General features: G+C 39.6%; 3 protein-coding genes and 1 non-coding gene across 4 annotated transcripts in view; 3 read left to right on the top strand and 1 right to left on the bottom strand.

The window, feature by feature from the left end:
* Positions 1 to 7,858: 7,858 nt before the first annotated feature.
* On the bottom strand, positions 7,859 to 7,932 carry Trnan-guu (transfer RNA asparagine (anticodon GUU)). The gene has a single exon. It is a non-coding gene; the product is annotated as a tRNA-Asn (tRNA).
* A 4,769-nt stretch (positions 7,933 to 12,701) lies between these two features.
* On the top strand, positions 12,702 to 34,933 carry LOC106087287 (uncharacterized). The gene is made up of 4 exons (XM_059361701.1): positions 12,702 to 12,888; positions 23,028 to 23,494; positions 23,560 to 23,917; positions 34,737 to 34,933. Exons 1-4 carry the CDS (start codon positions 12,702 to 12,704, stop codon positions 34,931 to 34,933), a joined length of 1,209 nt encoding a protein of 402 aa, XP_059217684.1.
* A 402-nt stretch (positions 34,934 to 35,335) lies between these two features.
* LOC106087288 (uncharacterized) lies at positions 35,336 to 44,914 on the top strand. The gene is made up of 4 exons (XM_013252279.2): positions 35,336 to 35,510; positions 40,656 to 41,149; positions 41,231 to 41,597; positions 44,718 to 44,914. The coding sequence occupies exons 1-4, from the start codon at positions 35,336 to 35,338 to the stop codon at positions 44,912 to 44,914; spliced, it is 1,233 nt and encodes a 410-aa protein (XP_013107733.2).
* Positions 44,915 to 59,666: 14,752 nt separating this feature from the next.
* Positions 59,667 to 64,465, top strand: part of LOC106087281 (uncharacterized) — a 6,012-nt gene continuing 1,213 nt past the window's right edge. The window contains exon 1 of the mRNA XM_013252271.2: positions 59,667 to 60,490. Within this exon, the coding sequence (XP_013107725.2) occupies positions 59,771 to 60,490 (720 nt within the window). The 5' untranslated portion in view covers positions 59,667 to 59,770. The remainder of the gene's footprint in view (positions 60,491 to 64,465) is intronic.

Below are 64,465 nucleotides of genomic sequence, written 5' to 3'. Positions count from 1 at the left end.
GCCGCAATTAGCAATTCCGAGCGTCTCAATGGGGGTTTGAGTGATACCGACTCTTAATTAACACGAGTGCCTATAATACTCGAAATGACAATGTTCCTCAGACTGGAAGCGCCCGTCGGATTTTGGCCTCACCCTCTCTCCTCCCTCCAAAAAAAATAATCCTGGCTACGTATCTTCACAGAGCCAATCCCTAGAGATGGGTTACCCAACGCTTGGGTAGTTAGTAGTTAAAGGTGAAATTGGGTATCAAACGCACTGTTTCAAATTTCATCCCAATCGGATGAAAAATGCTCCTTTTATGGGTTCAATACTCTATAGCGGGAGATCGGTCTATATGGCAGCTGTATCCAAATATGGTCCGATCTGGACGATATTCAACAAAAAGGTGTAAAGGCTTACCAAAGCTCATTGTTTCAAATTTCATCCAAATCGGATGAAAAATGCTCCTTTAATGGGCTCAATACTCTATATGAGGAGATCGGTTAATATGGCAGCTATATCCAAATATGGTCGGATCTGGACCAAATTTTACAGGATTCGAGGAGGGATCCACCAGAACACACTGTGCTAAATCGGATTCGGATAATAAATGGATATTTTATAGCCTAAATAACCTATATCGGGAGATCAGGCGGTCGGTCAATAGGGCAGCTATATCTAAATATAGTCCGATCTGAACCACACTTCATAGAAATGGGTAGGGGTCTATCAGAACTCACTGTGTCAAATTTCATCGAAATCGGATGAAAAATTACCAATTTTTTGCCTCCAGACTTTAAGTCTGGAGATCGCTCTATATTGCGGCTATATATAACTAAAATCCCATTTTATTAGATCAGAATATCAGATTTATATAGAAAGAATAGGAAATCATCAAAAATTTTTTTTGTTTTTATACCCAAGATATTTGCAAAATTATAAATACCCAGCTTTTGGGTATAAATGGGTAAATACCGGGGTTTTACACAATTTACCGGGTTAATACCTTTTGGGTATTTACCCTCGCCCATCTCTACCAATCCCTAGTTATGGTACAGAATATTAAGCGCCTAGTCAGTATAAAGTCTTAGTAGCAGTAACCAGGATGGAGAAAAACAAGGCAGGAGGAGCCGTGAGGTGGCCAGCTTGACTATTTACGACGGGTTATCGTCTATACGAAATAGCTAGATGATCCCATGTCCAACGATTGAATCTCAGCGAACTATATTCCGTACAAGAAAGAAGACTAGATAGTACAGTAATACCTCGACTTACGTCGTTTTTGGTTCCAAGAACTCGCGAAGTAAGTCGAAATTCAAATAAAGTACCAATTTCAATTTCATTGGTTGAGTTTATCGCATCATATCGAAACGTATACCTATTATTATTTATTTTTGATCCTAACAAGCAAAATACGAAATATTATGTATATCGGTTAACGATAATCTGTTCCGACGCGGCAGGTTACCATTAGCCGATGTAGTAGTTTATAAATGAGTCCGATGAGGATTTTAGGTGTAATCATGGAATTCGCACACATTTATATGGCATTTATGGTTAAAGTATGACCGTTAACTTATGCCACTACTGTCGCTGTGAAAAAATTTACTGTTTGACTCAGAAATAATTCCTGGTTAGGCCTGGTCAAGCCGGTAATTATTATATGTTGCTTAACTTGCCAAACTCATTTCTCTGGCACAAATTCGCAAAGCAAAACAAATAAACAACAAGAACAACCAAAATAAGCAAATCGAACGGGCGTTACTTTGAAACTACTGAAATGGCGAAAAAGTAAGTTCACATTGGCCACTAAATCGGGATTTATGACCTTTTCGAAATTGAATTGATAAATCTTGTGTTTTTTTGCAGTTATACCATACAAAAATAAATCCCATTTTTGAAGGATTTATTTTTAAAATCCCAAATAAAAACCGATTTCTTGACTGAATAATCGATAAAAGTACCAAAAAATGCAACTGTTTTCTAGAATTGTGTATGGTTATGTGTGATATGCACATTCATGTATACGCATGTTCTCTTGTGTATGTCACTTAAATCCCCAAAAGCGCATGTAAACAAACCGGTTTTGTTTTTGGTTTTAGTTAAATCCAGATCATAAAGTGTACGTGTTCGTCCTTTTTTCGTCATGGGAGAGGAACATCCCGGAGTACCTTCTCCGCAAGGTATTAGTCCGTGCCGGGACTGAAAAAACCCCGGACCCTGACTCTGTTCGGTTTGCCAGAACCACCCCCATCATCGATCGGTGTCGGTGAGGTGTAACCGGTGCATGGTGTGGGTACATTTCCGATCTTGCCCTGGCCTCACATCACTACGGGAGTATAGTCATGCTGAATATGTTGCATGATGCTGTGCAAACATAGACGGAAATGAGTCACAAGCGCCGTCGTCGTCGAACTATATGACCCACCCGACCTCTCCCGTGCGGCCATATACGCAACAGCAGCATTCCAGCCCCAATATTGCCAGGCCAGTGCCTGGAAGTGTATCATTTTTGCAAATGAACTGTAACGGTCTCCGTGGCAAGATCGACGAGATTGTGAATTTGATGAGTCGGAAGAACTTATTAGTCACAGCGATTCAGGAGACAAATCTGACCAACACCTGTGGCCTGCACAGTTGTCACGGGTACAATGTGACCGCTACATGGAGTGTATGTGGATAGCAGTCAGGTCCGGTACTGCCGAGATAGAGCTATACAACGTGTACATACCGCCGGTTGGTACCTGTATCCCAATATCGACATAAGTGGGTTCATATCTGGCTGTAATCGTCTGGCTCTAGGGGACTTTAATGCGCATCATATTTCATGGCATTCTCCCCTAGGTAACGATCAGCTCCCAAAGCTTTGGCACAGCAGATAGAAGGCTCCCCGTTTTGCACGGTGAATGAGGATGCCCACACTAGGATTACGAGAAGGTGTAGTAGCTCGCCAAATATTTCCATTGCATCCTCTGATCTCCTGAGTGACGTATCCTGGGAAGCCATCATTTCTATAGGGTCAGACCACCTCCCCATAATTCTCACCATCGACCGACCACCCGACTTCATAACCTCTGAGTCTGAGTAACAAAGCTTTGGCACAGCAGATAGAAGGCTCCCCGTTTTGCACGGTGAATGAGGATGCCCACACTAGGATTACGAGAAGGTGTAGTAGCTCGCCAAATATTTCCATTGCATTCTCTGATCTCCTGAGTGACGTATCCTGGCAAGCCATCATTTCTATAGGGTCAGACCACCTCCCCATAATTCTCACCATCGACCGACCACCCGACTTCATAACCTCTGAGCGCAGAACGTTTACAAACAGATGTAGGCCGATTGGGCCGGCTTCAGAGATTACACCAATCGCCGCTTCAGTGAACTGCCACCTCCCTCGGATGTGCCAGTTGACGAAACGATATCCCAAGACATCATTAACGCAGCAGCCGGACGCTTTATACCCCAAGTGCGGCCCAATTTCCCGGCGCAGGCAGTGGTTCTCGCAGACGAGCGTGATGGAATTCGTTTTACGAACCCCAGAATCAGCGAGAAATAAACAGGGTAGTCAACGAACATAGGCGGAATTTTTGGCTGGAACACTTGGAGCAATGTAACCGGTTTAGGCAAGCTGTGGTCTACTGTTAAGTCACTCTAGAACCCCGGTAGACGGGATGACAGGAACTCAGTCACTTTTGGCAACGTAACCGTGACTGATCCGAAGAGATGCGCCAGGTTATTCAACCGTCAATTTATTTTGCATCCCGATATTGACAGCCATTCGCCGTATCCGTGGTCTCCATCGGAATTTACTGTGGGCGAAGTTACGAATGTCATCCGTGGCGCCAAATCATCCTAGGCGTTGGGCCCCGACGGTATCTCAACACTGATACTGAAGATTCTGGATTTACCTGGAGTTGAATACCTTACTACTGTCCTCAACCTGTCTTTGATCCTGCTACTGTCGTCTGTCGTACAGACCGATCTCCCTTCTCTCACCAGTAGCAAAGACGCTTGAGACATTACTCCTGCCGATCCTCGTAGGGGTATTTCCATTCGCCTAGCATCAAAATGGATTACAGCCATGCCAAACTATTTGAGGACATCACCAGCACGTCCCTACAGCCAGCCCTGAAACGCTGGGTCGCGAATTATCTCTGTGGTCGCCAGTCACTTGTGGAATTTAGGGATAAGAAGTCAAAGCACCGTAGAGTGAAACAGGGAGTTCCCCAAGGCAGGGTGTTATCTCCGGCTCTGTTTAATCTGTACCTATCCTCCATTCCACTCCCTCTAGACGGCATAGATATCGTATCATATGCGGACGATTGTACGATCACAGCATCAGGCCTTCCACCTATTGTTGACAGCTGCCATAGGTTGAACGTCTACCTCAACGAACTTGCCTCATATTTCGCTACAAAAAATATGAAGATATCTGCCACCTAATCTTTAGTCACATTGTTCACTACAAATGCGCGTGAGGTGAATGCCGAGCTGACTGTTATGGTCGATGGAGAAATGATTCCGACCATCAAGTGTCCCAAAATACTTGGCGTCACATTTGACAGCTCTTGCACATTCTCCCCACATGCCACAGTAATTTGCGATAAAGTCAAAAGTAGAAACTAGGTCCTCAAGACACTATCCTGTAGCACTTGGCCGGTCTGTAGTAAATTATGCAGCGCCAGTGTGGTCTCGTCAGCTTTGTGACAAGCAGTGGAATAATATTCAGATCTATCAGAATCTGAATATCATTTCTCATGTGGACCACCACCAGCAGGAGACAAAGATCCTAGCAGTGCGAAGACATAACTACATGCTGTCTAAGCAATACCTTTTGGGCTGCTACCTGCTGAATGTGGTCCTTGGAGAACGACCAGAGTAGTTCTGGCTCATTTTGCACACCTCAGATGTCTTTATCCGTTCACAAATGGCAAACATTCTACCACTTATTATACCCACCACCGAAGGATGGGGGTATATTCATTTTGTCATTCCGTTTGCAACACATCGAAATATCCATTTCCGACCCTATAAAGTATATATATTCTTGATCAGCGTAAAAATCTAAGACGATCTAGACATGTCCGTCCGTCTGTCCGTCTGTCTGTTGAAATCATGCTACAGCCTTTAAAAATTGAGATATTGAGCTGAAACTTTGTACAGATTCTTTGTTTTGTCCATAAGCAGGTTAAGTTCGAAGATGGGCTATATCGGACTATATCTTGATATAGCCCCCATATAGACCGATCGGCCGATTTAGGGTCTTAGGCCCATAAAAGCCACATTTATTATCCGATTTTGCTGAAATTTAGGACAGTGAGTTGTGTTAGGCCCTTCGACATCCTCCGTCAATTTGGCTTATATCGGTCTAGATTTGGATATAGCTGCCATATAGACCGATCCTCCGATTTAGGGTCTTAGGCCCATAAAAGGCACATTTATTATCCGATTTTGCTGAAATTTGGGACAGTGAGTTGCCTTAGGCCCTTTGACATGTTTCTTTAATTTGGTCTAGATCGGTTCAGATTTGGATATAGCTGCCATATAGACCGATCCTCCGGTTTAGGGTCTAAGGCCCACAAAAGCCACATTTATTATCCGATTTTGATGAAATTCGGGGCAGTGAATTGTGTAAGGCCCATCGACATCCTTCGTTAATTTGGCTCAGATCGGTCCAGATTTGGATATAGCTGCCATATAGATCGATCCTCCGCTTTATGGTGTAAGGCCCATAATAGCCACATTCATTATCCGATTTTGCTGAAATTTGGGACAGTGAGATGTGTTAGGCCCTTTGACATATTTCTTCAATTTGGTCCAGATCGGTTCAAATTTGGATATAGCTGCCATATAGACCGATTTCTTGATTTATGGTTTTGGGCCCATAAAATGCTCATTTATTGCCCGATGTCCCCGAAATTTGGAACAGTGAGTTAAGTTAAGCCCCTTGACATACTTCTGCAATATCGCACAGATCGGTCCAGATTTGGATATAGCTGCCATATAGACCGATATCTAAGTTTTAGGTTTTGGGACCATAAAAGACGCATTTATTGTCCGATGTCGCTAAAATTTGAGACAGTGAGTTTGGTTAGGCTCTTCGACGTCCTTCTTCAATTTTGACCAGATCGGTCCAGATTTGAATATAGCTGCCATATAGACCGATCTCTGGATTTAAGGTTTAGGGCCCATAAAAGAGGCATTTATTGTCCGATTTCGCCGAAATTTGGGACAGTGCTTAGTGTTAGGCTCTTCGACATGTTTATGCAACTTGGCCCAAATCGGTCCATATTTGGATATAGCTGCCATGTAGACCGATATCTCGATTTAAAGTCTTGGCCCCATAAAAGGCGCATTTATAATCCGATTTCACTGAAATTTGACACAGTGACTTATGTTCGGCTTTTCGATATCCGTGTCGTATATAGTTCAGATCGGTATGAGGTATATGAGTATAAGGTATGAAATTTTCACCGAATTTTGATGAAAGGTGGTTTACATATATACCCGAGGTGGTGGGTATCCAAAGTTCGCCCCGGCCGAACTTAATGCCTTTTTACTTGTTTTTTCTTCCCATCCCACTGTGCTTCGATTGCTTTTCACCCCTCTAACATGACACATTAGTTACATATAAACTCATTACAGACGTCCTTGCCTATCATAAATTGCTAACAAATTATGAAAGGGGCTACAACAAAAAACACAGGATATACAATAACAACACAAAATGTTTGTCGTCTACTTTCAATAATAACAAAAGTTAATCCCAAATATATTGCACAAACACTTATGGTGGCGCAGCAAAGGGTCCTTTTGAACGACTAGGAAAAAAGACAAGAAGTCAAATTTTGTATAATAGGATTTTCAAATGAACTCTAACAACCCTTGTTACACTTTCACTAAGATGCAGCTTGCCAATGGGGTCTTTATTGCCTTCCTTCCTTCCTTACTTGCTGTCTGTCTGCTGAGCGCAACACTTGGTGTCTGCAGTATGTTGCTATCCTTACAGGATATTTGGTATTTGTCATCTATGCGGAAAGATTATTAGCAACACTTCATGCCGAATTAGAGTAAAATCAAAACACTGACTGATCCTTAGGGAGTGGAGAGTGAATATGAAGGTGGGGGTGGTTCACTGGATTATAAGTTATGTGATTAGCGGCCAACAGAGTTAAGAGGTTTCACGTGCCTTCTATTAGCTTATGGTAGTAAAAAAAAATAGCGTAGCTGTTGTTTTGTTATTAAGCCGAAGTTCTTACGAGAATCGTTTTAAAAAGTGACATGAAGGTGTCAAAACCTCTAGTTAAACTCAATTTCCAACTGTGTGGCATGTGTAATGCTTGGTTTGAATCATGTTGAGGAATTTTGTTTAGATAAAATGTTCACAATCTATTCCTATTAGGCCCTCCCATTGCGCGAGAAAACTGACTAAAGGTTTTTATCCACGGAGCTTAAGTGGTTGTGGGAATTTTTAAAATAAACTTTTCTCAAAGCATTAAACGTTTCATGCGAGTACGATGTCATCTTGTAGCATCTATACTTTTTTGAGAACAAATAAATCGGTCCACAAACTGATATGGCCCCCAAATAAACGTTTATTGGGAATTGACTTTTTAAGTAACATCAGGGCGCGATTTTATCCGAAGTTAAATTATTTCTAAGTACCATCGTTGAATATTATGCCTTAAAATACCAAAGAACGTAGTAAAAGCAATCCACAATTAGGCCTGACCAAACTTAAAACGATTGTACCATAATAATATAATAATAAGCCCTTCTTATTCGACTATTTATTATTTGGATAAGTTAATTCCAATTTTTTAATATCTAATTTAACTATTTTGCTGAAGAATAAATATTTATTTAAAAAAGAAACCACCGCCCCCGGGTGGGCTCGAACCACCAACCTTTCGGTTAACAGCCGAACGCGCTAGCCAATTGCGCCACGGAGGCAGTTGTTAACATTTCAACGCTATGCTTATTTCAACACTACCTCACCACACACCTCTCATTGAACTTAGAGAACAACGTTTACCAACTCACCTAATTGGTGGTGAGTTTGTGAATAAGCACACCTCTGACTCAATTCACAATACACCACCAGACGAAGCATAACACACAAACGTACAAAAACAACGAACATTGAAGACCATATAGACAACAAGAAAACACAGCACATGTGTTAACATTATTGCCACATATTAACCCAGAAATGTGATTGATTTGTGTAAGAAATATATTTTTTTTTGGAGATTTTGCCCAAAATTGTATTCAATTAATTTGTCATATTAAAATGCGACATGATTAGTTGAAATGAAACAGTTCAATTTAACAACGATATGACGTATATTGTGGGTTTATTTGCAATAAGGGGTTGTTTGGTTGTAAAAAGAATACAATGTTCTAGGGGTTTTTTGATGTGCTGACTGAGTCCAATGGTAAGGAGGAAGGGAGTATTGTTGTTGAGTTTTTGGCCTTTGTTTTTCTGAGCAAATTAGGGCGTTAAACTATTTCATAATAAGAAAAATCATCTTAACTGTATTGGATATGCGAGTATTATTAATAGGGAACAAATGTTGGAATAAATTTTGTATGTTGTAGATAAGTATGTATGTATGTACATTTATATATAAGCTATAAGGCATGTATTTAAATTTTAGGACCTCCAATAAAATTAAATAAGACGAAAGTTATATTTTCTTTGTAGGTACTAATAATTGTCTTTTTCCAACAAAAGAAAGTTCTATGAATAACCAATAATTGGAGGAGGCTGACAAGAGCATCAGTCAGTGATGTCAACAAAAAAGAGTCAAATTTGGTCTAACAAGAAGAAAAATTATAATTTTGATACTTTTTAATCATTGAAACGTTATTTTTTTCGATAATAAAAATTATAATTAACTAAAAATCCGATTCCAAATAAATAAGTCAATTCTAATACATTTTGGATAAATTTTACACAAAACAAGGAAAAGTTGATATTGTTCAAAAATGTTTTGTATCTGTTTGTCTTATGTAATGTCAAATTAAGCATACACATAGCCCATAAAGTTTGCGTTCACCTGACAAACTTTTATGATTGGTTTAAGAACACAAAATAAAATTATAAATCAAATCAACTCTTTTACATATATTTTTTCTTCATATTCCTAACATTAAAAATAAAATTCTAAGTTTAGTTAAGCACTTTCACTCTAGAGTGATTTAAATATGATAACAATTAAATATTAGGTTGCCCAAAAAGTAATTGCGGATTTTTTAAAAGAAAGTAAATGCATTTTTAATAAAACTTAGAAAGAACTTTAATCAAATATACTTTTTTTCCACTTTTTTTCTAAAGCAAGCTAAAAGTAACAGCTGATAACTGACAGAAGAAAGAATGCAATTACCGAGTCACAAGCTGTGAAAAAATTTGTCGACGCCGACTATATGAAAAATCCGCAATTACTTTTTGGGCAACCCAATATAAGTATCACAAAGTCTGCGTTCAGTAATTAAAAATAAACAAAAGAGTTATTTAAACACAAAATAAAAACATATTAACACATTCCTAATATTTGGTAGGATAGTCACGTTGTTTTAAGTCTGCACTTAGTCTATTTGGCATGGAGTTTACCAAATTTTCTGTTTCCTCAGATGTTATTTTCGACCATTCTGCCTGCTTAACCCTTCGTAACATCTCCTTGCTGGTTATAACGTGCTGACGAATTTTTTTCTCCAATAGATCCCAAAGATGCTCAATGGGGTTGAGATCTAGTGATTGGGGTGGTGTTTTAAGCTGCTTTGGAGTGTTATATGGAAGCCAAAGCCTAACAACCTCCGATGTATGCTTTGGATCGTTATCTTGTTGGAACCAAAATGTCGTTGCTAACCCTAGTTTAGCAGCACTTGGTTTCAAATTTTTTTTCAAAATATTGAGATAACCCCTTTTATCCATTTTGGACTCAATAAATTCTAATTGACCCACCCCAATAGCAGCCATACACCCCCACACCATAACTCCACCACCACCGTGCTTCACCATTCCAACTAAATTTTGTTTTTCCAGCTCCGTCCCGGACTTGCGCCACACTATTTGCCGACCTTTAATGCCAAAAATACAGAATTGGCTCTCGTCGGAGAAAATAATACGTTTGCAGAATTCAGGAGGCTTATTGATGAAAGTATTAGCGAATGCAATCCGATTTTGTCTGTTTATGACTGAAATATACGGCTTTCTTCGAGCAACTATTCCATGAAATCAAGCTCTATGTAATATTTTTCTGGCAGTTTTGGCACAGATGCTTTTTTATACCCTCCACCATAAGATGGGGGGTATACTAATTTCGCCATTCTGTTTGTAACTACTCGAAATATTCGTCTGAGACCCCATAAAATATATATATTCTTGATCGTCGCGACATTTTATGTCGATCCAGCCATGTCCGTCCGTCCGTATGTCTGTCGAAAGCACGCTAACTTCCGAAGGAGTAAAGCTGAAATTTTGCACAAATACTTCTTATTAGTGTAGGTCGTTTGGTATTGTAAATGGGTCATATCGGTCCATGTTTTGATATAGCTGCCATATAAACCGATCGTTGGTCTTGACTTCTTGAGCCTCTAGAGTGCGCAATTCTTATCCGATTGGAATGAAATTCTGCACGACGTGTTTTGTTATGATACCCAACAACTGTACCAAGTATGGTTGAAATCGGTCCATAACTTGATATAGCTGTCATATAAACAGATCTGGGGACTTGACTTCTTGAGCTTCTAGAGGGCGCAATTCCTATTCGATTTGGCTAAAATTTTGCATGACGTATTTTATTCTTACTTTCAACAACTGTGTCAAATAAGGTTCAAATCAGTTAATAACCAGATATAGCTGCCATAAAAACCAATCTGAGATCTTGACTTCTTGAGCCTCTAGAGGTCGCAATTATTATCCGATTTGCCTGAAATTTTGTACGACGGATCCTCTCATGACCACCAACATACGTGTTTATTATGGTCTGAATCGGTCTATAGCCCGCTACAGCTCCCATATAAATCGATCTCTCTATTTTACTTCTTGAGCCCCCAAAGGGCGCAATTCTTATTCGAATTGGCTGACATTACACAGGTCTCCAACATATAATTTAATTGTGGTCCAAACCGGACCATATCTTGATATCGCTCTAATAGCAGAGCAAATCTTTTCTTATATCCTTTTTTCCTAAGAAGAGTTGCCGGGAAACGAACTCGACGAATGCGATCCATGGTGGAGGGTATATAAGATTCGGCCCGGCCGAACTTAGCACGTTTTTACTTGTTTAAACATTGTTTTCATATTTTCAACAATTTTGGTTGATGTTATACGAGGGTTGTTGCTTGCCATATTAATCACTTAGCGCTCTTCTCTAACGGATAATTGTTTTGGACGCCCAGGCGGAGGCTTTGAAGTTATAATGCCGGTTTCTTTGTAATTATTAATTACGCGCTGGACAGAAGAATACGTTCTTCCAACTGTTCCACCAATATTTCTAAAGCTTTGTCCTTCTTTCTGCAATTTAAAAATTATTTTTCTTTCAGATATGCATATTTCATTTCCTTTAGTTTCCATGTTTCCAAATTTAGTAATTTTTTTTTTTAGTAAACAAAGTGAACGCAGACTTTTTGGTTGTCATAATTTCTACTTATGAGACAAACGTACCGTTAGAACAAAAAAGCAAAGGCAAACTTGTATTTTTGTTTTTGTTTTCTAATTAAGAAATATAAAGAAACAACATTTACAACAAAACTTTACTTTATATATTTTTTTTATGTTGTTTTTTAATCATTACTGGACTGTGTGTATTTGTGTACTTTTTATTGATCATGTGAAGGTGGTTCCATCCCAATGAATAAAATGCCTCTGTGCGTTCAAAAATATCCCTCATCGACTTTTGCAAATGCCGTATCTTATTGTGTTCTAGGTCATTGGCTTTACAGTGTTAGTACGAAGCTAACAATCAATTGCGCCTTTCGGATGCCAGGTGTCGTTAGTAAAAATGGACCTCACTTTTCAGTTATATTTTAGTTTTCAGGAGTTGTTTAGGAGTCATCAGGCATCGTTGGTCAAAAGGGGCCCAATGGTTTTTTGCGATTTACCTAAAATTGTATATTTAAAGTGTTATTTTGGATCAATGAATCATTAAAAGAATATATTTATTGAATAAATTTATTCGCATACGCATTGGGCTTAGAATATGTGGTAATGGTGTCATACCAATGAGCACAGTGCCATCTATGCGTTTAAAATGATCTCTAATCGCCTTCTCAAATGCCTTATCTTTGCATTTTGTATGTCTTTGGTAAGTTGGTTAGCTTAGATAATAACCGAGTTTTAAGTTGTCATCCTAAAAGTATACTTTATATTTTTTTCTTCATTTACCAAAAGATCCTACTAATATCAGTTTCTATAAAGCCAAAGCCAAATCCATATAAACAAATTATTTAATAAAAAAAAATATAATTTTAGAAAACAAAATAAAAAAATTGATTTGTTTTTTGCTGCCGTAAACTGAAATCTGATATCAATTAATTTATATTTGTTCTCAGTACTGACCATTCATACACTAAACCTGACAAAAATTGTTATCTCTGTTATGATTTTTTTGACGATTAGACGATAAATGTGAAATGAACTAATCTAATATTGCTCACCACACCTGAAATGCAAGAGGAGTGTAAATATTTATATTTTAAGCAGTTGAAAGTTTAACATGGTGATCGATAGGCAATTTTCCATAATTGACGGTGCTACACCCAAATGGGTGAATGAAACACTTTTCGAGAGTTTGTTGCGTAAAAAAGTGACTGATTTTAGTAAACTTATAAAGTTTTCAACAAAATATGTGAATAATTGCAAGGAAAACTACTTGAGTGTAAAAGCCGATTTCGAGACCAAAGGTGGGTAAAATACAAAAACTTAAATGTTTATTACAAAATATATGGAAACACAAATTGGGTATAAAATTTCCTTTGTCGACCTTTGGAGTTGTATGTTTCCGTGAGTGTATGTTTCCGTGAAAACAATGAAAGCAAAACGGCGTATTAGTGAGGATTAAAGGCTGTATATTTGTATACACCTACTGGGCCGGTATTTGATGAGGGTGAAGAATATCGTAATTATGGGGTCCTTTTAGCAAGATTGAACAAAAATGCTGATGCATACGTCGATTAAGCTTGTCGCCTTCTGCTCTACATAGGACAAATGGCAAGCCATTGGCTCCTACCACCTTGTTTTTCAGTAGCAGCCACAAGGAAAGTATGTACAATATGAATAGTTTTTTGTTCTTCCAGTCGGTTGTAAGTCCAACCTGCTGGCGAAAAGTTAGGTTGCTAGCCACTTCACTCGTCAACATCAGGTCCAATGTGCTGGAGTAATAATTGCGCCCTCTAGAGGCTCAAAAAGTCAAACTGGGAGTTTGGTTTATATGGCAGGCTATATCAGTTAATACACCGATTTAGACCATACTTGGAGTAGTTGTTGGAAGTCATACCAAAACGACTTATGCAAAATTTCAACCATATTGGATATTAATTGCGCCCTCTAGAAGCTTAAGAAGTCAATACCCAAAATCGGTTTATATGGCAGCTCTATCAGGTTATCAACCGATTTAGACCAAACTTGGAACAGTTGTTGGAAGTTATACCAAAACGACATACGCAAAGTTTCAACCATTTAGGATAAGAATTGCGCCCTCTAGAACTCTAATCGGGAGATCGGTTTATTTGGCGACTATATCAGGAAATGGACTAATTTACACTATACTTGACACAGTAGTTGGAAGTCATAATAAAACATTTCGTGCAAAATTTCGGCTAAATCGGATAAGGTTGCGCCCTCTAGAAGCTCAAGAAATCACGACCCAAGATCGGTTTATATGGCAGCTATATTAGGTTACGAAATATGCGAATTTCATCCATATTGGAATTTTTAATTGCGCCCTCTAGAAGCCCACGAAGTTTAATCGGAAGACCGGTCTATATGGCGGCTATATCAGGCTATGGACTGATTTAGACCATACTTGAAAAAGTTGTTGTAGTTGCAAATCGCAACTAAATCGGATGAGGATTGCGCCCTCTAGAAGCTCTAGAAGTCAAGACCCAAGATCGGTTTATATGGCAGCTATATCAAAACATGGATCGAATTGGCTCATTTAGAATCCCAACAGACCTACACTTATAAGAAATATTTGTGCAAAATTTCAAGCGCCTAGGTTTACTCCTTCGATATTTTGCATTCTTTCGACAGACGGGCGGACGGACGAACATGGCTAGATCGACTTAAAGTGTCATGATGATCAAGAATATATATATTTTATTGGGTCTTGGACACATATTTCGAGGTGTTACAAACGGAACAACGAAATTAGTATACCGCCCGTCATATGGTGGAGGGTATAAAAAGAGTGAAAATAAGTAAGTAAAGGCAATAGTCATGCGGTGGCGACTATATAATAGCCTAAACCTACTCTAAAAGTAATAACATGGACAGACGAACCGACGGATGGACATAGCTTAATCGAATCAGAAAGTGATTCTGAGTCGATCGGTATACTATATCTCTATCTCTCTTCAATTTGGGTGTTACAAAAAAATGCTCTAAGCTATAATATACTCTACCACAGTAGTGGTATATATAAAAATTTGGCGGCATCATTAAATGGATGCTATATCTAAATATGGCATAGGTTTCAGATTGGCAAGAAAATAGTTCGTACTACGGTTTTACATGGGAAAATCGGGTGACAACTTATATATAAAAATTAATTTGTGTCTGTCGGTTCGTTTGTTTGTCTGTTCCGTGTAGACTCTAAAACGGTTGAACCAATTTTCTTGAAATTTTCACAGATGGTGCATAATGATCCCGGACTTTCCCCCTTACCCTAATTTTCAAAAACGCCAGGTCTCGGAAATGGGTGGTACAATTTCAGCAAAATTTTAAGTGCCGTCTTATAGAAACCTAAAAACAAAAATTTGGTATCAAAATTTCCCAAAATAGCCCCCAAATAGGACAAAATTGGGATAATAGCAAGATGGGTCTCAAACGAAAGGTCTTTGGGAGTAAAGCTCGAATCTGATATCAATATTCATGAAAAAGTGTAAATGGGGCCATCCCATCCCCATTACATAACCTAAATAGGACGTAATTGCTGACAATTGCAATATGGGGCTCAATTAAAACACGAATCTGAGAGATATTTTCAGAGCCAAGTCACTGAGTGCCGCCCCATCCCCCAAAACACCCCCAAACCGAACATGTCTGCCGACTATTTTAACCGATTTCTTTTAATTTCAATAGGCTTCGGTATAACCCTAAACCGATATCGGCACTAATTTTGAACGGATGTACATTGCGGTCGGTATTTTGATTACAATTTTATATAGATAGACAGACGGACATAGGTCGATCGTTTTAGAGTGTGATTCTAAGTCGATAGGTGTACTTATCAATGGGTCTACCTCACTTCATTCTGAAAGTTACAAACAAATGCACTAAGATGTAATACCCAGAACTAAAAGTATACAAAGATCCTACCTGTGCTGTCTAAGCCATAATTTGCAGGCTGTTATGGAAGGGACCATCCAAATCATCATCAACATTCATGCAGACACGGTTGTAGATGGGGTGAATAGCTACCGGGTGAATGTTGTCCTCGGAGAAAAACCGCCACCCATTGCACCTGAAGAAATTGACCTGCCACGGCAAACAGAGTAGTTCTGGCTCAATTACGATGAGGCAGAGGTAGCCGCCCCAACTTCCACAGAGCAAGGATTGATGCCAACTTTCAGAATGTGTGCCCCGATTGTGACCTGCGACCACACGACACACCACCTCCCAATGAACCAAACGTTCAGCATTCGGTCAGAATTCTGTACGAAAGTCTGAAAATTCATCCGAATTCATATCCGAAGTGTGTGGGAATTCATAACGAACAAGTAAAAAGGCGTTAAGTTCGGCCGGGGCGATCTTTGGATACCCACCACCTCGGGTATATATGTAAACCACCTTTCATCAAAATTCGGTGAAAATTTCACACCTTATGTCCCATATCAGTTTTATCAAAATAGGTTCCGATTTGGACCAAATACTAATAAGTATACTAGCTAAATCTTAAAATAAACCGATCTGAACTATATACGACACGGATGTCGAAAAGTCTAATGTAAGACACTGTGTCAAACTTCAGTGAAATCGGATTATAAATGCGCCTTTTATGGGGCCAAGACTTTAAATAGAGATATTGCTCTACATTGCAGCTATATCCAAATCTGGACCGATTTGGGACAAGTTGCATAAAAATGTTGAAGAGCCTAATACAAAGCACTGTCCCAAATTTCGGTGAAATCGGACAATAAATGCGCCTTTTATGGGGCCAAGACTTTAAATCGAGATATCGGTCTATATGGCAACTACATCCAAATCTGGACCGATCTGTGCGATATTGCAGAAGTATGTCAAGGCCCTTAATCTAACTTACTGTCCCAAATTTCGGCGACATCGGACAATAAATGAGCATTTTATGGGCCCAAAACCATAAATCAAATCATCGGTCTATATGGCAGCTATAGCCAAATCTGAACCGATCTGGACCAAATTGAAGAAAGATGTCGAAGGGGCTAACACAACTCATTGTCCCAAATTTTAGCAAAATCGGATAATAAATGTGGGTTTTATGGGCCTAACACCATAAATCGGAGGATCGGTCTATATGGCAGCTATATCCAAATATGGACCGATCTGAGCCAAATTGACGGAGGATGTCGACGGGCCTAACATAATTCACTGTCCCGAATTTCATCAAAATCGGATAATAAATGTGGCTTTTGTGGGCCTAAGACCCCAAATCGGAGGATCGGTCTATATTGCAGTTATATCCAAATCTGAACCGATCTGGGCCAAATTAACGGAGGAAGTCGAAGGGCCTAACACAACTCACTGTCCCAAATTTCAGCAAAATCGGTTAATAAATGTGGCTTTTATGGGCCTTAGACCCTAAATCGGAGGATCGGTCTATATGGCAGCTATATCCAAATCTGAACCGATCTGGGCCAAATTGACGAAGGATGTTGAAGGGCCTAACACAACTCACTGTCCCAAATTTCAGCAAAATCGGATAATAAATGTGGCTTTTATTGGCCTAAGACCCTAAATCGGCGGATCGGTCTATATGGGGGCTATATCAAGATATAGTCCGATATAGCCCATCTTCGAACTTAACCTGCTTATGGACAAAAAAAGAATCTGTGCAAAATTTCAGCTCAATATCTCTATTTTTAAAGACTGTAGCGTGATTTCAACAGACAGACGAACAGACGGACGGACATGTCTAGATCGTCTTAGATTTTTACGCTGATCAAGAATATATATACTTTATAGGGTCGGAAATGGATATTTCGATGTGTTGCAAACGGAATGACAAAATGAATATACCCCCATCCTTCGGTGGTGGGTATAAAAATATATAGAGCGGTACACACGAAATGTCTTAGGCAAATCTTATGTTGCTGCCTATGCTTCTGACAAAATGCTCACAGAATTCTAAATCAAAATTATGAGAAATTCGGACGGGAATTTGGAATTTCGTTAAGATTTCTGACCGAATTCTGATGTTAAGTTTTCATGAACACGGCTCTGTTTTCCGACTTGTCTTACCGATTTCTGACCGAATTTTAACATTTTGTAGATCTCGGATATACATTCCGAATTCAGAAAGAATTCGAATGTGTTTTCCGTCGATTCAAAATGAAAATTTGCTTTTAGACATTGCATTAAGAATTCCCGAGCCCGAACGGCGCGCCGACATCTCTGTGCGGAGAAGTTCTTACATTGTATTTTTTGCAAATTTTGCCCATGAACATTCCATCAAGGAACAGGGACAAGCTTCTCACATATCAATCGGCGCAGTCCGATTCAAGTTTTAAGCTCAATGATAGGGGCCTCTTTTTTTAACCGAGTCCGAACGGCGTGCCGCAGTGCGACACCTCTTTGGAGAGAAGTCGCATGCTACCTCAAAAATGTCGCCAGAAATAGGAGGAACCTCTGAACCTCCTTCCGAACTGTCGGGGAAAATTTCTACCGATAAAAAAATGTGCCACAAAAGCAAGTGAAGAAAAGAACACAAAAGAAATCCGACACGGAGACCCGAATATGTTTCGAATTCCATCAGAACTGTCGGAACACAATTCCTAATGAATCACACAAATTTATATGTGAAAAAGCAAGCACCAAAAACGACAAAAAAACTTCTGACACTGGGTTTAGACGTCGTTCAGCATTCATACCGAGCTATCGAGGGAAAAATTAAAACAAGTAAATGGGTGCTAAGATCGGCCTGGCTGAACTTTGGAAATCAACCACCAAGAACTCCTCTAAAATATGGGAGCTATATTTAGTTATAGACCGAATTTGACCGTACTTGGCGCAGATGTTTGGAGTCATAACAGAACACCAGTACAAAATTTCTGCCAAATCGGATGAAAATTGGGGATTCCAGGGACTCAAGAACTCATATTGGGATATCGGTCTATATAGGAGCTATATTAGGTTATACACAGATTTAAACCGTACTTGGCAAAGTTGTTCGAACCTGAAATAGACCACCATGTGCAAAATTTCAGCCAACTCGGACAAAAATTGCGGCTTCCAGGGGCTGAGGAAGTCAAATCGGGAGATCGGTTTATATGGGAGCTATATCAGGTTATAGACCGACTTGGACCGTACTTGGCACAGTTGTTGAATGTCATAACTATGTGCAAAATTTCAGCCGATTTGAACCATACGACATGGCTAGATCGGTTTAAAATGTCATGACAGTCAACAATATATATATTTTCGGGGTCTTAGAGGCATATTTTGAGGTATTATATAAACTGAATACCCCCATTCTATGGTGGAGGGCATAAAAACCATACGAAAAGACGGCCAGACTGCATTCAGAATTCTTTCAAAACTGTCGAAACAAAAACTCCCTCTGAATGTTAAACAGAATTCGGAACGAACTCGGTAAGATCTTGTCGGAAGACTTCAGAATTTGTCCAGCCACCCCATCTTAGTTTCAGAGTTCCTGGTTCTAGATATTCAACAGAACCAAGCAGACGAAGATACAAAACAAGACACTGTTACAACAACAACAACCCAGTTCTATAGTAGTGGTGTAGGGTATAAAAATGAAGATGAAACTAACGCACAAGACAAAAACGAGGGGAAACAGAATAACCAGAAAGGAGCTCTCTCTGCTTAGAGTTGTTAGCCGTCAGTGGCTTCAGTTTTCTTATGTAGTCTATTAATACAGGTACAACAAGTAAAAGCGTGCTAAATTCGGCCGGGCCGAATCTTATATACCCTCCACCATGGATCGCATTTGTCGAGTTCTTTTCCCGGCATCTCTTCTTAGGCAAAAAAAGGATATAAGAAAAGATTTGCTCTGCTATTAGAGCGATATTAAGATAAGGTCCGGTTTGGACCACAATTAAATTATATTTATTTTGGAGACCTGTGTAAAATGTCAGCAAATTCGAATAAGAATTGCGCCATTTGGGGGCTCAAGAAATAAAATAGAGAGATCGATTTATATGGGAGCTGTATCCGGCTATAGATCGATTCAGACCATAATAAACACGTATGTTAATGGTCATGAGAGAATCCGTCGTACAAAATTGCAGGCAAATCGGATAATAATTGCGACCTCTAGAGGCTCAAGAAGTCAAGATCCCAGATCGGTTTATATGGCAGCTAAATCAGGTTATGAACCGACTTGTACTTTATTTGACATAGTTGTTAAAAGTAACAATAAAAAACGTCTTGCGAAATTTCAGCCAAATCGGATAGGAATTGCGCCCTCTAGAAGCTCAAGAAGTCAAGTCCCCAGATCTGTTTACATGACAGCTATATCAGGATTTGAACCGATTTGAACCATATTTGGCACAGTTGTTGGATATCATAACAAAATACTACGTGCCAAAATTCATTCAAATTGGATAAGAATTGCGCCCTCTAGAGGCTCAAGAAGTCAAGACCCAAGATCGGTTTATATGACAGCTATATAAGGTTATGGACCGATTTGAACCATACTTGGCACAGTTGTTGGATATCGTAACAAAACACGTCGTGCAAAATTTCATTCCAATCGGATAAGAATTGCGCACTCTAGAGGCTCAAGAAGTCAAGACCCAAGATCGGTTTATATGACAGCTGTATAGTTTTTTATAAACCGATTTGAACCATACTTGGCACTGTTGTTGGCTATCATAACAAAACACGTCATGCTAAATTTCATACCAATCGGATAAGAATTGCGCACTCTAGAGGCTCGAGAATTCAAGACCCAAGATCGGTTTATATGGCAGCTATATCAAAACATGGACCGATATGGTCCATTTACAATACCAACCAACCTACACTAATAAGAAGTATTTGTGCAAAATTTCAAGCGGCTAGCTTTACTCCTTCGGAAGTTAGCGTGCTTTCGACAGACAGACGGACGGACGGACAGACGGACGGACGGACAGACGGACGGACATGGCTAGATCGACATAAAATTTCACGACGATCAAGAATATATATACTTTATGGGGTCTCAGACGAATATTTCGAGTAGTTACAATCAGAATGACGAAATTAGTATACCCCCCATCTTATGGTGGAGGGTATAAAAACAGGTTATCACCTATAATCTTTTGTGTTCATTCCGTAACTGTCTCCAACTCCTGTTCGTCACCAAAAAACCTACAGAAGTGTTCGCGCGTAGTCAAGCACCTCACATTCCAAAGCTGTTCCAGCTATTGCTGCCTCAGCCCCAGGCTAAGCTACCCTGCAATCCGCAGAATCTGACACATTTGTGCAAGCCTCCACCATACCAAGAAACTCATGTAGGGGAGATTTCACTGAATCAGAAGAACGATCGGACCTCATTAGCGATTCATTATCCGCCACACCTTTAAGGGCCGGGACCAAGCTATACTTGAAAACCTTCTCCATGGTTCGAAGAAACTCCTTGCAACTCTTAACCAGTTTCAACCTCGAATGACCCTATGCCATAGCCTTTAGCAACGACTGGCTGTCCACGCGTATTGTGCGGCACCCCCTGTCCCGCCTTCAGGATCGCAAAGAGCTCGGCCTGAAAAAAGTTATACCCGTCCAAAAGCCAATATGAGTCCTTAATCGTAAGGATCTCCATGTAGAATACAGAAGGTCCTGGGAAAGGCGTGGAACACGTAGCACAATAGTCCTTTCCTTGGCATTTCTTATCTCCAGGATCTCCATGTAGAATACAGAAGGTCCTGGGAAAGGCGTGGAACACTTAGCCCAATAGTCCTTTCCTTGGTATTTCTTCGCTCGTTCAGCTTTTGGTGAAAGATAACACGTCCAAGCCAAAGCGCGTGTCTTTGGGCTAAAAAAGTGATATATGGTGAATTTTGTAATGATTGGATAACAAATGCGATCTCCACCTTTGAAAAAAAAGAGAACACAAGACGGACAAACGGCACAGAAAGGATATGGGGACAATCGGACATTACTAAGCCAAATCAGGAGAAATTTCTGAGTCGAACTACACATTTTATACCAGCTACTGTAGTGGTGCAAGGTAAAGTTTGTGTTTCTATAATAAATTTTAAATATATATGTTCTTTGTTTACCAATTAGAGCCTAGGACCTAAAATAATCACCTGGATAATCAACTTTAGACGTCATGTCGGCACGGTTTATCATTAACCGATCGCCATAATATATTTTACTTTGCTTATTGGGATGAAAGGGGAAAATACTCTCCTGTTTTTGCGATGTATGGAACATAGGTTCAATTGTCAGCAAAACACAAAAACTTGTTGCAATCTTTAAAAAACTGTACATTAGTCGTTGTCAGAATGTGAACACCTGGGGAATGTTTTGAACGTTTCGTTTACAAAAATTGTTGTTGATTTATGAACATTTGTGGTTGATCTGATTACATATGTATGTATGTATGTATGCATATGTGTGTTGAGTCGCTTTTATGAACCATTGGAGTAAATTTGACAACACCTAGCTTGGTCTTTTATGTGGTGACAGAATATCTTTCCCTCCGTTATCATGTACTCGGACCGTTCCTCGGCTCTGTGTAGTGCTCAAAAGATGTCGAAGCCGTCCGAGTAACAACCCGCTGGCTTCTTCTGAGTACCTGACCCACTGCCTACTTGGTTGCAGCCAATAATTTGAGAATCTCCGGACTAGATCCGTCTACATTTTGTCATATCTTAGAATGCTTCCAAGGGGTTTCGGGTCCTTAGAGAGAACCGAGCGTAACCTCGTTCACTTAAATTGCTAAAACAGACTCATGAGGCCATTTTGGTCGACTTTATGTATACTCTCCACCATAGGATGGGGGTATAGTAATTTCGTCATTCTGTTTGTAACGCCTCGAAATATGCGTCTAAGACCCCATGAAATATATATATATTTTTGATCGTCGTAACATTTTAAGTCGAACTAGCCATGTCCGTCCGTCTGTCCGCCTGTCCTTCCGTCCGTCCGTCTGTCTGTCGAAAGCACGTTAACTTTTGAAGGAGTAGAGCTAGCTGCTTGAAATTTTGCACAAATACTACTTATTAGTGTAGGTCAGTTGGGATTGTAAATGGGCCAAATCGGTCCATGTTTTGATATAGCTGCCATATAAACCGATCTTGGTTCTTGACTTCTTGAGCCTTAGAGGGCGTAATTCTCGTCCGATTTGACTGAAATTTTGCACATAGTGTTTTGATGTTAACAACTGTGCTAAGTATAGTTCAAATCAGTCCATAACCTGGTATAGCTGCCATATAAACCGATTTTGGGTCTTGACTTCTTGAGCTTTTAGAAGGCGGAATTCTTATCCGATTTGACTGAAATTTTGCACGTGGTGTTTTGGTATCACTTCCAACATTTATGAGAAGTATTGTCCAAATCGGTCCATACCCTGATATAGCTGCCATATAAACTGATCTGGGATCTTGAGTTCTTGAGCTTCTGGAGAGCGCAATTCTCTTACTTATTAATTTTCTGAAATTTATTCTCTTCATTGCAGATGGCAAACGACGACTCATGGGCTTTATAATGAAAACAGCTACACTTAGCCATGGCGAGAAGTTGTTGCCATATTTAACTAGTGGAAGTTTGGCCCAAGAAAATTGGATGAATTTTGAGATCATACCAAAATTCAAGGCTTTATTTGAAACAGAAAATAAACCAAAAACTTTTCACCCAACTTCCTTAAAGTTTCCCCAAAGTGTGCCTGAAGATTATGTTCTCTTTGAGGATCTGCAAATGAAAGGATATCGACCACTGCAGGGTGGTTTGAGCTCTCCGCAAATGGAAGCAGTTTTGAATAATTTGGCAGCATTTCATGCAGCAAGTGCTGTAGAGGGAAATATTAATCAAAGTGTTAACCAAAGAATGGTAAAAACACCAAATAAGGAATTACAGCTATTGATCAATCGCATATTTCATGAACATTTACGATTGTACGATCTAAAAGACTATGAGGATAAAATTGTAAGTTGATATAATGAATTAAAATGGTAACAACTTTTACTAGATGTTTAATTTATTTCTTATAGAAATCTTTGCAGTCCCACTTCTTGGAGGAATCTTCCCCTTCCAACTCCTTGGAATTTCAGGTTTTGCAAGTGGGCAATTGCTGTATCGATAATATGCTGTTTCTGTTGGATGCCTTCGGCAATGTCAAGGATATTGCATTTATCAATTTGGATATGTGTTGCTATGGCAATCCTGTAAAAGATTTGCTTTATCTTTTGCTCTCATCGGCCATCAATGCTGATAAAATTAACAATTTTGATTACTACATAAAATATTACCATGACCAATTGGTGGGTTATTTAAAGCTGCTGAAGTTTAAGAGAAAAATACCTAAATTATGGGAGCTGCAATACGATGTTATTAAAAACAACAAGTGGGGTAAGTATTGAAAAAACAAAAAAAAAATGAGTTAAAACAAGTCAGGACAATACTGCGGTTGACTCATATTTGATGAGTCGCCGATGATTTGAGAGTTCAACAAGTAAAAAGGTGTTAAGTTCGACCGGGCCGGACTTTGGATACCTACCACCTCGGGCAAATATGTAAACCACCTTTCGTCAAAATCCGTTGAAAAATGCATACCTCATGCCCCATAGCAGCTATATCGAAATATGTTCCGATTTGAACCAAATACTTATAAGAACAAGTCATTGTTCAATTGTGTATAAAAAAAAATTGGTCTTTTTAGTAGCCATATATAAAAGTAAACCGATCTGAATCATATACGACACGGATGTCAAAAAGCCGTACAAAAGTCACTGTGTCAAATTTCAGTCCAATCGGATTATAAATGAGCCTTTTATGGAGACAAGACTATATTGGAGGTATCGGTCTATATGACAGATATATCCAATTCTGGACCGATCTGAGCGAATTGAATAAGAATGTCGAGGGGCCCAACACAAATTTCGGCGAAATCGGACAATAAATGCGCCTTTTATGGCCCCAAAACCTTAAATCGAGAGATCGGTTTATATGGCAGCTATATTCAAATCTGGACCGATCTAGACCAAATTGAAGAAGGATGTCGAAGGGCCTTACACAACTCACTGTCCCAAATTTCTGCAAAATCGGATAGGAAATGTGACTTTTATGGGCCTAAGACCCTAAATCGGCGGATCGGTCTATATGAAGGCTATATCAAAATATAGTCCAATATAGCTCATCTTCGAACTTAACCTGCTTATAGACAAAAAAAAAGAATCTGTGCAAAATTTCAGCTCAATATATCTATTTTTAAAGACTTAGTATGATTTCAACAGACAGATGGACGGACATGGCTAGATCGTCTTAGATTTTTCCGCTAATCAAGAATTTATTGGGTTGCCCAAAAAGTAATTTCTGATTTTTCATATAGTCGGCGTTGACAAATTTTAAGCAAATTTTAAGCATTAATCGAATTGGATCGTCATGTAACTGAGCGTGAGATAGGAGAGAAGTTAAATTTACCAAAATCAACCGTTCATTATCACATAAAAAGTCTTGGTGATAAAGCTTGATATTTGGGTACCACATGTATTGAAAGAAATTCATTTAACAAACCGAATCAACGCTTGTGCACCTTAAACGCAATGAATTCGATCCGTTTTTAAAACGAATCATAACTGGAGATGAAAAATGGATTGTTTACAATAACGTTAGTCGAAAACGATAATGGTCCAAGCATGGTGAACCAGCTCAAACCACTTCAAAGGCTGATATCCACCAAAAGAAGGTCATGCTGTCTGTTTGGTGGGATTGGAAGGGTGTGGTTTATTTTGAGCTGCTTCCAAGGAACCAAACGATTAATTCGGATGTTTACTGTCAACAATTGGATAAATTGAATACAGCCATCAAGGAGAAGCGACCAGAATTGGTCAATCGTAAAGGTGTCATATTCCACCAGGACAACGCTAGACCGCACACATCTTTGGTCACTCGCCAAAAACTGAGTGAGCTTAGCTGGGAACTTTTGATGCATCCACCATATAGCCCTGACCTTGCACCATCAGACTACCATTTATTTCGATCTTTGCAGAACTCCTTAAATGGTAAAACTTTCGGCAATGATGAGGCTATAAAATCGCACTTGGTTCAGTTTTTTGCAGATAAAGGCCAGAAGTTCTTTGAGCGTGGAATACAAAATTTGCCAGGAAGATGGCAAAAGGTTATCGAACAAAATGGCAATTATATATTTGATTAAAGTTCATTCTAAGTTTTATTAAAAATGCATTTACTTTCTTTAAAAAAATCCGCAATTACTTTTTAGGCAACCCAATATATACTTTATAGGGTCGGAAATGCATATCTCGATGTATTGCAAACCGAATGACAAAATGAATATACCCCCATCCTTCGGTGGTGGGTATAACAAGTAACAACTAAAAGCTAAGTTCGGCCGGGTCGAATCTTATATACCCTCCACCATGAATCGCATTTGTCGAGTTCTTTTCCCGGCATCTGTTCTTAGGCATAAAAAGGGCGGTATCAAGATATTATCCGGTTTGGACCATAACTAAAGTATATGTTGGAGGCCTGTGTAAAATGTCAGCCAATTCTAATAAGAATTGCGCCCTTTGGGGGCTCAAGAAACAAAATAGAGAGATCGATTTATATGGGAGCTGTATCAGGCTATAGACCGATGCAGATCATAATAAACATGTATGTTGATGGTCATGAGAGAATCCGTCGTACAAAATTTCAGTCAAATCGGATAATAATTGCGACTTCTAGAGGCTCAAGAAGTCAAGATCCCAGATTGGTTTATATGGTAGCTATATCAGCTATAATAGATTTGAACTTTATTTGCCACAGATGTTGAAAGTCATAATAAAATACGTCATGCTAAATTTCAGCCGAATCGGATAGGATTTGCGCCCTCTAGAAGCTCAAGAAATCAAGTCCCCAGGTCGGTTTTTATGACAGCTATATCAGGTTAATTACCGATTAGAACCAAACTAGGCACATTTGTTGGATATCAAAACAAAATAATTCGTGCAAAATTTCATTCTAATCGGATAAGAATTGCACCCTCTAGTGGCTCAAGAACTCAAAATTCAAGATCGGTTTATATGGCAGCTATATCAGGTTATGAACCGATTTAAACCTCACTTAGCACAGTTGTTGGAAGTCATAGCGAAACACATCCTGCAAAATTTCATTCCAATCGTATAAGAATTGCGACCTCTAGTGGCTCATGAAGTCAAGATTCAAGATCGGTTTATATGGCAGCAATATCGGGTTATGAACCGACTTGAACCTTACTTAGCACAATTGTTTGATATCATAATAAAACACGTCGTGCAAAATTTCATTCCAATCGGATAAGAATTGTGCACTCTAGAGGCTCAAGAAGTCAAGACCCAAGATCGGTTTATATGTCATCTATATCAAAAGATGGACCGATATGGCCCGTTTACAATCTCAACCGACCTGCACTAACAAGAAGTATTTTGCAAAATTTCAAGCGGCTAGCTTTACTCCTTCGAAAGTTAGCGTGCTTTCGACAGACAGACGGACCGACGGACGGACAGACGGACTGACAAGGCTAGATCGACATAAAATGTCACGACGATCAAGAATATATATATTTTATGGGGTGTCAGACGAATATTTCGAGTAGTTACAAACAGAATGACGAAATTAGTATGCCTCCATCCTATGGTGGAGGGTATAAAAAGCATGCTAAGTTCGGTCGGGCCGAATCTTCGGTATCAACCACCACCATGGGTTGAGCTTAAAATGTATCCGTATTACCACAGTTTGCATTTGAATCATTATGTAACACTCAACTAGGATTTTGATTGAGTCTTTTATGGTCTCTCGAAGTCATATCGGGGTATCGGTTTTTAAAGGGCCTATATCTATTTATGAACCTGTAGGGGTAAGATTCGTTGTAAGCATTAGATGACACAAGTATACTTCACGTACCAAATGTTGGCCAAATCTGGCAAAAACTAAGACTTTTAGGAACTTAAGAAGTCAAATCCGGAGATCGGTCTTTATGGTGGCTATATGTATTTAGGAATCTATCTGGATGGGATTAGGCATGAGTGTTGAAGGGCATAAGTGTTCTTCACGTACCAAATTTCGACCAAAACGGCGGACAATTGAGGCGTCTGGGGGCTCAAGAAGTCAAAACCGATGATCGTTTTATACATGGGCTACATCCAAATCTAAGACTAAAAGTAACCGTGGAGCGGACGTGTTTTAATTTCGCTCCTCGAAGAAAAATATCCGTATCTGGGAATAGGTACCTATTAGAAAAAATTCTTAAAAACTTTTCAGGAGTAGGCTCAAAATGGAATCCAAAAACCCAACAGCTTCGGTGTGGTATCAGACCGTAGCATGTTGTCCTCCCTTCTTATAGGTGTGGGTGCCTTGGCACCTGTTGTCGAGAGTAATGATTCAAGAACACAACCAGTCGTCAGACTAACAATTGTGGAAGAGACTGATAAACCAGAGGGATGCGCAGTTCGTCCCCAGCCTGTACTTAAAGGTGGTGTTTCCAATTAAGATGCAGACAGTGAAAGTGTCAATGAAACAGTCTAATAGAGAGATGAGAACAGCGGGATGACGGCAGAAGTGAGCGAGGACTTTGCTTAGCTCATAGGAATACCGAGGAAGTAATCCTGGTTACGACGAAGGAGACGGAGGAATATGTACCAGCAGTGCAATCGGGAAAAATTGCAGGATGCCGGAAGGAATGAAACTGATTTTCCAGACAGTTCTACCGGAATCTGGAAAGATAATCAGATCTGTAGAAGAGCTTAGCACTGCTAAGAAGAAAACAAACTTCCCGCTTTCTAGTAATCTGGGAAGACCAAGCGAGCCATCCCGCACTGGAGACTTCCGACAGTATCCTGCGGAGGGAGACAAAGTCGGTACAAGATCGAGGGAAGCACGCACGGCCTCTGAGTCTTCATGGAGGACTGTGACTTCCAAAAGCACGCCACAGCCATCACGGATGAGGAAAATGATCGTTGAAAATATCAACTACTAATTATTCTATGCTTACACTGGTACTCGGGCAAGGACCTTCTTTTTTTGTCATAAAAATTGGAATTATATATTTTCCCCAGAGTTGTCAACGTCGGATGCAACAGTGGTGACACAGGTAGACGGTGAAGCGTACCTGGCATCTCTTTATCTGCCTTTCGACTCTCCGACACCGCCACCCACGTCTGAGCTGCAACGGCTGGTGAGGAAAGCAGAACAGACAGGAAACAAGGTACTAAAAGGATGCGATGCGAACTCTCACCACATTTCGTGGGGTAGCACCAACACTAATAAGCGGGGCCAAGACCTGACATAGTTCGTGAATACTAACGACCTAATAACACTTAATATTGGAAACACCCCTTCCTTTGTTAATAGGATTAGGGAGGGGGTATTAAATGTGACGATATGTTCCGAAAATCTGATCGATGAGGTTCAGGATTGGAGGGTCTCCATGGAACACTCTTTCTCTGACCATCGCTACATTAGGTTTAGAATAGCACGGCCAGCGCCGAATCCGATAAGCTTCCGAAATAAGTTGAAAACCATCTGGACAAAATTCGGAAGGCTACTCAGAAGTAGGCATGGGCAAGATAGTTTAGATTGTCCACACATTGACGACAATGTCAACAGGATTACTACTGCACTGGTGGGGTCATTCGAAGTTAGTTGTTCTCTTCGGGAAAGGAAATCACCCCAAGAAAAATCTTGGATAGAGAGATTCGCAAAATTGGGAAAGAGGTCCGCAGACTTTTTAAAAGAGCACGTCGTAAAAAATCGTAAGTTTATTGGGATGTGTATTACACACGACTCAAGGAATACAATAAGATTACCTGAGTGGCAAAACGTGCCTTCTGAAAGCTTTTCTGCGACCAGGTCGATAGCGTTAATGAGGCCGCCCCGATGATGATGATAAAGCACAAACGGTTTAGGGACCTTACCGTCCAGGTTGTTTTTGCCCTTATGGTGATTTTGCTGTCCGTAAAGATGCTCACACTCGACGTCCTCGCGTCAGCACCACACCATCTCACGCATTGCGTGATCGTCCAGATCTCAGCCTTCAGTACCGTATTATGGTCAGGCAGTCTAAAACTGATCTCAGTCCCTGCGTTCTCAATGTAGACCCCCAAGGCCACTCTATCCTCTAGATTTGATCCATCCGTCCAACACGATCTTCCAGATGGCAATACTAGGGTTCCGTCAATCCAAGACTGTGCCGCTGGCAGCAGTGCCTCGCACTCGACCTCAAAGATCATCTCAGGTATCCGATCGGAAACCTCTTCCCCTCCTTCCGGGTTTCCTAACGTCGCCTCCATTATACCGCGATGGTATGAGCTGCTTCCATCCTCAATCCATTCTCCCATCGCCTTAAGTCTCATAGTCGCAGTGGCTACCTCAGACTTAATCTGTATGTCAATGGGTCGTATATCTAGAATAGTCTTAAGTGCTCCAGTAGTCCTCATCGCTCCGCTTATACCAAGACAACATGTTCTCTGTTGTATGGTCCTTACGTTGCACTTTTTCTCCATCACAGTCCACCAAACTACTGAGGCATAAGGAAGTATTTGTCTACAGCAGCGTGGTAGAGCCAGTGGACTATCCTCGCATTCAGGCTCCATTTCGAGCCTACGGCCCGTCTACATAGTGCCCAAGATCTGTGAGCCTTCTCAGTACGCTACTGAATGTGACAATTCCAATTCAGTTTCCTGTCCTCGATCACAAAGTATTTGACCTCGCCAGATATCGTAATCGTCTTATAAAGGAAACGTGGTGCGTTAAGTTGGCCCACCTTCGTCTCTCTTCAGTCTTCTCTGGGTTAACATTGAGACCTCTGGGTCTAGCCCAGTCATATGCCATATAGCTTGTTCGGATCCTTACCCCACAGAAGTATTATAACATCGTCTGCATATCAGACGGGTTCAAATCCATCCTCAGTCAGCATCTTTAATAGGTCATTTATGGTGGTCACCCAAAGGAGTGGTGATAAAATGCCCCCCTGTTCCGTGCCTTGTGTCACTTTCTCCCTTATATTTATGTCATGGGACCCGCAGTTTATCTTCCTGTTCCTTAGCATATGGTTTATCCAGTCTCAAAGGAATCGGCCCACCCGACTCGAACAATGTGTCGGTCGGCAAATTGTTAAACGCCCCTCGATGTCAATGCAAACCGCCAATGTGTAAGTGTTGGCATGGAAGAATTCTTCTGTCTTATGCACAACCTCGTGCAGGGCAGTCTCCAACGACCTTCCCTTGACATAGGCATGTGGTTTGTACTTAAGCAATTCGCTGGATGTCCTACTCTTTATCATGGTATCCACATACGTTCCATTGTTTTGGTGTAGCAAAACTTGCCTTCCCGGGCTTGGGCAAGTCCTAGGCACGCTGTGAAAATAGTGGCCAGATGAGGCGCCAGATTGTCGGCCTCCTTTTGTAGTAAAGCCATTAGGTCCGGTTTGATGATTTGAAGCTCCTCAAGGCTTCCTTGACCATAAATTCCGTTATGATAAGCCTTCGATCGATCTCATTATTCCAATGATCCGGTGTCTCTGTGAGTCCCGTCGTATCCTGTGGAAAAAGCGTTTTCATCAAAAGCCTCAACATGTCCTCCGTTGTTTCTGCTCTCAATCCCATGTAGTCCACTAACGTTTCAGTTTGGACTTGGGTTTTTGAGAGCAAATTTTTTATCTTAACATCCAGGACGGTAAGGTCACTAAACCTTTCGTGCTTTATTCACCAAAATTATGTTCTGGTGGACAATTTATAAAATATAAAATTGTTGTTTAAAAATCTACAAAATCCATAAAAAACCTGTAAGGAAAGGCAAAAGTCGGGCGGTGCCGATTATATAATACCCTACACCACCTAGTGCATGTAGTACTTTTTATATGTAAAACTTACCTGGAAATCTAGTTAGACTTTAATTTACCATTCTTCCACAGGACAAAAGATTTGGATTTCCACATCTTTAAAAGATTGTAGAGATGTGACCAAAATTGTGGATTTTACTGCCTTAAAAGTCCATATCGGATGAAATATACACAATGGAGCTTTATCTAAATTAGGACTGATTTTTGCGCACGTACTGGAACGTCAATTTAAACGTCTCATATAAAATCGGGCGAAAGTTGTGGATTCTACAGCCTTAAAAGGCCATATGGGATGAGAGATATGTATGGTAGCTATATCTAAATCTAAACCTATATTTATGAAATTTTGCACACATATGAAGACGTCAAATGAAGCACCTCATGTAAAATTTTGTTAAGATCGGACCAAAATTGTGGCTTCTACAGCCTTAAAAAGCCAAATCGGATGAAAGATATATATATATCTAAATCTGAACCGATTTTTTTGAAATTTTGCACATACAAAAACGACTCCACTCCAAATTTGGTGGAGATCGGACAAAAATTGTGGCTTCTACAGCTATTTTGGTTCAAATCGGATGAAAGATATATATGGGACCTATATCTAAATCTGAACCGATTTTTATGAAATATTCCAGATATATTAAGTGCAGTACAAAACATTCCGAGCCAAATTTTGTGCACATCGGTTGAAAATTGAAGCTACTACGGCCATTTAAGTGCAAATCGGGCGATCCATATATGGGAGCTTTATCTAAATCTGAACCGATTTTTATGAAATTTCGCACACATATGGAGACGTCAAATAAAACATCCCATGCCAAATTTTGTAAAGATCGGTAAAAAATTGTGGCTTCTACGGCCTTAAACGGCCATATCGGATGAAAGAAATATATGGGAGCTATATCTAAATCTGAGCCGATTTTCATGAAATTTTCCACACATATTAGGACATCAAATAAAACACCTCGTGCAAAATATTTTAAAAATTGGAATAAAACTATGGCTTCTACAGCCATAAAAGTCCATGACGGATGAAATATATATATGGGAGCTATATCTAAATCTGAACCGATTCTTTTGAAATCGAACAACAAATACGACCTGCACTTTGATTACAAGATTTCATGGACTCACAAACGGACATGGCTAAATCGAATCAGTAAGTGATTCTGAGTCGATCGGTATACTTATCAGTGGGTCTAGCTCTTCTCCTTCTTAGCGTTGCAAACAAATGCACAAATCTATAATACCCTGTACCACAGTGGTGGTACAGGGTATAATAAATTTATATTATTAAACAAGTTCGGCCGGGCCGAATCTTATATACCCTCCACCATGGATCGCGTTTGTCGAGTTCTTTTCCCGACTCTCTTCTTAGGCAAAACAGGATATAAAAAAAGATTTGCTCTGCTATTAGAACGATATCAAGATATGGCCCGGTTCGGACCACAATTAAATTATATGTTGGAGACCTGTGTAAAATGTCAGCCAATTCGAATAAGAATTTCGCCATTTGGGGGCTCAAGAAGTAAAATAGAGAGAACGATTTATATGGGAGCTGTATCGGGCTATAGACCGATTCAGACCATAATAAACACGTTAGTTGATGGTCTTGAGAGGATCCGTTGTACAAAATTTCAGGCATATCGGATAATAATTGCGACCTCTAGAGGCTCAAGAAGTCAAGATCCCAGATCCGTTTATATGGCAGCTATATCAGGTTATGAACCGATTTGAACCTTATTTGACACAGTTGTTGAAAGTAAGTATAAAATACGTCATGCAAAATTTCAGCCAAATCGGATAGGAATTGGGCCCTCTAGCTCAAGAAGTCAAATCCCCAGATCTGTTTATATAACAGCTATATCAGGTTATGAACCGATTTGAACCATGCTTGGCACTGCTGTTGGAAATCATAACAAAACACGTCGTGCCAAAATTCTTTTAAATCGGATAAGAATTGCGCCCTCTAGCGGATCAAGGAGTCAAGACCCAAGATCGGTTTATATGACAGCTATATCAGGTTATGGACCGATTTGAACCATACTTGACACAGTTCTTGGATATGTTAACAAAACACGTTGTGCAAAATTTCATTCCAATCGGATAAGAATTGCGCACTCTAGAGGCCCAAGAAGTCAAGACCCAAGATCGGTTTATATGGCAGCTATATCAAAACATGGACCGATATGGCCCATTTACAATACCAACCGACCTACACTAATAAGAAGTATTTGTGCAAAATTTCAAGCGGCTAGCTTTACTCCTTCGGAAGTTAGCGTGCTTTCGACAGACAGACGGACGGACGGACGGACATGGCTAGATCGACATATAATGTCACGACGATCAAGAATATATATACTTTATGGGGTCTCAGACGAATATTTCGAGTAGTTACAAACAGAATGACGAAATTAGTATACCCCCATCCTATGGTGGAGGGTATAAAAATCGGGCGACAAACACTAATGGCAGCTATATCCAAATCTGGACCTATTTCTATGATATTCAGCAGTAATATTAAGATTCATAAGAAAATCCTTACTGCTAAATTTCGAGAGAATCGGTTAATAAATAAGCATTTTATTTCTTAAAATCGGACGAATATATATGTGGGAGCTATATCTTAATCTGAACCAATTTCGACCAAACTTCTTAGGTATTGTGAAGTCATCGAGGAAAGTGTTGTACAAAATGTTGGCAAGATTGATTAATAAATGGGCTTGCAGTGGCTCATAAAGTGAAAAACTGGCAATAAACATATATGACAGCTATATTCAAATCTGAACCGATTTCTATGAAATTCAATAGTAATATCAAGAGTCAAGAGAAAATCGTTGCTGCCAACAAATTACCGCATTATTGCAATATTAGTTCAAATCGGTTGAACATATTTGTGGGAGCTATAACCAAATCTGAACAGATTTTTTCCAATTTCAACAGGTTTCGTCTCTAGGCCGAAAAACGCCAATACCACATTTTAAGACGACCGGAGAAAAATTGCGTCCTGTACTTTGTACACGAATTAACATGGACAGACGGACAAAGCTAAATCGAACCAGAAAGAGATTCTGAGTCGTTCGGTATGCTTATCAATAGGTCTATCTCTCTTCCTTCTGGGTGTTACAAACAAATGCACTAAGTTATAATACTGTGTACCACAGTGGAGGTGTAGGGTATACAGTTTTAAGAAATTTGAAATTCAAAATAGCTCTTACCTGTCATTTGGACCGGTTTGGACTTTCTAGTATTAAATAATTTAGAAATTTATATATGTATATATTTGTTTTTAATTTCTAACAAAATTTAATTACTTATTACTTTATTTATTTAATTTTGCCTTTCCCATAGCATTTGAAGCAGTGACGCAAGTTCTACCACTTGTACTTTGGGATCCCAGCAATTCGAACGAATCAAATTTATCTGAAGAAGAAGAACTGCCCATCAACGATAAGTTCTTGAAAGTCATGTGTGCACAAGATAATTATTGCCAACAAATTCAAAAACTACTACCTTGGATGGAGGACAAGGCATTTCTTGAAGAATAGTTATAATGCAATATAAATAAAAAAAAATGCAATATAATATATAAATAAAATTCTATACCCTCTAAAACTTGCTAATTAGTACAACTTTTGGGACATACCAATTTAAAATAAAGATTTGAATTACAACAAAATAAAAAGCTTTTGATTTCAAAGTATTCTATTGTATTGACTAAAGCGATTAGATTCGCTTACATAGTTAGGGCCAAAACAAAATGAGTGAAAATAATGTTGGTATAGTAAAATTTTAGACAGATAAGGAGAGAATTTGGTGAGAAACAAATTAATGATAACCGTTTTATTTTCTTTTTGTATATAAACACCTTGTATATTGTAGAACAGGTTTAGTTATTCGGATAGTTTCTTACCAGTAGGTATCAAGAAATCAATAAAATACTCAACATTATGAGTAGCCATACAGTACCCGAATGGTTGACCGCAGATCTCTTTGTGAGTGTTTTGGAGAAAAATGTTGAGGGCTTTGCAAAGATCATCAAATTTTCTGCTGAGACTCCATTTGCTGCCGGAGAAAACTTTCTCTCGGTGTTATGGGCTATCGAAATCGAAGTGGCTATCAATGGTAAGTTCAACAACAAGCAAAATGCCGAATCTTAAGCGGTTAACTCACCACCATAAATCCCTTGCAAAACTCACGTTAGATAGAATTTATTATACCCACCACCGAAGGATGGGGGAATATTCATTTTGTCATTCCGTTAGTAACACATCGCAATATTCATTTCCGACCCTATAAAGTGTATATATTCTTGATCAGCGTAGAAATCTAAGACGATCTTGCCATGTCCGTCCGTCTTTCCGTCTCTGTTGTTGAAATCACGCTACAGTCTTTAAAAATGGAAATATTGAGCTGAAATTTTGCACAGATTCTTTTTTTTTTTTGTCCATAAGTAGGTTGAGTTCGAAGATGGGCTATATCGGACTATATCTTGATATAGACCCCATATAGACCGATCCGCCGATTTAGGGTCTTAGGCCCATAAAAGCCATATTTATTAAACGATTTTGATGAAGTTTGGGACAGAGAGTTGTATTAGGCCCTCCGATATCTTTCTTCACTTTGGCCCAGATCGGTCCAGATTTGGATATAGCTGTCATATAGACCAATCTCTCGATTTAAGGTTTTGAGCCCATAAAAGGCCTATTTATTGTCTGAAGTCGTCGAAATTTGATACAGTGAGTTGAGTTAAGCTCTTCGACTTACTTCTGAAATATGGCTCAGATCGGTTCAGATTTGGATATAGCTGCCATATACACTAATCTCTCGATTTACGGTTTTAGGCCCATAAAAGGCACATTTATTGTCCGATGTCGCCAAAATTAGAGACAGTGAGTTGCGTTAGGCCCTTCAACATTATTCTTGAATTTGGCCCAGATCGATCCAGATTTGAATATAGCTGGCATGTAGACCGATCTCTCGATTAAAGGTTTTGAGCCCATAAAAGGCGCATTTATTGTCTGATTTCACAGAAATTTGGGACAGTGAGTTGTGTAAGGCCCTTCGACATTATTCTTCAGTTTGGCTCAGATCGGTCCAGATTTCGATCTGAGCCAAATTGAAATTTCACTGAAATTTAACACAGTGACTTATGTTGACTTTTCGACTTCCTTGTCGTATATGGTTCAGATCGGTGAATAGACTGATTTAAAGTTTATACAATATTTAGATATGGCTACTAAAAAGACCAATATTTTATTATACACATTTGAACAATGACTTCTACTTATTAGTGTTTGGTCCAAATCGGAACATATTTCGATATAGCTGCTATGGGGCAAAGGGTAAGTATTTTTCACCGGATTTTGACGAAAGGTGGTTTACACATATACCCGGAGTGGTGGGTGTCCAAAGTTTGGCCCGGCCGAACTTACGCCTTTTTACTTGTTATAGAATTATTAAGAACAACCCGCGTAAGATTGTTAAATGAAAAATCGCTAGCATCATCTTAAGGTGCTGGTCGAAATCGCCTCTGCAGGGTAAAAGATCTTTATTGTGGGAAGTGATGATAATGGACTTCACCAGACAGGAAAAGTTGGGATATCAACGAAAGGGGTGAGCTGCTTATCGCTTATATTTTAAGTTGCAATCTTGCAATTTGTAAGAAAGGAAATAAAGTGGTCTTTATTACTAGGAATATGCAGGATGTTTCCTTTGTGTCAGTGAATACCAGCAGAAGGATATGTGACTGACAAGTGTTGGATGATTACAGTTTCTCTGATCATGATTACAATAGCTTAGCCTCGGAGAAATGACTGCAAAAGGAATTAAGACTATACTCTTTACATCTGAAAAGGAAGTAAAAACTCCGGAAGACATTGATAAAGTGGCTAAGTGGATCACGAACGCCTCGCATGTCCTAGATCCAAACTAAGGGGCAAACAGCGACTGTCATGGAGGAACCAACAAATGATTGGATTGAGGAATGGCTTCAGAAAACTCTTTAACGGGGCGAAAAACACATGGGCACCACACGATTATGATGTCTATAAGGCTGAACTAAGAAAATAAAAAAAGACTCAGAAGAAATCCTGGGTGGAATTTTGCAGCTCAGTGGAGGATACATCTGAGGCCTTTAGGCTAAGGAAGACCCTATCCTCGAAACCTATAAGAAGAATGTCCTATCCTCGAAACCTATAAGAACCACTCGTTGGGCATATTTTCCGAGAAACTCTGGAACGGAAAACGTTGCGCCAACGATTGTTGGTGAAATGGTGTTGAAAAGAGGGTGCGTATACCAGTAATCGGCTTTTTGTGCACTCTAAATACTAAAAAGTAACCTAACTGCCGGTATCTGTTAGACGCAGAGGTCTTGCCATGTCATAGGAAATGCTTCAACGTCTCATCATCTTCCCCGCATGCCCTACACATGCTATCATAAGTGAGCTGGTAGTCTTATGGGTCCCGTTATAATATCGAAAGCTATACTGAAATCCTTTTTACTTCACTTTAGTTATAGCCTCGTCTTCTCACAATCCGGATCTTCTGATAGGATTTTTGCCATCCTACCGACCATTTCGCCTTCGCCGCCCACGCCCCTTAACTCGGACTGCGTCGACCCGAAAGACTTCGGGTTAATCAAGTTTATTGACGGCAGTTCATTCCCAGTTACTCCGCTATGGCCCGGCACCCAAACGATGCGGATCGCGCCATCCTCAGAGAAGGCGTTAATCTCCTTCTTACATTTCAAGACCGTTTGTGATCTAACCGTCCTGGTTGTTATTGCCCTTATAGCCTTTTTACTGTCCGTTAAGATGTTCATACTCGACGTCCTCGCGTTAACACCACACCACCACACGCATTACGTGATCGCCCGGATCTCCGCCTGCAGGATCGTATTATGGTCAGGCAGTCTAAAACAGATCTCAGACTCTGAGTTCTCAATGTGGACGGAAGCAGCACTGTCTTGGATTGACGGAACCTTAGTATTGTCATCTGGAAGATAATTTTACATGGTTTAATTTAAGGTTAAACAAAGCGCGGCTTGTGACCACTCTAGAATTATGTGGCTGTCGCTGGTTAGAAAAGACGTCTCAGTCGTTGTGCCCGTCATGACAATTCACTTTCTGATCGGAAAACATGCTGATAGACTGAAGGCTGCAAGTAACGAATTCTGCAGAAGCTGTGACGACGTCGAGGAAGAAGAGACTATAGAACATCTGCTGTGTGCGTGTGTCCCGTACTGGCAAGCAAAAGAAGATTCACATTAGGTTTTCATTTCTTTTAGAACTTGTCTGAATTAGCGAGTGTGAACATCCGCAAGTTGTTCGGATTTTTAAGGCGATTTGGCTTGTTACAGTGTAGGAATTAGAAGGCATCTTCCCTCTCCTGTTTCTGTGGTATGTCAAAAGACGAAAACGCCTGAGTGAGTCTGATCGCAGACTGTCACTTAAATCTAATCTAAACTAAACCAAACCTTGGCGAATATGCAAATCATTGACCCGACTAAACTTTTTGACCTAATAGAGTATATAGACATAAATTATTGGTCCTCCTTACATTTCAAGAGGATTAAGCAATATTCGCCTGTCTATTGAAACCACGCTGGCGTGTTTATGTAGATAATGAGGTGAAGCTTTGATCACATTTTTTTTCCATAGGCAAGTAGGTTCGAAGATGGGCTATATCGGTAAATGTGTGGTGTGCAATATGCAATATGCAACAGTAACCGTAATTTCAGCCTGACCAGGGGCCTCATCAGACTGCTTTTCTACTGAAAAATTCAAACTTCCACCTACTCACTAATTAGTGAGCAGTACAATGGTAGAAGCATTCCTTTCGAATATAACGTTGGTTCTTATTGGTAAACTTTTTCTTATGATGCAGTAAGACCCAACCTTTCATTCGAAAGCATGATTTTACCACTAAATAGCTCACTAATTAGAGAGTAGGTGGAAGCTTGTAATGTTTCAGTGGCAAAGCTGTCTGATGAGGCCCCCGGTCAGGCCGAAAGCACGGTTACAGTAGCTTGCCCACACCACACCACATTTTGCCTTGAATTTTAAAGGGTTTTTGTCCTTTTGCTTTTCTATTCGAAATAGAACAAATAAAAGCGTGCTAAGTTAGGCTAGGCCTAATCTTATATAGCTTCCACCATGGATCGCATTTGTCAAGTTCTTTGCTCGGTATCTCTATATAGGCAAACAAAGGATAACGGATAAAATTGGCCATGCTATTAAAGCTATATCAGGTTACGGACCGATTCTGGCAATACTTCGCTTGGATGATATTGGAAGTCATTGAGCAAAATTTCTGCCAAATCGGATAAGAACCGCGAGATCGGTTAATATGATAGCTATATCGGGGTTTAAACTGATTTAGACACCAATTGGCATAGTTGTTGGAAGACGAAACAAAAAACTTCATGCAAAATTTCAGCTTAATCGGATAATAATTGAGAGTCAAGATCCCAGATCGGCTTATATGAAATAGAACATATTTGACATATTTGTTGGAAGTCTTAAAAAAATCACCTCACGAAAAATGCAGCCACATCAGATGAGAATAGCGCACTGTTAAGGCTCAAGAAGCCAAGATCAGAGATCGGTTTATATGGCAGCTATGTCAGTTTTGAACCGATTTTGACTATACTTAGCACAGTTGTTGAAAGTTAAAGCAAAACACTTGATGCAACATTTCAGCCAAATTGGATAAGAAATGCGTCCTCTAGAGGCTCAAGAAGTCCTTATCCAAGATCGAAATATATGGCAGCTATATCAGGTTATGGACCGATTTAAAGCATACTTGGCATAGTTGTTGAAGTCATAACATAACACGTCGTGGAAAATTTCAGTCAAATCAGATAGGAATTGTCTCACTCTAGACGCCCAAGAAGTCCTTATCCAAGATCGGTATATATGGCATCTATACCAGTACATGGACCGATTTGGCCCATTTACAATCCCAAACGACCTGCAACAATAAGAAGTAATTGTGCAAAAATTTCAAGCGCCTTGCTTAACTTCTTTTGTTAGGTCTTGGATCAATATTGCGAAGAGGTACAAACGGAATGACGAAATTTGTATACCACCATCCTATGGCGGAGGGTATAAAAAAAAACTCATTCGTCTAAGCTGAATCTAAAAACAAAATGAAATACGAGTATAGATATAACCGTAGTGGTGGGTATCCAATGGGCCGTATATTGGTCGAGTTTTATATGTTTTTAAGTTTTTTGGTATTATACATGCTTATTGTTTAATTTCTTAGATGGCTCCACCAAAGTCGTGAAATACATGTTGAAAGTACCTCCAACCTCACAGCAAGCAATGCAAGTGATCAATATGTTAAATATGTTCGATCGTGAAAAAATCATTTACTATGAACTGTTTCCTGCATTTGATGAAATGTATCGCAAAGCTGGAAAAACTACCAGAATTGCACCAAAATCATTTACATTGGATAAAGATTTGGGATTCGAAGTCGTACTCATGGAAGATGTACGAAGTGAAGGCTTCAAGAATATGAACCGTCTGGTAGGTCTTGATATGGAACATACAAAGTGTGCTCTGGAAAAGTTGGCCCAATTTCATGCTGCTTCTGCTACTTATATAGCTGAGAAAGGATCATTGCCTCAAATATTTATGGAGCCTATACTGAAAGAAGGCATTCTGCAGGCGTTTGTCAAAGCCCAAGAACCCCAAGAGAAATTGCTACTGGAATGCTTACCTTTGTATAAGGCAGAACATTTGAAGGAGAAAATGGTAAGTTTCGGACAATTAATAGTTTAAAAAAAAAAAAAAACATTATAAGTTAAAAGATAATTCTTAAATTTTCTTCCCTAGACAAGCTATCAGCCCAAATATGTGCATGAAATGGTTAAGGCAGAAAAGCGAAATCTAGAAGATTTTAATGTTTTAAGTCATGGTGATTGTTGGTTGAATAATATAATGTTCCAACATGATGAGAAGGGAAAAGTCCTCAACACTTTATTGGTTGACTTTCAGGCTGGTCGCATAACTTCGCCCGCTATGGATTTGACTTATTTCCTTATAGGCTCTACTTGCATAGAGAACAAAATCAAATATTTTGATTATTATGTGCAATACTATCATCAACATTTGCTCGAGAATTTGAAGATCTTAAATTATCCAAAGAAAATGGCAACTTTGAGAGAGGTACACATCTGGATGTATGATTTCAGCTTTATGGGTAAGTGTAAACTAAACTCAAGTTGGAATGGAAACAAGTAAAAAAGCGCCAAGTGTGGTATGATCAAAGTTTGCAACCTGCCATCATATAAAATCTTCAAATCCTGTGGGAGTTTTTAATATACTTATCTAATAATTTTGTTTGTGAAGCCCCGAAATATTGGTCTAAGACCCTATGAAGTATATCGATGACTTGATATTATTAGCGGTGATTTGGAGATGTTGGAAACCACACACCGGTTCTGATTGGTTTTAACTTGGCAAAATCCACTGTTATCTTGGTCTTCCTTCATCCAAAATGTGGACACACATTTTGGATGAAGTTGCTGAGAGTCATAACAAAACACTATATACAAAATTTGTGCCAAATCGGATCAAATCGGGAGATCGGTTTATATGGGAGCTATATCATGTTCTTGGCCGTTTTGAACCGTACTTGAAACAGTTGTTGGGAGTCATAACAGAACACCATGTACAAAATTTCAGCCAAATCGTATGAAAATTGTGGCTTCCAGATGCTCAAGAAGTCAAATCGGGAGATCGGATTATATTAGATCTATATCAGGTTATACACATATTTAAACCGTACTAGGCACAGCAGTTAAAAGTCAAAATAGAACACTATGTGCAAAATGTCAGCCAAATCGGACAAAAATTGGGGCTTTCTGGGGTTTAGGAAGTCAAATCGGGAGATCGGTTTATATGAGAGCTATATCAGGTTCTTGGCCGATTTCAACCGTACTTGGCATAGTTGTTGGAAGTCATAACAGAACACTATATGCAAAATTTCAGCCAAATAGGACAAAACAAGTCAGTATAGACATAGCAATACCTGTACTGCAATTGTTCTATGCGCTCAATAAGTCAAATTGGGAGATCGGTATAAATGTGAGCTATATCCAAATCTGAACCGATATGACCCATTTGCAATTTCAAGCGGCTAAATCCACACATTCGACCGCTATGAGCTCCTATAGGGCGCAATTCCCATCCGATTTCGCTGAAATTTTGCACAAAGACTGTTACTATGGTCTCGCAAACCAAGTATGGTCCGAACCGGTTCATAATCTGATATGGCTCCCATAGCATGACAATATTTATCCGTTATCCTTTATTTGCCTATAAAGATATATCGGCTAAAATATTTGACAAATGGGATCCATGGTTGAGAGTATATAAGATTCGGCTCGGCCCAACTTAGCACTCTTTTATTTTTCTTCGGACAGTTCGGTAGGAATTCTGAACGATTTCTTTACTCTCTGTTGGATGTTTTTATTTTTTTTTGTGCTTGCTTTTCACATATTTATTTGTTTAAACCGTTAGGAATTTTTATTCCGACAGTTCTGAAGAAATTCGGAGCGAATTGTGCACTCTGTGTCGGATTCCCTTTGTCTTTTTGTTGTGCTTACTTTGTTTTGCACATTTTTTTACCGTTAGAAATTTTTTCCCGACTGTTCGGAAGGAATTCTGAACGATGTCTGAACTCGTTGTCGACTGTTTTTATCTTTTTTGTGCTTGCTTTTGCATATTCTTAGTGAACCGTTGGAAGCCACCGTAGCGCAGAGGTTACCGTACCCTCCTATGAAGCTGAACGCAAGGGTTCGAATCCTGGCGAGAAAATCAGAAAAAAATTTTCAGTCGTTATTATTCTATGCCGGTGACATTTATGAGGTACTATGCTATGTAAAAACTTCTCCCCGTTCCGTTTCGGCTATAAAAAGGATATATGTACATAATGGAATGTTCAAGGGTAAATTTGCTATTTGAACCGCCGGAAAACTCATACGAATTCTTTCAGAATTCGATAAGACAAGTCGTAATGTACATCCTAGTTCTACAAATTTTTATTCCAGAATTCGGTCAGAAATCGATAAGAAAAGTCAAAAAAAAAAAAAAACATCCGTTTCTATCCAGACTCTACATCAGAATTCGGTCAGAACTCTAAACGACAATTCTAAATTCTTTTCCGAATTTCTCGCAATTTTTGTTCAGAATCCTGTCTGAATTCTGTGCGATATGACGGCAAAAACATCAGATTTCCCTCCGACATTTCGTTCCGAAGTCGTATCAACCACTCCATACATTTTTCGCTAAGAATTCGGACAAACTTCGGATCTAAATTCGGATGAATATTCCGACTTTTGTATAGACTTCTGACCGAATACTGAACGTTTTGTTTACTGGGGAGACAATACGGAATATGCCAACTACAGAGGAACAAGTCTACTCCCGACCCCATACAAGATACTCTCGTGTATACTATGTAAAAGACTATAAGCGAAAGTAAAAGAAATATTGGGTTGGCCAAAAAGTAATTGCGGATTTTTCATATAGTCGGCGTTGACAAATTTTCTCACAGCTTGTGACTCTGTAATTGCATTCTTTCTTCTGTCAGTTATCAGCTGTTACTTTTAGCTTGCTTTAGAAATAAAGTGTAAAAAAAGTATATTTGATTAAAGTTCATTCTAAGTTCTATTAAAAATGCATTTACGTACTTTTAAAAAATCCGCAATTACTTTTTGGGCAACCCAATAATTTGGCACTATCAATGCGGCTTTAGACCATAGACCAGATATTCACACTGCGCCAAATCCTGGAAAAGATCCGAGAAGGACAAATCAACACCTATCATCTCTTCGTTGACTATAAATTCGTGAGATACTATGCCATGTTGAAACTTCTCCCCAAAGAGGTGTCGCACAGCAAAACTCTGTTCGGACTCGGCTATGAAAAGGGTTATCATTGAGCTTAAACTTGAATCGGACAGCAGAGATTGATATGTGCTAAGTTTCCCCCTGTTCGTTAATGAAACAACGTGAATGATTAAAAAATTAAAATTCTCCTCTTTTGGCGTTGGGTTTAGTTGGTATAAATTTTTTTTAAATGCGGTTATTTGTTAATGTAACAATTTCGAAAATACTTTAAAGAGAAGGGATAATCAAACTGCGGTTTAGTACTGGTGATACGGATTACTTAAGAATTTCATCCCTGAATGTCCTTTGACTTGTGTTTCTTATAAGAACGTCTATAGAGAGATCTTCATTGTTTTGTTCTTTAATTTTTATCCTGGGAAATCAATTTTGTCACCTGTACTAATTTATGACATTTCTTATAATTACAGCCTATACGTCTATACTGAAAAGCCTTCCAGTATTTCTATTGGATCCGTCAGCGACTGCCGATATTAATATTGACAATATGATGGGTGAAAAATCTGATGGTGGTGCTATGCAAAATGCTATGTACACTGGCAAAAGCTATTGTCAACATATGGAGCAGATTCTGCCATGGATGGCAAACAGAGGGTACTTTGGTTGAAAACTCTTCTTGCTTAATCTAAGTGTTTGTAGTTATAATGTTAAAAGGCTGAAATGCCGTTTGAGTTTGGCAGAAACCCTTAATAGAAAATAAAAAAATATTTTTCTTCATAGTTTTTTGAAAAAGGTTCTTCTTTTTAGCCAAAAAAAAAATCCAAAAAACAAAAACCATTGATCTAAACTGGACAAATATCTAATATGATATCATTAAAGAATTTTGAGACCAAAATAAATAAGCGCAAACCAAATATAGGCTAGGTTAGGTTGACAAGACAACATGTTCTCCGAACCTGTTGTATTATCCTTTCCTTGCACTTTTTCTCCATAGCAGTCCACCAAAACACTGAGGCGTAAGTAAGTATTGGTCTTATCAAGCTTCTATAGAGCCAGTGGACTATCCTCGGATTCAGGCTCCACTTCGAGTTTACGGCCCGTCTACATGCCCAACATCTGTGAGTCTTCTCAGTACGCTCCTGAATGTGACACTTCCAATACAGTTTCTAGTCCAAGATCACACCTAAGTATTTGACCTTGTCTGATATCGAAATCGTCTTATTGAGGAAACGTGGTGCGTTAAATTGGCCCACCTTCGTCTTCTTCGTGAACAGGTCTTCAGTTTTCTCTGGGTTAACTTTGAGACCTCTGGGTCTAGCCCAGTCATATGCCATATGCAAGACCCTTTCGGCCCTTCTGCAAAGCTGGTTCAGATCCTTACCCCTTAGAAGTATTATAACATCGTCTGCGTAACAGACGTGTTCAAATCCCTCCTCAGTCACCATCCGTAATAGGTCATTCATGGTGGTCACCCATAGGATTGGCGATAATCTATATCATGGGAAACACAATTTATCCACCTGTTCCTTAGCATATGGTTTATCCAGTCTCTAAGAACCGGGTCCAGACGGTACTGGTTTAAGGATTGGATCAGTGTGTCAGTCCGCACATTGTTAAACACCCCCTCGATGTCAATGTATACCGCCAGGGTGTACATTTTTGCATCGAAGGATTCTTCTGTCTTATGCATAACCTCGTGCAGGACAGTCTCCATCGACCTTCCCTTGATATAGGCATGCTGTTTGTATTTGAGCAGTTTGCTGGATGTCCTTCTCTTAATCATGGTATCCACAATACGTTCCATGGTTTTGAGTAGAAAGGACGTAAGGCTTATAGGTATGTAGACCTTTGGTGTCGCATAACATGTCTTGCCGGGCTTGTGTATAAATATCACACTGGCTTTCGGAGTGCATATACGTTTTTTCGGGCGAAATTGCAGTATGATGGTAGGGATAGAACTGAAATTCCAACCACTTTTACAGAAGCTGGAAAAAGAATCAGATCTTCCGAAGTGCATACTACCGTCAAAATGATTAAAAAAGAACAAATAAAAAAGCCTTAAGTTCGGCCCGTCCGAACTTAAGGCTGGTACTACCCCATATCGTGGTGTAGTACCAAAATTAACAAGCGACCTAATAACACTTAATATTGGTAACACCGCTACCTTTGTTAATAAAATTAGGAAGGAGGTTTAAGGTGTGACAATATGTTCAGAAAATCTCATCGATGCTTTTCAGGACCATCGTTACATAAAATTTAGAATAGCACGAGCAGTTCCGAATTCAACAATCTTGCATAAAAGCTGAAAATCAACTGGAAAAAAATCGGAAGTCTACGGAGAGGAAGACTTGGGCAAGATACTTTAAACTGTCCAAGCATAGAAGGGATTGAGGACAATGGCAAACGGGATTACGAATATAATAGTGGGGTCTTTTGAAGATAGTTGCCGTCTTCGAATAAGGAAATCAGACCAAGAAAACCCTTGGATGATCGAGGAGATTCGCAATATTAGAAAAGAGGTCCGCAGACTATTAACAAAAACGGTATTTTATTGGGATGTGTATTACACACGGCTCAAGAAATACAATAAGATGATCAGAGCGGCAAAACGTGCCTCCTGGATGCCTTTTTGCGAGCAGGTAGGTAGCGTTGATGACGCCGCCAAGATAAAAAGTTTCTCTCAGAAACCCATCCCCAACTGAAAAGTTGGTAGACAACATGGAAGTGAAAGCAATTGCCTCTGCTCTTACTTCTATGTGAGGACATGTTGAGGTTTTTAATGAAAACTCATTTTTCACAGGATACGACGGGATTCGCGGACACACCGGAATAATGAGGTTGATCGAAGGTTTATCATCACCGAATTTATGATAAAGGAAGCCTTGAGGAGCTTCCAACCATTTAAACCACCCGGATCTGATGGAATATTTCCGTCGTTACTACGGAAGGAGGCCGGCTACTTAACATCCCTTTTAGCCCCTATTTTCACAGCGTGCCTAGCACTTTCATATACTCCGAAAGCCTGGCAGGACGGAGGTATGTATACCCAAGCCCGGCAAGGTGTGTTATGTGACACCAAAGGCCTACAGGCCCAAAGGCCTTAAGTCCTTTCTACTCAATACCATGGAACGTATTGTCGATACAATGACTGCCATGCACGAAGTTGTGCATTAAATAGAAGAATCCTTCGATGCGAAGACGTACACTGTGGCGGTATGCATTGACATCGGTATGCATTGATATCGAGAACCGGACCGACACATTGATCCAATCTTTAGACCATTACCGGGTGAACCGGGTCCTTAGAAACTTGATAAAACCATATGCTAGGTTAGGCCCTATGTGGCCCATTGTGATTCCTCAATCTTCTCTCTCCTTCCGCTGCGAGAGTTAGATTGAATTGAATTCCAGTTGTTCTACTTAAGACGATCAGTCAATGCACCTTCTCACACCATTTGAACGGCACCATAAAATCCTTGAGTCTGACTGGACTAAACACCCTCAGCTCCTCTAGTGCCTGAAAGAAGAAAGATCCAATTATCCTGTTTCTACTACGACATAAAGCTGGACATTGGCAGAGGAAGTGAAAGCTAACATTCGGAACATCAGTGGTTTGACATCACCGGCCTATTTCTCATGTCTATGCTGCTTAAATGTGTACTTAACTTGTTGAGTCCTGTATTGATTCCCATTATGCCGCTCAAATGCATATTCTCTAAAGACAATAGTTCGCAAAAATTACGTTTCCATCGTTCATCTCAAAGCTTTTTAGTCTGTTCATGGCTTACCGCGTCATTCGAGCGATTTAGCCATCTCGTCTGAGACCGAAACCCCTTGACAGATACGCCCCTTGCCTCGCTAGCATACTACTTTCTCGTGGCTCCTTAGAATCAAGAAACGGCTCCCTTGCAGCCGCAGTAGTCTATTTCTATGTCGATCCAACTCCTTGGAACTTACTCCTATGGGTCACCATTATAAATAACCTATTACGGATGCTGGCTGAGGAGGTATTTGAACCCGTGCAGACGATGTTATAATACTTCTAAAGGCTAAGGATCCGAATCAACTATGCAGAAGGCCGAAAAAGTCTTGAAAATGATATAGGACTGTGCTAGACCTAGGGGTATTAATATTAACCCCGAGAATACTGAGATCTGCCGGTCGACAAGGGAGATGAAGGTGGGCCAATTTGATGCACCACATTTCCTCAATAGAACGATTTCGATAACTGACAAGGTCAAATACTTCGGAGTGATCTAAATTGGAAGTGTCACATTCAGGAGTGTACTAAGAAGGCTCACATATGTTTTACACCTGAATCCGAGGATATTCCACTGGCTCTGCGGGAGCGTGATTAGACCAATACTTCCTTATGCCTCAATAGTTTGGTGAACTGTGATGGAGAAAAAGTGCATCGTAAATAACAGGTTCAGAGAACATGTTGTGTTGGTATAGGCAGAGCGAAGAGGACCACGCCCACTAGAGTACTGGAGACTATTCTAAATGTCCGACCCATAGTTATACAGATTAAGTGTGATGCAGCCATTTCGGCTATGAGACTTAAGGCAATGGGAGGTAGCAGGTCACATCGCAGTATAATCGAGGCGACTATAGGAAACCTGGAAGGAATGAAAGAGGTAATCAATCGAATCGATTATAGGAAACCTGGAAGGGATGAAAGAGGTATTCAATCGGATACCTAGGACTACACTTGAAATCGAGTGCGAGACACTGCTTTCAGCGGCACAGAATTCTGGCATTGCCATCTGGAAGTTCATGCTACACAGATGGATCAAAGCTAGAGGAAAGAGTGGGCCTGGTGCCGAGAATTGCATAAGACCCAATATTTGCCACTAAATAGGTATTTATGGAAAACACTCAATAGATAATTATGTTTGTTTCGCATGCCACTTCAAAAATTTGTTACATTTTACTTAACAAGTAAGTGCGTGCAAAGTTCGGGCGGACCGAATCTTATATACCCTTCACCATTTGTCGAGTTCTTTGCGCGGTATCTCTTTTTAGACAAACAGAGAATATTGAATAAGAACTGTTATGCTATTGGAGCTATATCAGGTTATAGTCCGATTCGGATAATAAGTGAATGGTGAACATTGTATTGTAGAAGTCATTGAATAATATTTCAGTCCATTCGGATAAGAATTGCGCCTTGTAGGGGCTCAAAAATCAAAATCGGGAGATCGGTTTATGTGGGAGCTGTATCAAGCTATAGATCGATTCAGACCATATTGGACTCGTATGTTGAAGGTCGTGAGAGGAGCCGTTGTACAAAATTTCTGCCAAATCGCACAAGAATTGCGCCCTCTAGAGGCTTAAGAAGTCAAGACCCAAGATCGGTTTATATGGCTGTATAAAAACATGGACCGATTTGGCTCATTTACAACCACAACCGACCTACACTAATGAAAAGTATTTGTGCAAAGTTTCAAGCGACAAGCTTTACTTCTTCGAAAGTTAGCGTGCTTTCGACAGACGGATGGTTGGACAGACGGCCGGACATGGCTAGATCGACGCAAATTTCAAACAGAATGACGAATTTAGTATACCCCCATCCTATGGTGGAGGGTATAAAAATGAAGTTATTGTATAATTTCTATGTGGCATACTATTGGAAGTTGTTACTTAAAAACAAGTAAAAGCGTGCTAAGTTCGGCCGGGTCGAATCTTATATACCCTCCACCATGGATCGCATTTGTCGAGTTCTTTTCCCGCCATTTCTTCTTAGGCAAAAAAAAGGATATAGGAAAAGATTTGCTCTGCTATTAGAGCGATATCAAGATATGGTCTGGTTTGGACCACAATTAAATTATATGTTGGAGACCTGTGTAAAATGTCACTCAATTCGAATAAGATTTGCGCGCTTTTGGGGGCTCAAGAAGTAAAATAGAGAAATCGATTTATATGGGAGATGTATCGGGCTATAGACCGATTCAGACCATAATAAACACGTATACTGATGGTCATGAGAGAATCCGTCGTACAAAATTTCAGGCAAATCGGATAATAATTGCGACCTCTAGAGGCTCAAGAAGTCAAGATCCCAGATCGGTTTATATGGCAGCTATATCAGGTTATGAACCGACTTGTACTTTATTTGACATAGTTGTTGAAAGTAACAATAAAAAACGTCTTGCGAAATTTCATTCCAATCGGATAAGAATTGCGCACTCTAGAGGCTCAAGAAGTCAGGACCCCAGATCGGTTCATATGGCAGCTATATCAGGTTATGAACCGATTTGAACCATACTTGGCACAGTTGTTGGATATCATAACAAAACACGTCATCCCAATCGGATAAGAATTGCGCACTCTAGAGGCTCAAGAAGTCAAGACCCAAGATCGGTTTATATGGCAGCTATATCAAAACATGGACCGATATGACCCATTTACAATACTAACCGACCTACACTAATAAGAAGTATTTGTGCAAAATTTCAAGCGGCTAGCTTTACTCCTTCGGAAGTTAGCGTGCTTTCGACAGACAGACGGACGGACGGACGGACAGACGGACGGACATGGCTAGATCGACATAAAATTTCACGACGATCAAGAATATATAAACTTTATGGGGTCTCAGACGAATATTTCGAGTAGTTACAATCAGAATGACGAAATTAGTATACCCCCCATCTTATGGTGGAGGGTATAATTAATGTATGCATTGTATTAGCAGCCGATGGCTGATCTCAGAGCAGAGAATAAATAAGTTCGGCAAAATTGTGTTTGTTTGCTGCTATAGGCATTGTTGGATAAATGGAATTTGAATAAGGGAAGCAAGATTTTATTTGTTTTCTATAGCGCTTGTGAATCAAATCGCCGTTGAGAGCTCTTTTCAAATTCAGATGTGTGCTTTGCAACCTACTCTAGTTGGGTTGGTATGTAAAGCGCCATGATCCATTTGACAAATTATGCCTATGAAGGTATTTGGCGAATCAGAAATCGCGACACAGATAGCCGGTCAAGTGCTTTTAAGCAATATAACATATTTTGCCTTACTTTTGAAAGTTCTTTGCTGTGCTATACTCTGAATAGAAGCATTGAATGAAATGGTCTATAGCCGGACAATATCCTGCAATAGATATGTAAAGCACCATGATCCATTCTGCTGATCAGTATTCTTGCCAAATCAGAAATCGTGATACAGATATCCTTTGAATAGAAAGCATTGAATGAAATGGTCTATAGCCGGACAATATCTTGCAATGGAATCAATATATGTATCCTGCAATGAAATCTAAATATCCAGTGGCATGCGAAACAAGACATTAGTGTCTATTGAGTGTTTTTCATAAGTGTCTATTGAAAGCCAAGTATTGATTCTTATGCAGTTCTCTAGCATGGGGGTCTACATTAGGAACAAAGGGACTGATATCTGTTACCGACTGGCTGACCATAATACGGTCCTGCAGGAGGAGATCCGGGCGATCAGGGAATACATGATTTGATATGGTGGACGTCGTGTGTGAACGCCTTTACGTACAGTAAAATGGCCACCAGGGCAATAACAACCAGGTCACGAACAATCTTTGAATGCAAGAAGGAGATTAACGCCTTCTCTGAGGAGAATACGATTCGCATTGTGTGCATACCGGTCTATAGCAGAGTAAGGGGAAATGAAAGAGCAGACACTATTTTACAGCATGTTCCGTGCGTTCGTCGAACATATAATACTAAGGAACAGCAAAACGTTCGGTAGGACGACGAAAATTGTATGGGGAGATCCGGATCGTGAAAAGATGAGGCGAATACTGAAAGCAAGACTACGAACTCACTTATTCAGAATAGGTGAGCCAAGTGAAAACATGTGCAGGGCATGTGGGGAAGATGATGAGACGTTAGAGCATTTCTTATTTCGTTGCCCGTCTTTCGCGGCTAACAGACACTCGGCTATAAAAATAAGTCCCCTTATCATTGAGCTTAAACTTGAATCGGACCGCACTCATTGATATGTGAGAATTTTGCCCCTGTTCCTTATGGAATGTTAAAGGGCAAATTTGCATTTGCATTGGTCTTGTCCTTGTAAGAAGTCACAATCCTATTTAAATACCATTCCTTTTTGCTTAACTATAAAAGAAAATAACACATGATCTTCTTCGACGTCGCTGTAGGACTTAGAGATTAAATACTTGAATTGATTGCGGTTCTTTTAAAAGATTTATACAAACAATTGCAATCTATTAAACATCATCTTCGCATGACTGAGCATAGCTACGGTTCAATTGAAATATAAAAAAATCATGAGCAATTAATTAAAGTTTCTAATCATTCTTCCAATTGCCCCCAATTCAAATTCAATCAGTAGGTTAACCTAGTTGATCACTTTGGTTATATAACTAATGGAAGCAATGTCAAGTGTGACTTTGTTAGGATAGGTTCCGTTGCGGTTATTCATATGGGATTCGCAGCATTCTCTAGAGAATAATGTTTAACTTTCTTTTATTGCTCAAACAAATGATAAGGGTTTGCGTATGTCCCCTTATCAAAGTGAAAAGTTTAAAATGTCGAGTCATGCCTGTGAGAATTCTTCTTTTTGCAGGGTTAATCGCCTGTAGTTTGTAAATATAGTTAAAACAACATATTCATTGTTGACAGAGTTTGTGTACGGTTGATTATGCGATTCAATTGAATATGATTGTAGATCATCTTGAGAGAATTTAATGTATCAACATCAGTGTTGCCAAAGATTTTATTTTTATCAGTGTTGCCAAAGATGTAAGGCGTACTCCATTCATGAAAGATTTTATTTCTGCCCGATGTTCTTATAATGTCCGATTTAGTGGTGTTTTCGCGGTTGAGGTGGTCCCCCAGACACTTGGCCCTGAAAAATATCAGCATCGTGCTCTCCTCCCAAATACCATTTTTTTAAACCCCATATTGTTATTGGTTAAAGGGGAGTTTTACAGGATGAGGCGTCCCCCAAACACATGGCCTAAAAATTGGTTATCAAATTCGTTTTCTAATCATTAATTCATTTAAGCCACATATAGGCATGGTCGAAAAATGTTTACCCTTTGGGGGGTGTTTTTGGGGAACACCAAATACCTTTATTTGAGCTCCATAATGCGATGGTCAGTAAAAAATTGCTGTTTTTGGGGTATTTTGGGAAAAGTGGTCTACCCCTTTTCCCAAAGAAAATTGGTCCCGAGAGTGGGTATCAATTCTTACTCTACTTACCAATACCTTTCATTTAAGCCCTACATTGTCATGGTCGGTAAATATGCCCGATTTAGGGGTGTTTTGGGGAGTAGGGTGGTCTGCCAAACACTAAGCCCTGAAAATATATCAGCAACGTGCTCTCTTCTCATATATCCATATACCATTTTTATGAACCCCATAAAATTTAAATTAAAATTTAAATTTCTAATCCCAAATACCATTCATTTAAATCCCTTATTGCACAAGCCGGTAAATATGTCTGGTTTGGGGTATGGGCCCTAAAAACTATGAATATCGAGCTCCACTGTCTTGACTGTCCACAGTCCTATTTGGGGGGACGTCCCCTAGACAGTTGGTCCCGAATATTGATATCAAATTCATGGTCTACTCCCAAATACCTTTTATTTGAGCTCCATTTTTTCATAGTCGGCAAACACGACCGTTTTGGGGGGTATTTTGGTGACATGGCCCTGAAAATATATATCAGTATTCTACATTTAAATACATTTTATTTGAGCCCCATATTGCCATGATCAGTAAATGAGTCCTGTTTGAAAGGTTTTTTGCGGAAGGGATGCACTCTCAGAAACTTGGTCCCACATTTGCATACCAAATTCGTATTCTACTCTCAAATACCTCCCATTTGAGTTCCATATTGCCAAGGTCGGTAAATGTGTCCGATTTAGGGGTGTTTTGGGGGTTGGGGTGGTTCCCCAAACACTTAGTCCAACAATTGGATATCAGATACGTTTTCTACACTTAAATATCTTTCATTTGAGTCCCATATTGTCATGATTGGTCTATATATATATATTTGGTAGGTTTTGGGGGTGGGGCGGCCCCCCTAGGTACCCCACCCGAAATTGAAATACCAAATTTTTATTTTTAGGTTACTATAAGAGAGCACACAAAATTTCGCTTAAATCGCATCACCCATTACCGAGATCTGGCGTTTCTGAAAATTAGGGTAAGGGGGAGCCCTTGACATTCTGTGTAGATCTAGCCATGTCCGTCTGTCGAAATCACATTAGCTTTCGAACGAATGAAGATATTCGGTTGAAATTTTGCACCAATACTTATTATTGATGTTGGTCATTGGGGATTGTAAATGGGCCATATCGATGCACAAGTAGTGCTTTTCACAACTTCCAACTTTAATGATAAGTATGATCCACATTCGACCACCCCGAACGCCTGGGTTTAAACCCCCGCGTGAAAATCAACAAAATTTTCAGCGTTGGTTATCTCCCTGCTTATGCTGGCTACATTTGTAATGTATGCTGCCATGTTAAAACTACTCTAATAAGTGGTGTCGCTATTAGGCACGCCTTTAGGACTCGGCATAAAAAAGGAGGCCCCTTATCATTGAGCTTAAACTTTAAAGAGACTGCACTCATTGATATGAAAGAAGTAACCCCTGTTCCTTAATGTACTATTCATGGGAAATTAAATAGTAGTAGTAGTATGATCCACGTCAGCTTAACCCTGATGTAGCTCCCATATAACCGATATCCCGATTTGACTTCATGAGGCCCTAGAAAACGCAATTTTTATCCGATTTAGCTCAAATTTCGCTCGAACTGTTCTGTTATGGGTCTAAATAACCATGCCAAGTTCAATTCAAATCGGTCTATAACCTCCCATAATCTCCGGGTTTGACTTCTTAAGTCATTGAAAACTGAAATTTTGACTTTTAACATCCGCGGTATAGCTCCCATATAAACCGATCTCCCTTTTTGAGATCTTGAGCCTTTGGAAGCTGCAATTGCCAGAAATCTTAGGTGAGGTTAGGTTAGACGTCGGTGGACTTTTCATTCACAAAAACCGTTATTGATTTAAAAGCATTTGTTTTTGATCCGATAACATCATTATGTTGATTCGAATTTTGGAACCAATATGGTCCTATTGCCAACTCCGTGCTAGGTTTTTTCTATCGACGTACGGCAACCCTAGTTCTAGTATCAATGGCATAGGTCTAAAACAATATCTAGCGTCAAGTGTGTGTACATCTCGTCATTAATAAGCAAACATTGTCCTCCTTAGGAGCACTAAACAACATTTTTTTCTACATGTTAAAGTGGCAGTCTGTAATCAGACTCACATAGAGTCGTCATCTATTATGATACCACAGGAACGGCAGAATGAAAATGCCTAATAGTTTACATCGTTGAAACATTCAGATGGGTTTAAAAACCCCAACAACTTGCGAATATACGAAGAAATGAGAAGCTAAAGTGGAACTCTTTCAGCTTCCCATTGCGGGTTACTCACATAGCAGACATTTTATAGTTTTCTCTTAACCGACGCCCTCATAGCTTCTGCAGAAGTCTTTTCTTGCGACAGCAAAGCGGTACCCCTTTTCAAGTCTAGATTGGGCCATATGATTTTAGAATGTTCATAACGCGCAGTTTGCGACTATCCGCCATTCGGTGACCTTTGGGCCTGATCCTGATGACTTAGCTTACATGTTGCTAGAAGCACTCACTCACAGAAGCACTCACTCACTTCTAGTTACCATGGAATGTGTATGGTAGTTCCCAGTCTCGCAAGATTGTGCGCTCTTAAATTCCTTGCACTATCTTTGTGGCCTGACACCCAGAACAGTCGACCCAGAACTGTTAAGCCATCTCGTTAAGAGATCTGCGATAGTCAACTGCGGTTTCTGAATTCAATAAAAAGTTTCTCAGATATTAAATGGTTGCCTGTCTGTCTGGCTATGTTAACCATTCCACCATTTCTTGAATGGGAAGAATCTCTGCTTGATAAACACAACAGTGGTTGGATAACCTTCTTGATACGACCAGTCCTACATCTTCCGCATGGAAGTCTATTCTTATTCTTCTTCTCTAAAACAGTGTCCGTGGCTTTTGCATGAGATAACAGAAAGCTTCTTAAGTCTTTCAGTAGTGTCAATCTATGTAACCACAAAATCAAGGGGCAGTAACACAAAAACTATACTTTGGATCTGGCTGAGTAATGAATGGTAGGTGGACCTATGAATCACCTTCCACAAGACCACACATTATATACAGTTTGCAGTCAATGCATGACAATTTTTGCCAATGGCCCTCTTGCAGCTGCATTGTACTAGAGTCTCAACCATATACGACACAGATGTCGAAAAGCCTAACATAAGTCACTGTGTCAAATTTGAGCGAAATCTGATTATAAATGTGTCTATTATGGGGCCAAGACTTTAAATCGAGAGATCGGTATATGGCAGCTATATCCAAAACTGAACCGATCTGGACCAAATTGAAGACGGATGACGAAGGCCGTAACACAACTCACTGTCCCAAATTTCGGCAAAATCGGACAATAAATGAGCCTTTTATGGCCCCAAAAACTTAAATCGAGAGATTGGTCTATATGGCAGCTATATCTAAACCTGAACCGATCTGGGCCAAAATACAGAAAATTGTCGAAGAGCCTAGCACAACGTACTGTCCTAAATTTCGGTGAAAGTTGACAATAAATGCGCCTTTCATGGGCCCAAAACCTTGTATCGAGAGATCGGTCTAAATGACAGCTATATTCAAATCTGGACCGATCTGAGCCAAATTGGAGAATCCTTGCAATTAAGGAGGTGGTGGAATTGTTAAGATATAATGTCATAACGACGATTAGGATAAATATCTTCTCAGACAAAACTCACCTGTTGTGGGTGCCGTGCTACCGAGATATCCCAGGGAATTGTAAAGCGGACGAGCTTGCGAGACTAGAAACTACCTTACACATTCCAGGTAAACTGGAATCTATACTGGGTATGCCTCTAGCGGATGTAAGCTAAGTTTTAAGGACCACGCCTGAAGAACAACTAACGATAGATGGTCACAAAGAGGGGGCTATGAGCATTCCAAAACTGTGTGGCCTAATCTAGACCTGAAGAGGTCTACCGCTTTGGTGTCACTGGCTAGAACAGACGTCTTAATCATTGTGTCCTTCATGACAGGTCGCTGTTTAATCGGAAATCATGCTGACAGAGAGAAGGTTACCAGCAACTACTTTTGAAGAAGCTGTGAGGACATTGAAGAAGAAGAGACCATAGAACACCTTGTGTGTGTGTACCGCACTGGCAGTCAGAAGGAGTTCCACTTTAGTTTCTCATTTCTTTGAGAACCTGTCTGATTTAGCGTATGTATGTAAAGTTTAACCAGATCCTAAACATCTGCAATGCTCGCTGGAACTCTTGTGCCATTTTAGCTGTTCTAGCGTTTATTCTGATGCCTGAAACCTGGAACAGGTTGTGTAAAATCTGTTCATTCATTTCTTACTCATGGGTTGATCTTTGGTTTAGTAGTCAATTGTTTCGCGCTGAAGATTTTGACTGTAGCTCTGAATGACTATTCACTCTTAAATGCTTGAAGACATACTGAAAAAATTATGAATCTGTTTTTTTTAAGATTTCCCGGAGCAACCAGTGCTGTGAGCGTGCGATCAAAGTTATGCAAGACTTATATAACGCACACCGCAACAAGGACAGCCTCCCACTAAAAGGCATCCACTCGAATGACAATGTGGATTCCTTCCTTGAGTTTTTGATGATATTACATATATGTGGCTCTAAAGCTTGTGTTCATTTATATAACTGCTTAAAGTGATTTCAAACAACTGAGAGCGTGCTAAGTTCGGCCGGGCAGAATCTTATATACCCTCGACCATGGATCGCATTTGTCGAGTTCTATGGGCGGTATCTCTTTTTAAGCAAACAAAGAATATTGAATAAGAACTGTTATGATATTGGAGCTATATCAAGTTATAGACCGATTCGGACCATAAGTGAATGCTGAACATTGTAGAAGTGATTGTGTAATATTACAGTTCATTCGAATAAGAATTGCGCCTTGTAGGGGCTCAAGAAGCAAAATCGGGAGATAGGTTTATATGGGAGTTGTATCAAGCTATTGATCGATTAAGACCATACTAGACACGTATGTTGAAGGTCATGAGAGAAGCCGTTAAACAAAATTTCTGCCAAATCGGATGAGAATTTTGCCCTCTAGAGGCTCAAGAAGTCAAGATCCCAGATCGGTTTATATGACAGCTATATCAAAACATGGACCTATTTGAACCATAAGTAGCGCAGTTGTTGGGAGTGATACCAAAAATTTCAATCAAATCGGACTAGAATTGAGACCTCTAAAGGCTCAAGAAGTCAAGACCCAAGATGGGTTTATATGGCAGCTTTATCAAAATATGGACCGATTTGAACCTTAATTAGAGATACCAAAACACTACGTGCAACATTTCAATCAAATCGGACGAGAATTGATGAAAACTTCTGCCAAATCGGATGAGAATTTTGCCCTCTAGAGGCTCAAAAAGTCAAGATCCCAGATCGGTTTATATGACAGCTATATCAAAACATGGACCTATTTGAACCATAAGTAGCGCAGTTGTTGGGAGTGATACCAAAAATTTCAATCAAATCGAACTAGAATTGAGACCTCTAAAGGCTCAAGAAGTCAAGACCCAAGATCGGTTTATATGGCAGCTATATCAAAATATGGACCGATTTGAACCATAATTAGAGATACCAAAACACTACGTGCAACATTTCAATCAAATCGGACGAGAATTGCGCCCTCTAGAGGCTCAAGGAGTCAAGACCCAAGATCGGTTTATATGGCAGCTATATCAAAAAATGGACGGATTTGGTCCATTTAAAATCCCAACCGACCTACACAAATAAAAAGTATTTGTGCAAAATTTCAAGCGGCTAGCTTTAATCCTTCGAAAGTTAGCGTGCTTTTGACAGATGGACGGACGGACATGGCTAGATCGACTTCAAATGACACGACGATCACGAATATATATACTATATGGGGTCTAAGAAGCATATTTCGAGGTGTTACAAACAGAATGACGAAATTAGTATACCCCCATCCTATGGTGGAGGGTATAAAAATTACGCACAGTGCGTGTGGATTCCGTTAATTTGAAGTTTACACTCGAATCATTTCAGATGTGGTTGTAGTTTTTTTTTGGCCACTAGTTTCGTTCAAGATTTCAGAAATTATTTGTACGAATATAGAAGTTCGGATAGGATGAAATGGTACAAAAGCTCAAGGATTCATCAGGAACTCGTTTCATCGAAAATATTATTTGTCGCATAGTGTTGATGAAAACTTTGCTGTCATGGAAAACTACGTAGACAGCGTTACAAGCAATGAAAGATAGCTGAGATTGTTTTACAATACTCATTCTCATCTGAGCAACCGTTATACTTCCGTTTTCAGTTAGTTACTACTTGTGCCTGCATAGACAATCCGGGTAGTATTCTCACAGATATCTAAGTGAATAGTTTACTGTTTTCTCCCATAAAATTTTAAAACAATCAGAAAAAATGACAAACAACTTGGAAAGTATTACTGAAGTCAAAGATTCAAATAATAACGCCGAAATAAAGGATAAACCTTCATGGCTAAGGGATGAACTATTTGAAGAAATCCTCAAGAAGGATTTTCCCAAAATTGCAAAAATTACTAAATTTTGTGTTAAACCTGCCGTAGCAACGGGGGAAAATTATATGACTGTGCTACTAAGGGTAACACTAAATGTGGAAATGTGTAACAATACTTCGAAAACTACATCCTATATGGTGAAAGTTGAACCTTCCTCGGAAAAATTCCGAATCATGATAAAAGAATGGCAAGTATTTATCAAAGAAAGGCGCACCTATGGAAAATTGATACCGAAATTTGAGGAATACTATCAACTAAAAGGAGAAAATGTAAAATTTGCACCTAGCATGCTAGAACCCCTTGGGACACATATCAAGGAGGATCATCTCATTTTGGAAGATTTACGCCTGAAAGGATTTAAGAATTTTAACCGGCATTTGGGCTTAGATGTTATTCACACACAGGCTGTATTGAAGAAGTTGGCCCAATTTCATGCTGCCTCTGCTCTGTATGTGGATGTGGAAGGTCCATTTCCTTCGTTATATGATCAGTGTCTAACAGCTGCTAAAGATGTTTTTGGAGGACATCGCAGAAGGATTGGTAAAATTTTTAGAGATAATCTACGTTTGTATGGTGATTTGCAGCACCTAGAGGAGAAATTGGTGAGTGATGTATAAAAGGCTGTATATGACCAAGACCATAACCTTGGTATACAGTTGTTAACCATTTCTCCATAAATGCCGGGTGTTATAAGGAAGCGTTAATCTTAAGTTTTATGTATAAATGTTTCTTAGTTAAATAACTGGCATGCTCTTATCTTTATGTTATAAGAAATTAATGATATATCTTATCATTGTTTTTTTATACGCAACACAATAGGATAGAGGGTATACTAAACTGGCCATTGCGTCGTAAACACATAGAAATATAGATCTACGATCCTATAAAGTAAAAACGTTCTTGATCGTTTTACTATTCTGAGTCGACGTCTTTCTATCGAAATCAAAAGATCGTTTTGAGCTCAAAATATGTGAATATTTTACTCCATTTGAAGACCACTAAAGTAGCCCTGTAAAATTGACGTCAATCATGAGAAAACCTATCGATCATACCCTAAGAACATTATTTAATGAATTACATACTAAAAGACGTATTATGGTGGGCTTGTGTTCTGTGTATCTACAAAGATGGGTTAGCAGAGGGACACTTCAAGGTGGCGTACTGTCTGCTCTACTTTGTAATATAGCCATTATATTATTGTATCTGGAGGAAAAAGGTGGATGTTAAGGAAAATTTCCTGGCACTCTAAGAGATATACTATAGGAAGTCCTACATTCGACACCGCAATGGGCTACCGAAAATGGTCTAGGCGTAAATGCATCTTTGTCGGAAGTTGGTCTTTTCAGCAGGAGATAGTAGTAACCCTTGGAGGCACCTGCCTCGCGCAAATTACCTGGGTGTTGTGCTGGACAGGAAATTGAACTTCAAATCCACAATTTTTTTGAGAGCGAAGTAAAGAGAGTCATTAGCAAAAAAAATGCCAATACTTAGCCGGAGGCCAATACCAAGCTGCTTCAAAAGGCCAATACTTAGCCGGAGTCAAAGAATGGTTTGTTTGTGTATCACAGCGGCACTCAGGACGACACCATCTGTGTTTAATGCTACACCAAATGAATCTGGGCATTGTGGCTAAACTAGTTGCTGCGACCATTGATGTGATGCTTAGGTTAGGATAGGTTTAAGTGGCAGACTGCCATCAGACTCACTTAGACGTTTTCGTCCATTGTGATACCACAGGATCAAAGAAGGAAGTTGAGCCATCCAGATCGCTTTAAAAAGGCCAACAACAATGTTCACATCCGCTAAATCAGACAGGTTCTCAAAGAAATGAGAAGCTAGAGCGACAGACCATGGCTTCTGGCGGGAATGGAACCCACAACCCCTGCACTGGTAATCCAAGCACGCCACCAACTCGGCTACCGGTGTACCCTAACACATGCAAAAAACTTTTTGCACCAAACAATATTTGTAGCCACCGCAGCTACAATAATTAACTGAAAAATGCGATTTTGAAACCATCTTTACCCGAAATGGGTATTTTGGGGCTTTTTGCAATAAAATTGGGGTTAAACTTATTTTTTGGATTTTTAAATATACTTTTATCTGCAAAACTCAAAAAGAATTATATCTCTATTTCATTTTCTTAAAGCTCTAACCACATCAATTTTCAAAGAGTTGTTTTTATACCTTCTCATAGGGGGTATTCTACAATAATTTCGTCATTCCTTTTGTAACATATTGAAATATTGATCGGAGACCCAACAAAGTAAATATATCGTCTTGACATTCCAAGTCGATTTACCCTCGTCCGTCCGTCCGTCGAAAGCACGCTTACATTTGAAGGAATACAGCTAGGCGCTTGAAATTTTGCACAAATACTTTCTATTAGTGTAGGTGGGTTGGGATTGTAAATGGGCTATATCGGCCCATGTTTTGTCGATCCTGGAATCTGACTTCTTTAGCTTCTAGAGGGCGCAATTCTTATCCGATTTGGCTGAATTTTTGCATTAAGTGTTTCAATAACTGTGCCAGGTATGACCCAAATCAGTTCATGACCTGATATAGCTCCCATATAAACCGATCTCGGATTTGAACTTCTAGAGCCTCTCGGGGGCGCAATTATTATCTGACTTGGCGGAAATTTAGCGTGAAGTGTTTTGTTCTAATTTCTAATAACTGCGCAAAGTACGGTTCAAATCGGTTCATAACCTGATAAAGCTCCCATATTATCCGATCTCGGATCTTGACTTCGTGAGCCTCTAGAAGGTGCAATTATTGACTTCCAACAACTTTGCCAAGTAGAGTCTAAGCCGGCCCATAACATGATATAGCTCCCATATAAAGAGATCTCCCTATTTTATTTCTTGAGTTCCTATAGATCGCAGTCCAATTTTGGCATACTCTTTCCAACATTTTGGCCGGTATCTTAAGAATAAATGCTTCAATGTTGTCTTCCAATGCGTCAATTGAAACGAGCTTGTTTGTATAGACATGAGCTTTAACACAGCCCCACAAAAAATAGTTTAAAAATGTTAAATCGCACGATCTAGGCGGCCAATTGACCGGTCCCTAACATGAAATAAAATATTCACCAAACTCGCCTCTCAATTAGCCCATTGTTACGAGTACTGTGTGGCATGTGGCACTGTCTTGTTGAAATCACATGTCATGCAAATCCATCTCTTGCATTTTGGCAAAAAAAGTTGGATATTATCTCACGATAGCACTCACCATTTACAGTTACTTTGCGATTCGCATGATTTTTGGAGAAGTAAGGGCCAATGATGCCGCCAGCCCATAAACCGCACCAAATTGTGACTTTTTCTGTATGCATTGGTAGTTCTTGCAATGCTTCTGGCTGACCTTCACTCCAAAATCGAAATGGAAGAAGCGCGCTATGAACTTTATTAACAGAGCATGCATTTTGATAATAAAATTCAAAAATTTGCATGCATTGTTCGCCGATATAAGACTATTCATGGTTAAATTATAGAGCAAACTGAAGATGTTTGACAGTGAAACCAAACACGAAACGCGCATGAGCTGTTGCCAAAAAGATACTAACTAAAAAATCACCCTTTACGTTTTGTTTGGGTTACTCACTAACTTACCCGTTGATATGACTATTTGCTGGGATACAATTTTAAACAGATTTTCTCTTAATTTGGTACGAAACCCCCTTTTCGATGTCGGGCAAAATCGGTTCAGAAATAGATGTAGCATCCACTTAGTTGTGTACATGTAGGTGTAGGACAATATGTTGTTGGGATCACCCGACTTTGCCATTCCTACTTATTATTACATAACACTTATATACCGAATACTTTTTATACCCACCACCGAAAGATGGGTGGGTATTTTTGTCATTCCGTTTGCAACACATCGAAATATACATTTCGGACCCTATAAAGTATATGTTTTCTTGATCAGCGTAAAAATCGAAGACGATCTACCCATGTCCGTTCGTCTGTCTGTTAAATCACGCTACAGTCTTTAATAATAGAGATATTGAGCTAAAACTTTTCACAGATTCTCTTTTAGTCAATAAGAAGGTCAATGAGCTATATCAGACTATATCTTTATATAGCCCCCATATAGACAGATCCGCCGATTTAGGGTCTTAGGGCCATAAAAGCCACATTTATTATCCGATTTTGAAATTTGATTGAAATTTGAGTCAGTGAGTTGTGTTAGGCCAGTCGACATTTTTCTTCAATTTGGTCCAGATCGGTTCAGATTTGAATATAGCTGCCATATAGACCGATCTCTCGATTTAAGGTCTTGCGCCCATAAAAGGCGCATTTATTGTCCGATTTTGCCAATATTAGGAAGAGTGATTTGTGTAAGGCCCTACGATATCCTCCTTCAATTTCAGATCGGTCCGATCTCTCGATATAAGGTTTTGAGCCCATAAAAGCACATTTATTGTCCGATAGGGACAGTCATTTGTGTTAGGCTCTTCGACAACTTTTTGCCATTTTGCCCAGATGCGTTTAGATTTGGATATAGCTGCCATATAGGCCCATAAAAGGAGCATTTATTGTCCGGTTGCCCCGTAATTTGAGACAGTGAGTGGT

The sequence above is a fragment of the Stomoxys calcitrans genome, chromosome 2 (genome assembly GCF_963082655.1).
Source record: "Stomoxys calcitrans chromosome 2, idStoCalc2.1, whole genome shotgun sequence".
Taxonomy (NCBI): Eukaryota; Metazoa; Arthropoda; class Insecta; order Diptera; family Muscidae; genus Stomoxys; species Stomoxys calcitrans.
Note: the sequence above shows the minus strand (reverse complement) of the source record. Positions and strands in the feature narration are given on the sequence as shown.

Excerpts from the sequence above, each read along its gene's own strand:
- LOC106087287 (XM_059361701.1), top strand. The coding sequence starts at position 12,702 with ATGGTGATCGATAGGCAATTTTCCATAATTGACGGTGCTACACCCAAA. Across the intron at positions 23,495-23,559 it reads AAGACTATGAGGATAAAATT|AAATCTTTGCAGTCCCACTT; the intron begins GTAAGTTGATAT and ends TATTTCTTATAG. Across the intron at positions 23,918-34,736 it reads TATTAAAAACAACAAGTGGG|CATTTGAAGCAGTGACGCAA; the intron begins GTAAGTATTGAA and ends CCTTTCCCATAG.
- LOC106087288 (XM_013252279.2), top strand. The coding sequence starts at position 35,336 with ATGAGTAGCCATACAGTACCCGAATGGTTGACCGCAGATCTCTTTGTG. Across the intron at positions 35,511-40,655 it reads AATCGAAGTGGCTATCAATG|ATGGCTCCACCAAAGTCGTG; the intron begins GTAAGTTCAACA and ends TTAATTTCTTAG. Across the intron at positions 41,598-44,717 it reads GTATGATTTCAGCTTTATGG|CCTATACGTCTATACTGAAA; the intron begins GTAAGTGTAAAC and ends TTATAATTACAG.